This window comes from Lepeophtheirus salmonis, chromosome 6 (assembly GCF_016086655.4).
Source record: "Lepeophtheirus salmonis chromosome 6, UVic_Lsal_1.4, whole genome shotgun sequence".
Classification (NCBI taxonomy): domain Eukaryota; kingdom Metazoa; phylum Arthropoda; class Copepoda; order Siphonostomatoida; family Caligidae; genus Lepeophtheirus; species Lepeophtheirus salmonis.
In genome coordinates this window covers 34,901,275-34,973,363 of record NC_052136.2, presented here as the reverse complement: position 1 = coordinate 34,973,363, position 72,089 = coordinate 34,901,275, and the positions used below count along the sequence as shown (strand labels likewise).

Sequence of the window (72,089 nt, the reverse complement as noted above, 5' to 3'; positions counted from 1 at the left end):
TTTCCATAGACAGTAATTTTAAACTGTCATGTTAATGTTATTCTGGATATTCTCTATTTATTGGGTCCAGTCCTGTCTTAGGACCTGTTTTTCGGACTGTAATAACGTCATCAATTACTGAAGATTATAAGTTTTATGACTAATATGTAGAACTGAACTGGATAAGACTGTAGTCTTCATTCCTAAATAAAGATCAACACAACATTAATATTTAGATCAACAAACTTTTTAGATTAATAAAGGAATCATAAAAATATTCATCACATATGCACAACTCTGCTAATATAACTTTTCCAACGTATGCATGTAAGTTTGATAAACGCACTGTTTTGTATTCTAATCTAAAAATGAAAGAAGTTCACGCATAAATAACTTTATGTACATGTCATACATATTATTTGAAAGTGCACGCTGCATTATAAGTGACGAAGGGTACAATGATGTTTTACGAATCAAACGTACAGATTATATATATGCATATTAGTGTTGGGTCTCAGTCCGACAACGAAATTTATATAGTAGACCAAAATCAAAATTTAATTTTCTAAAAAAAAATCCCTCATAAGGTTTTTTGTTTTTTTTTCTAAAAAGACGGTAATATTTTTTCCGGTTCGGTTGTAATTGATTTTTTTAGACGGATTTGTACCAATGTATTGGCCCAGATCCAAATTCAAACCATTGATTAAAACTTATATCGTAGATTGAAGTTAAAACCGTGGGCAGGATTTTATAGAGTTCACAAATATTCAAGCTGTAGACCAAAATTCAAGCTGGAGACCGAAATTAAAATGGTACAGTAAAATTTTTTTATCAAAAAAAAAGATCGAAATTAAATTATTTTTTTCTCTTTTATTAAAAAAAAGCCGATTATTTTAGGTGTTTTTTTAGACGGATTTTTAAACGATAGATATCGTTCTAGCTATAACTTCAAACCGTGACTAAAATTTATTTTATAGACAGAAGTTCACACAATTTACCGTAATTTAAAATCTTTCAGCGAAATTGTTATTTGCAAAAAAAAAAAATGGTAGTTATCATAATTTAAAGTTATAAAAATAATCTTTAAAATAAATAAAAAAATCATCCAATATACAAGTATATTACTGACAGACGTTAACTTTACTGACTTTTTATGTATGCACGATGGACAGTTGTACATGGACAGCATTTTTTATAGACAGAAATTTACTTTATTCTATACATAATTAGTTAAGATTATAACGATTTCAAACCAGTCTAGGAATTAGAGACTGAAGCCCAACACTAATATAAACGTCCCTGAAAACTTTCCAACTCGCAAAATGAAGCAAAAATAAGAGACTAAATAGTAAAAGAAGAGAAAAAAAACAATATTCAAAAATGAGTTATATCAATGACATAACAATTTCCCTGACTGAAGAAACAAAATGCAGTTTTTATTATTGCCATTTATTATATTTGCAAATATATATATATATTTACATAGTGCTGCAAATAAAACTTTTTAACAAATGACTTTTTTAGGTGCAAGTAAATGCTACAAAATTGTTACAATATGTATGTATTGTTCAAGAAGGAGAGAATGAATATTTATGAATTATATTTTTAGAAAATGGTGATTTGGATTTTGTAAAGAAATGTAAACTGATTAATAAAACAAAACGTGTATGAAGCTACACAGTTCACACCCTATAAATGTCGGCACTAGGGTTCTGGCAGTGATGATACCCCTTACGTCTGAGCAAAGAACACTTTGCTCGCAGTATATGTACACAAATTGGCGGGTTTTAGGTTTGTTAAATTTATCTGTAAATAAACTATGAGATAAAAACAAAAATGGCTCGGACTTTGAATAGGTCTCTCCACAGTTGGTTTATTGAAAACATCCTGGTTTATGAGTCAGAAAAAAACAACCCACTGGATTTCACACTATGAAATTTTAATATGTAGATATATCGTATATATAATTGGCATCAACATAAAAACAATCCTGAACAAAAATCAATAAAGCGAGAAAAGGCCAATATTTCATAGACATAAGTGAGTCAATTATGGACTGTGTATGTATTCTAATTTTCATGAATGATGAAGTAACTCTTGCTTATACCCTTACTAGTTACGGAGTGTTACTTCCCACGACGTACAGGGGTGTGTGTGTGCTATATATAGTGTTGTAAATCCTAAGGATTTTATAGTGTGTGCAAGTTTTCTTGTTGTTGGTAAGCTGAGCAGGTTTTTTTCAATCTTTTAAAGCTGCTATGATTTTATTTCATTCTTGAGGAGAGAACATCTAAGTACAAATCAATCACAAGTGCTTGTGCTCATAATTGAAGGTGAGTAATTAGACAAGGAGCATAATTGAGGATCGACTTCGGAGTAATTCATGCCTAGTGCCCATATCCTTACTACATAGGGAGTGGGATTTGTAATTATTTTCTTCCTCTCATAGTTGTTTGCAGCTGATCTAATGAAACAACAGCTAAGCTGCTCTCCTCTCAAACATTCTTCAAATCGTCTGTGTTACCAAGACATTTTTAAATTTTTTTATACATACCAAAAGAGCTTAAGATTTAAAGCTCTAGAATCATATCCTCCAGCAAAAATTCTAGGGGAGGGGCACCCCCCTCCCATAATCAATACCTGATGTTGATGATAATATAGGGATAGGTACCATTATGATAAATATAAATACAAGATAGTTCGTCCACAAAGACAAAATAGATAGGGATATATTCACATCCACATTTCTTAATAAATATGAGTAGCTTTGAAATGCATAAATGAATGATTCATAAATATGTAAATCATGTTTCCATATTTTATCTTTTTATAATACATACATATATTAAAGCCCTCATAAATTGAGAATCCTGCAATCATAAAAAAATAAAATTAAACGATGTTTTTTAAATTTGATATATAGAGTCCCACCTGGTTTAACATCCGCCTGTTTTAAGCTTGTCACCTCACTAAGCGGCCACATCCAATTTTTAAATATAAAATGGAGACAAAATAGGAATTAAGACTTACGAGGTCACCAGTACTGTTGTGTCGGTCCTTATTTAAGGCCGTGGTGCATTCCAGTCCCATTTGGCGGTCCTTAAAGAAGTTCAAATCGATCCATCGTGATTTCATTTAGTGTGTTTTTTTATTTACTCCGTTATTTAATTGAATACATTATGCAAATAAGTATAATTATAACATGTGTATATTATTTTGTATTAAAGTGAGTCTTTTTTTTGAGATATATTACGTTGCTCGGTCAAGGAGGGAGTGGGACATCACATTGGCAATGCTCAAAATAATTGAAAAAATATTCAGAAAATAACTCTATATACATAATGATTCTATTATACTAATCAATATAATGTGAATGTTTGTTGTTGTTGATAAAGATCCTGATAATTCTGGTCATAGTTCTAATGCTTTGATAATAACAATGGAGCTGGAAATTAAATATATTTATTACAACATTTACTAATCACACTATATCGGGTTGGTTAAGTTAGGGAATCCACAAAGTATCATCATAGCACATATTGACTTTTTTGATTTATAACTATTTGTCTTACTCTGTTTTTGTATGAAATAACAATGCAGACTCTTATGAGGAGGAGAACCTACTGCATTTGAAACAGCATTAACACAGGGAAAATATTATAATTATATTTAAATTTATACATATTTATTTTATTACGCATTTTTAAAACAATTTAGAACAAAGATATGGGAGTTCAAGCTTTTTCATAGCTTTATGTTATTATTGGTCAACTAATAAAGAAAGCACGAATACATCTTGATTTTTCACCTAATAACCCATTTAATAACGTAAGGCCTGAATTTTATGGGCATTTTTTTATTTATAATTGTTCGTTTTATTCAATTTTATGACAAAAAAAAGATTATATCATTCGAGTTCAAGCTTTAATTTGACATAACATTTTAATAATCAGTCAACAAGTAAAAAAAAAATGAATGTTCTAAAAACGCTGCATTGTCGTCTTCATATTATCTTAATACCCCAAATTCTTTAACTCAAATGAATCTCAGTCAATATCAAGATCTCAGAAATATATTATTTCTCACTATTACCTGAAATTGAGGCAAAACATGAGAAAATGCAGTTCTCCACTTAAAATCTCAGCCTGATTGCAATTATGAAACTGTGTAATTATATATACCGGTTAGAGATTTTAATCTGGAACAAGTTTAGGACCCAATATCTTGGCAACTCTGAGATATATGTTTTTAAAAGTGTGCTCATCCGATTTAGCTGACAAAACTGTTTTAAGGAAAAATAAAAATTATGTGAGATGTCCTTGTAATTCGAACGCCATGCTACCAATATTGTGTGCCTCCGTTCTGGATCCACACACTTAACTCGATAGATAATGATGCTAGAGAGGTTTAATTGATGTTAAGAGATCCAGTGTCATGCTTTAATTTTAAATTGGTGTAACTTGTACAAATCGGGTAATTGGAAGCGACAAAACTAACATTTTTAAGAATTTTATGTTTTGGTCACCGGAAATGTTACATCCTAGCTCGAAGGATCTGGACCTCTTGGACTACTATGTGTGTGACGTCATGGAGAGAGAGCCCACGGCCAGGTTGGAGGCTTTGAATGTATCTGAAGGCGGGTGGTTTGAGTGATTGCTTTCACTATGGATCCTCTACATGTAAGAGATTTATGAATTCCTGAATTAATTTAGGGAAATACAAGAGACTCGTTTTACATCAAAAATTAAACTAAGTTCCTCAAATTTTCCTAATTTAATATCCCGACCCTCTATATTGTGTACAAGTTTTGACGTCTGTACAAGTTACAATTTGTATAATAAAGTTCCAATTGCTTTGTCTTACAGTGAATGACTTAATTAAAACATAATTTGTAAGTAAAAACAATTAATTGATGTTACACTTCATTTTAGTTTATTAAAATATCCTACTTGATTATTTTTTTATTTATGAGTAATGTAACTTTGGGTATAAGAACTTTATATTGTGCCATAGACTACTTATATTTGAGTAATTTGTATTAACATACTAAAAAATGAGACCATTTATTTATCAATCATTCAAGGACTATTCAATTAATACATTATCATCATCCCAACTACAATAAATCGTTCATTTAAAATCCTTCATCTCTTTTTTGGGTTACAATATGTCCAAAATTTCAAAGTGTATATAACTCTTCTTCGTATAAAAAATGGTGGGTTAGCACATATATACACAAAATTTATTTCTAAGAACTTTGCACATTATAATCTTCAAACTCTTCCGTCAAAATAATGAGGTTCAGTGATTTAAAATCTTACTTATTTTTAGAGAGAGAGAGAAAATGCTACAGAAGTAATTTTCGTGCTTCTAAAATTCAATTTATGATGGCATTGTCACTCATACAAACAACATAAATTAAAAATCATAAAGCTTCTTCTTGTTTTGCAAAGTTTTTAGAAATAAATTGTACATACACGTATACCGCAGAGTAGATGCGGTAACCCACCTTAATACTTCTAATGAACTCTACCTGAAATATTTGCGTCTTCTTATAGTAGTTCAATATCCATATTAATAAACAAACAAAAATAGAAGATAAATAGAATTAAAAAAAAATATATATAAATTCTTGAGCAAAATAAAATAATCAAAATGGACCACCACTGAGGAAAAATTAAATGTGTTGTGCTGTAAACACAATTAATATATCTATAAAAAAATTATACGTATGGAAATATATTGCCTCCTCAAAGAAGTTAGATATTTTTGATTAGGGATTCCTTTATTGTTTGTTATTTGATTTTCTCTACATACATTTTACAACTTAAATAGTAAGAAATTTTGCCTCATCTCTAGATATGATTTTAAAGGGGCTATATCGGTGTGAATATAAATCTCTTAAATCAAATAAACGATACAAACTATCGCTAAAATTATTGGATATCTTAACTCATTCCACAAATTAGAAGTTTAAGATTATAATTGACTCAAATGTGTCTACGAATGATTTGGCTTGATTTGGACTTAATGAAAATAATCAAGGACTTGGAATTGACTTGTGAACAAAAACTTGGGATTTAAGATGGGTTTGTAGTTTATGGACTTTTTTCAACCACTACTGATATGTACTCTCTATCAACAATAAAAACAAATAAAGTTTTTTTTTTCTAAATTCTGTGAAGATTATATTTGTATTCTTTGACGAATTATCCCTCATTTGTATCAATAAATTATTATTATTTACCTTTTGAAGGCCTCGTAGCTAAAATGTATTCTCGCTACAAAATAATGAGAAATTGATTTGTTATATTATTTGACAAGGGCTATATTAGGACCAATATAAGTCTTTTAAATCAAACGAGGGTTATAAACTATAGGAATTTTTATTAGATATCCTAACTCCTCCCAGAAGTTTTAATAATATTCCTATTATTCACTACATATACATATATGAAGTAAAAAAATAAATTGTTTTGATGTTGACGTACTACATTTCTTAAATAACCGTTTTTAATAAAATACTTCTGTATTTCTTTTTCCTTTTTTTATAGAAAAATACTTATTTGAAAAGATAAACAGAGATTTTTTTATATAAAAAAATTAATTGCCGAATTGGGTGATGGGCTCCTCCTCCTGCCTCCTAATCTCATACGCCTATCCTGAAATCTCAAAATTCTAACGAGGAAGACAGTCAAAAATATAGTATTCATTTATAAATTTCTATTTCCTATGCCTATATACAAAATTTTTGGGATCTTTTCCCATATTTTTTGGTCCAAAGGATTTTTGGTGCGTATTGACGAAAAAAAAAGAATGTTTGATTAGCTTCAGTCTTCATAGGTAAATTTTTGAGTTTTTTTTTTTTTGGAAGTGTGTAATATCATAGATGCTTGTAGGATATCTAACAAAACGTTATGAGGTCTATGCTACTTTCTTTCCAAGCATCCTTCTTTAAATTGTCAGAGTCACCAGCTTAATTTTTCAATTTCTGTTTCTTATATTCCGAAAATTCTTAGAATTTACAATTATATGGATGGTACGATTTTCTCAGTACTCAATTGTTAAGAGATTTGACTCTAACCCTTGTGTTTTAATTATAGCATGTCTACGACAAACCGTATCAGATTTCGGCCTTTATATAAAATGTACATGATACGTCATTTCCTTTGTCCTCTTTGTTCCATGACTATTATGCATTAGATTTTAACTCATTTTAAGCACATCTTTGTGACACTCACGAAGACACTTAATCAGTAATCCACTCTAATTGATTTACACACGTAGAAATAAAATTATATTTCGATCTTCATATATATTAAAAAAAGCTTTTCAGATGCTAAATACTAATATGTACATTCTACACACTTGTGCAAATAAGAAAGAGTTCAGAAGTCATCGACTTTTTCATGAACAAGTCTAGTATGTAAATAAGTTCACACATTTTAAGTACTTTTTTTTCTAAATACATATTAAAAATGAAGGAAGTTTTGCGGTTGGAATTTATGTATGTCTTTTTGTAAGCTCGATATGTCGAACTAAATAGGTTCCATTTCTCACTTCAACTTCAGAATTACTCTACCATTCTGACCCCCATAAATAAATAAACAAATATACTAAGCGATTGAAATTCAACCCACAAAAGGGGTATGCTCAAGAGATGATACTCAAAGGACTGACTAAGTAACATTTGCTTTTAAACAGTAGGCATTATTTGTGAACGCAAAGTTATTGATCATTAATTATTATTATTGTTTCTGTAGAAGTGATTCTTCTTGAGATAAATATTACCTCCACCTGTGCAACCACATTTGAGGATTTGTGCTCCAAACTCAGGAAGTTTCACCTACTTGATGGGAGCAACCTCTCCTGCTTAATTTTACCTCGAGGGTTATCCGTGGGAGCTATAACTATCTTGTCCATCAAGACAACAATGAAAGAATATCACTGGAGAGGATATTTTTATATTCTTCATTGCTGAGAATATCTAGCAATAAATGTGGCACATCGGGTATACAGTGTGGCTGATAAGTATAGAAAAGGAAAACTTCCACCTTCTATACTACGTCACTTAACAATAACAAACAAACAATCATAATAATCGGTGATCAATAACTTTGCCTTCATTTAGTTTTTTAATTATAATAAAACCTTTGAAACTCTATTTAGTACAGATCTTTATTCGAATCCACCTTCTCCGAGTTCATATGTCAAAGCTGTGATACTTAATTTCAGAGGCTTGTCTCAATTTACTTTTTGTGAGCTGGGACTCATCTTGGAATCATATGGACTAGTATTCGACTCGTAATCGAAAACAAATGCACTCGAAATCGTTAAATATTGAGTTTAATACAGATCTGTCATAGGGGTATGAGTCCCAGTTAAAACTAAGCCCTTCAAAAAATTATTTGGGGGTATTTTTACACTATACTTCTCATTAGAAATTTAATTGTTTCAAAAATGTTGACTTCCACTCTAATTTTTAAAAATCTACAAAGTATATTTTATGTGACTAATACAATTTAGATTCTATTTTAAATAATATTATCATTCAAAGGGTTGTATTAGTTACCGTAAGGTGGCGCCACACGCTGTCCCTTTGTTTACAAATTAATATATGCAAACAACACTCATGGTACATTGGAAAAAATGGATTACATTTTTATAAAAATATTATAAGTATATCATATTTATAATTAAAAAAAAAAAAAAAATCAAAAGGTGCCACATTGAAAAATTTAAGGGTATAAAGGCTTAGTAAACGTCAACTTTTTTCTTCATGACAAAAATTTAAAAAAAATACATATTATATTAGTTTTGTGTAGCTATTTAATAGCTTCTCAATTATGTCTTATACATGTAGATCATTGCTTTTGTTTACAATCAATCACTAATCAAAAATTCATGAAAATGCTAATTTCTTCATCTTTAAGACACCATCATTCAGAGTTGGATTAAGACTACTATCAATATCAATGATACCTCATTCCAAATTTGAGCCAAAACTGTTGTTTTGTAATACTTTCTCGTAGAATAACCCATAATGTATACCCCTCTGATCCAAAATAACTTGTTATTTTCTTTTTTCGAATTAAATTCTAATTCAATTTCGAAATTAGTTTTTTGTGATGTTGGTACACATGTCCACAACGTACGAGTATGTTGACAGTATCTATAATTTTGCTTTGTTAGTTTGTTTTCATAAATAAAAAGGTTAGATAACTTTTCGAGTACTTAACAATTTTCCACTATTTTGAAAAAATAGAAAGACAAATAAATAAATGGGTTAACTTTGTAAACACTTTTGCCGTATTGTTTATTTTTAAATTAATTGTTTTTTACAGAATGCGAAATTTTAAAGAATATAATATGATTTATATTTTTCAAAGTTTTTGAAGAATTTTTATTTAAACTGATTGTTTCTTTCTACTTTTTTTTAAAAAATAGAGAGACGCAAAGCACAACAGAAGACATTTAACGTTTGTATCAATCACAAACAAACTATTAATACAAACATTGTGTGATAATTGTACCAAAATTATAGAAAAAAACAATTTGAGAATCGAATGAAAATTGAATTCGAAATGAGAAAATAGCGTTTCCTTTTTATCTTACAAATGTAGTATTGGTATTTTTCCATGTCCAACCGGACAGGGCATTTCATGAATATATAAAAGTCCGCATATACAACCAACAAAGAGGACATGTTCGGTCCCAAGCGGGAATTTGGTCACTCTAATTTACATTGGAGGGTAACGTTAAAAGTTCTCGCCCTGACAATAAAAGATTGGGACTTTTAGGTAAAAAATAATTATAATTGTGTATATAATCTCCCTTGACTTCCACACACTTGATCTAGAGCCTCTCCGATTTCATGCTTCCTTTCCAGAAGTGAGCGTATGGAAGGATGTGAAACTGTTTATCTACGTCCCTCTTAACTTCCCCGAAAAAAAAAATGATTTAAGTTTATGAAGGGATCGAAGTTTATGGGTACCAAATCTGGAGAATAGTTGGAATGACCCAGCAAATCATACAGCAAAACTCACAGTTTTTCCATTGTCAATGCACTCTTGTAGTGCTAGCTAATTGCCTCAATGAAATATTAATTTTTTCTTCTATATGTCATGCCTTTTTTTGCGAAATTTGGGCATCGAATGGCCGGAAAGGTTGGGGTAATATTTGGATATAATTGCTGCTTTTTTTCGACGAGGATGCAGTTTTAGGACTTACTTCACATAATCTTCGAGGGATGTGCTAACAGGTTTAAGTTCAGCTGGCCACTTTTCAACAATTTATATGGAAGGATCAGAGTCCCCCTAAATTTTTATCAACTTCATATGAATTTTTTTAGGGGTTAATCCATCCAAAATGAAGAATTTTATAATTGCAAAATATTCAATTTTATATTTTTTAACAAAAAATATGAAAGATATAAGCAGTTCATTTAAAAAAAACTAGAGCAAACCAGTTGAAACTAGTCGTAATAAGGTTTGACCGAGAACTTTTCATCCTACACTAGTATATTTAAAATTATCTATAGTCTGGCCACTTACTTTCCCCCGTCCTCTTAAAATAAGTCAATAAATTTAACCGAATCAATGTTAACAGCATAAGATTACAACTGTGACAAGTCCTTTTATTCAATCATCATCAAGGATTCATCCACACCATTGCCATATGAAATTCAATTCCTTAGGAAAGAATATAAATAAACATACATTTCTTTTTATGAATGAAGGATACAGCTGGTCATAGTTCACCCCCCTCTTCTCTCCATTTCTTTCTAAATATGACCAGGTGCAAATAATTTCGAAATTTTCCGTCTTTTACATTCGGTATACGTATGTAGTATAATAATGTATTTGTTGAGAGTTCATATAAACAAATAGATATTATGTAAGTGTTTCAATAAACCTTCACAAGGGTTTTTTGTCAGCAAACAGTTTTATTAATGTTAAAACTATTTTTCGATATACTTAGGTAGAACAACATACATCAACATAAAAACAGTCTTGAACAAAAATTGATAAAAAAAAGAGAAGAAAATCCCAATTTACTTTTTCACTTCATATACAGGGTGTATACACTAGACCAGGGGCCGGCAACCTATGGCACTCGTGCCACTGCTGGTACGCAGAGGGATATTCACTGGCATGCGCAAATTAGAATATATTCCTGTAGTTTGTGTATATATTTTACCCTTGTTGGTGATAGTGGGACACTCATTGATTAGAAATGTTGAAGTTGGTATTTCATGTCTCAAAGGTTGCCTACCCCTGCACTAGACTAACCAAACTGCGCTTCCGTACTACTTCTATTTAACAACCAACTCGATTTAAAAAAAAATGGATTTTCTCCTTGACTAATAATCCGAATAAAAATACATTTATTGTTATTCAATATAATCGCTTTGGCGTCAATAAAGAGCTCGACTCTATTTTGGAAACGGGAGCAGATTTTGAATTCCTCCCGGACCCTAAACATCTGCTCAGATTTTGTATTGCAGGAGGATCTGTTGGCCTGTCGCTTAACTGCGCCCCACGCGAATAGGTCCATGTGGTTGAGGCCCGGTGAGCGTAGAGGCCAAACACTGGGTCCAACAAAGTCAAAAAACAAAAACAAAAAAATGACAATTAGGTCAACTTTTTTTTTTGTAGTTTGGCACGGAGCAGATTTACAATCAATTCCTTCCTGAACCTCCAAATAGAGAACCTGTCCAAGTTTAAAAGTTTGCAATCTCAAATTTGTTTTTTTCCGAGGTTAATAGAAATACAAAGTTATACCTAACCTCGTGTACAACTGATGTTTGACTTCCGCCACGCTTTTAATATTGACGTCATGATAGATGAGTGGTTGGATGTACTGTCAAAATCTATTTTCCCTGCCAAGCAGTGGGTACAATACATTAAATTGAAAATTCTAGCAGTAATGACGTCATAGACTATGAGTGTTTGCGTGTTTTGTCAAAATCTGCCTATCTTGCCCAGCAGTCGGTACAACACATCAGTTTGAAAATTCTAGTAACCCGGAATACATGATGGATTAACCTTCTGTTTCTATTAACCTTGGTTTTTCAACGATTGTGGAATAAATACTTTGTTGATCTATTCTATTTTTTTAAAACTGAAGCCCAACACTTCTGGCTAGCCACTATAATAACAAATGACCTCCTACCTACGCATGATCTCAAAGTTTGTTGCTGAATAACGGCTGCATGCTGTATACATCCGACATAATATTTTATAGACATACTTGTGTTAAAAAGTTAAATTTTTTTTTACTTCATATATACATAAAACTCAATATTTCAATAACATAAATATTAAACTCAAATTTGTTGGCTAATTTCATTTACCAAATAGTATAAACTATAGTTTAAGACTATTATTTAATTTAAAATACTTATATTGATTTGGGGTTTCAAATAAAATCTGTCAATTTGTTGATCTTTTATTGTCAATTTTAGCTCCTTTAAGTGGAATTTGTGGACCCTCCAAATAGTGGGTAAGAAGAATTGTCTGATATAAGTTGAGGATAGTTTATAGAGACTACAAATGTAATCCACAATCAATTTTGAGAAAAATCCTTCCATCTTGCTTTTGTGTTGACGAGGAGTTGTAAAAAAGTTTCTTATACTGCATGTCCAAGTGGATGGAGTCTTTGCTCACTAGTCAGAGTCGTTGAATTTTTCATCGAGTCCAGACTAAATCATCCGAAAATAGAGTCAGTCACCTTTTTAAGCTTTCGATTCCAAGTCTCCACCTCTGCATTTAGGTAAAGAAATATGCAGACACTATATTTTCATTTATATTATTGATAGGTATCACTGACATGCATGTTGGGTCAATTATAGGCATTGATTTCAAGCTTTTGAAATAAAAGAATGTTAACTATTGTTTATAGCCTTCATTTGATTTATGAGGAGGTAATTTATCTCAAATATGGTCCCTCTCAAATATAGTTTAAAAGTTTTAAATTATTTCCTTGTGAGTTTTTGCTACTTTAACTGCGATGTGCGGCACCTTCAAAGGATTAATTATAATGATTTGTTCATGGAAATAATTGACTATAATTATGCACGAAGAATACAAATGATATACAAAATGCATTTTGTGGAAGAAATATTCTAGCTTGCTTTTATCTTGACAAGCCACATAAATGTATCTAGAGCAGAGAACAGTTCTGTATTATTTAAACTACTTTCTCCTTACAGCTCCAAAAACTATTAAATAAATTATTTATGTGGTGCATCAACTTAAATATAATTTTGAGGATACAAAATGCCTAATTATTTGCATGCCCCATAAAACTTCGTATTTCATAGACATATTTCGGTCAATTATATTGCATTTATATTCGTATTTAGGGATAGGTTGAGATACCAATTCATGTTAACTATTTTTGAAGCCTTCATTTCATTTTAGAAGAAGTTTAAGTGAGGGCGTCCTCAGGATTATATTTGCGGAGAGGGTAGGGCTTGGTTTTTGGATTATGGAATTTTTTTTCAAAAATTAAATATTTATAAAAAAAAAATTGAAACTCAACATTTGTTCACAAAAAAGTTAAATTATTTGGAAAAAACTTTAAAAAAATTAATTCCAAATATTAAATTTTTTGTAGAACAATTTCAAAAATCCTTAGTTATTCACAGCAAATTATTATTTTAGAAAAAAAGTTTCAAAAGATATTTTTCAAATAGTACATTTTTTGGAATTTTTTTTCGAAAATCGAAAGAATTATTTTAGCTTTCTTTTGTATTTATGGACTACATTTATAAGTGTTTAAATAATACTTTTTTGTCGGCATTTTCTATTTTTAATATTATTTACTTACACAAACTGTTTTGTTTTCCTTTTTAACAAGTTATAAAAAAATATAATTTCATTATAAAAGTATGAAATTAAAATGTGTTTAAAACAATATATAATCACAAATGCATCTTTGTTGGTAGTAGTAGTGGATTTCTGGTATTTCCTTCTCGTACCTTGAAGACATAAATATTTACTAGGGTAGTTGAACATCGGTGAGCAATTTGTAAAGGGGGGTTACCACGTCTATCAACCATGTAAAAATATACGTGTATAAGCTTCAAACGGACCAATAGGCAATTTATCTCTGAGAACTTTGCATATTATAATCTTCAAATCTAATACAATTCTTCATATAAAAATCAAAAGGTTCTGTGATCATCTCAAACGATTGGAGGTTTTCTCTCCTCAATTTTGTTCTATATAAAAAAAATCTAAGGATTTTTTCGAAGTTTTCATGAAATATGATGACGTCAAGCTAAAATTAACTATTTAGTTTGCTCAGTCATTACGTCTAAGTTGTCCATAAATAGTAACACAAAATATATAATATATAACCAAATAGACATTCATACTGTTGAAAATCAAGTGTACTTCTCCTCCTTCGTCAAAGCTGATTGTAGCTGATCTAATGAAACGTCATGACTGCTAAGTAACTCCCATATCAAAACATTCTTCAAATTGTCAGGGTTACCATATTGATTTCCAATTTCTTTTATTTTAACACGCTCAAAATGTACACCATTTTCAGGACTAGGCATAGGCTTAAAATACAGAAGCGCATTGTGAGTCAGGATACCCATTTTTAATAATAAAGTTATGCATAGGAGTTTAAAAATACGAGTAATACCCGAACCCAGGCCTACTAAGTAGATAGGTTTATAAAAGACTAATCTATGTTGTTTGTACCTCTTGATTGGTAAAGTGAAAATGAAGGTGATGTGTTTTAACGACCTTCCACTTCACACACACATCCACAAAATGTAGAACTGACATGAAGAGATGAGATAGGAAAACCTTGTAGTTATTATACGAATTATAATTAGAAATTCAATCCACTCAAGATCTTTTTTTTTTCTTCTCTGTCTTTCTTTTGTTCTCTACGAGACACAAAAATAACAAAAAATCCTTCATTTTCTATATGTCTGTTGTTGTATTCATGATGACGTCTGTAAGGATCCATCATAATCATATTGATATTAAAACTCTCCCTCCATTTCTACTTTGTCTCATAAAAATATCCTTTATAATTATGATGACTAAATGTTCAGGCAATGTTCAAAATCTCTGGAGGTTTTTATTTAGTTATACTTATCCTTAAATAAGGGATATCGACTATATTATTGTAGAACATTTATGAGTTTTGTTGTTTTTTTAGTTCTTATGTGTTGTATGGACCAAAGTTAGAGGGGTCTTTATTGTTAAAATAAGTTTGGGGCGAGATTTTGAATCTCACTACCTGATATCATCATTATTGTGAGCCCATAAAACTGGGACAGAGTGCCCACCCAAAAGTATTTTACGATTGATCCCCATTATTTTTATTTACAATGTTTGATTTCACAATCTAACGACAGTAGAAACAAAAATATACAAGTTTGATTTTTTTCTCATGACTCTAACCACAAAATGTCGGAGCAATAAAAAAAAAGGCAAAGAGTGTGCAATTTCCTCCACGTCAGTGTCAGTAAGGAGATTGCTTCAGGGGCTGCATCTCCACTCAGACTGCCTACAAAATCAAAAAGTCCATTAAGGATGGTAATGATGCTGAAAGGTCCAATACAGCCAAGAAGAATCAAAACTTCTGCAACAATAATATGGCTGACTTTTGGCCTGCCGTCATGTGGCTCTCTTCCAGCCCTGACATATTGGACTTATCTTGGAGCGTATTGGAGAAGAATGTTTGCCACACTTCTCATCCAAAGTTGGATTCGCTCTGTTTTTTCGTTATTTACTCTATATATATGTACAAATAAAAAAAAATATTTATTTAAACGGTACAAATACGTGAGTAATAGAGTGTGACATTGAGTGGCAATGCGTGATTCTCACGCCAATTGCTTGAGACTTGAGAGTCCTGAAGCTGAAACAACAGCCATGTATATGTTCATTACGTACAAGCTTTAGTAGTTAGAGGATAACTTTTTATCCACTAGAGGTGCCGAGGATGTCATTAATTATTCAGTATCTAACTTTGAAATACCCATGAATTCACCTTATTAATTGAATTAGCAAAGTAAATTCTAGGAAATGAAGAAAACATTCATTATTTCGTAGTCGTTTTGCCTTTGGGCTTTATAGTTTTGATATAAACCATCTATAACCTTATTGAAACTTTCTTTTTTTTATCACTAAAATTTTATCTATTATCGATAGCTAAATTTCCATTTATATACATATTTGTTAGGTAAAAGTCAGAGACAAGGATTCGAGTGTATATTTTGAAGACTTGCAACTCGAAGTGATTAGACAATCAAAGATTCCAAAATTATTTGGTATCGAAAACAAAGACTTGCGTCTTGAACTCAAAAGTCATTTCATTTTTTTTCCGGTACATATACAATTCTCTTTTAGCTATCTTTTATTTTCTGAGGATTGGAACTGGATTTAATAAAAATAGGCAAGGATTTTGACTAATGAGCAAAAATATAAGACTCACCTTGGACTTTTATTATTACAATGACTTTTTTCTTAACTCTGGTAGAGGTTTTGTTGTTGAAAAAAAGGAATTAAATTCATCATTTTTTTTATTCTATCAAATATACCTCTATTATTAGATAGTGGACCAACAGAACGTAAAAAAATATTCGACATAAAAAAAAACAATACAAAAAACAGTTTATTTAAATAAGATTTGACAATTAATTTGACTTTTTTTGTATTCTATCGAAATATAACTATATACGACATCAGAGCATCAACATAGTTGTAATAGAAATCAAATACAGAAAAGAACAGGCATCATATTAGCTAAAGTATCATTTTTAAACTTGTAGGTACAGTTTAACTAATTGTATAACTCTGGTTAAGTCGCAGTCCTTTGCTGATCACTTTGAATATAAAATATATTGAGTCTTGGTTTTTTCACTTTTCTAGAATAAATGCCAAAAAATGACTTTTCTCCATTTAATATTCTAATAAAATTCATCCAAACACCAACTACTAGTTGACAATGATTAAAGATAAATTGTGAATATATGAAGATGAACATAAAACAATGAAAAAAAAAGAAAAGACATTTAAAAAATGGGATTTCTATGGAATCAAGAAAGGACCATTCAAAAGTAACTTTTGATATGATATAGTATTAGAATTACTTATATTTTATCTTCAATATGTCCTCATTCACAAGCAATAACAGCCTCGACACGCCGCCGAACAGATTGCAACTATTGACGATGAAGATTGTGTCCAAAGGCGTACCACATTGTCAAGATGGTTGCTTGGAGCAAATCCAAATTTGGATGAGAGGTTGTGGGAGAGAATCTTCTTCAAGACAGCTTCAACTATAAAGTACAAGGGGTTGAAGTATATGCCACATGAAGGCAGGCCAGAAGTCAGGCATATTGTTGCTATAAATGTTTTGGTTTTTCTAGGCTATATGAATCTGTGATGCACTTCTTGATGTTGTATGTAAGCCGGATGGAGAGACCAATGGTCACTGCAGCCTTCTCGGCACTGAGACCGATGTAGAGTAGGGTGGCACTCGCGTTGTCTTTTTTGATGAGGCTCTGACATTTTACACTTAAAGACATGGAAGAAAACTTGTCTATTTTGTTTCAGCTGTTGTTTGAATGCGTAATGAATCATTACAATTTAAAATAACGGGAAAAAATTGTAATTAAGTGCTACTAGAATTTTTGGATCCCAGTTCTGTATATTATACCCATATCGTTCTAGCTTTCAATCTAGGCACCTATTTAAATATAAGAAACGAGTTGTATAAGTCAAGTCTCTTTTGTTTTTCTCAAACCTATAAGCCTAGTGGCGAAATGAAGACCCTCTGCCCAATATAGGTTCAAATATGTTAGTGGCTACTTTTTACGAGTATACTTAAATTAGTGCATAACCAACTATGTCAGTTTATTTTATAACTTTTGTACCCCGCCCCCTCCTACATAATATATCCTTATAAGTACGTAGATTCTCAAACATTCCAAATACCAACGGCCGTTACAAAGTTGATTTATTAACTCTTTCGTCAAAAAGATTTGTGAACTTCAGATACTGATTTTGATCAACATACCTATTATTTATAAAAAATAATTAGGCAAAGAGCCGCTTGCAGATGTCTTAGAATCATTTGTAAATATTTTGCAATTATTAAAATATATAAAATTCCTCATGAATATTTGGAATTCTTTTACCGGATATTATGCGGTGGAAGGTGTATATTAACATATTGGATATGTGCTATGAAAAACAAAAGCAAGTTAGAATTAATTATGTTTCGCAAAATTGAGTCCAGATTACATTTGTATTAATGTAAGAATAGTTATCGTCAATTTCTATCAAGTAGGATTATTCGAATTAATCAATTAAATTAATTGTCTTAATAATATAAATATAAATGGATTGAGTTAATTTAAAAAGTCACATCCAGACTAAATTAAGTTTCAATTATCAAAGTAATGTATTAAACTATTTGTCTATGATATGATATAACGAAATACATTGGGCAAACATTCATCGTCACATGAAAATAATTATAAATTGATAAGAATTTATTTGAAAAGACATATCGGGGGCAAATTAAAATTTATATATCAAACTATGGTTTTATGCTATAGTTAACAGTTTGGGGTAACTTAATTAAGCCCAAATATTAAAATACAATGTCTATAGTTCACCCACATATGTCTCTGAAATATTAAGCTGTATATATGAAATGTGTACTTAATACGATGTAAATAAATTAATTGGACATTTTCCCTTACCTTGATTATTGTTGAGATTGTTTTTGTGTTAACTCACCAAAAATATTACCTATACACATACTATATTTAAACCCGCTGATGTCAAGTTGAGAAGATGATTAAGAAGTTCATAGTCATGTAAACACATTATATGTGCGTATAATTAATGTTGGACTCGAGTTAAAAATTATGAGTTCTGCTCCGTGTCGACATGTTTGTGTTAGGACAAATTAAGTACTATTTCTGTTGAGTTAATTTTATAAAAAGAATACCCACATTATAGATTCTGTAGTGATTTTTTTTTCTTTTTAATACACCATCTCTCTATCGTTTCTATATCATTTAGACTCTGTTGTCGACCCTCTAGTTTACTTTGAGTCCAACGATGACTTACAATTATAATTCTGCAACAAATTTTCAAGGTTACTCTCCATTTTTTATGAGTATACACGAATGTTCAATGCTGTTTCGTATGTTGTAGAAAAGGAAACTCACTCCTCAAGAATGAAAAAATTATGATGATAACATCTTAGGAAAAGAAAGTTCACCCTTTAGTTTGACAACTAAAAAAAAGCACTTTATTTCATAATACTTATTGTTGACAATAATATGATCTACCAGTAAATAAAGAAATGAAAATTAACGGTCTCATGCTGACAATTTGATGAATGTTTGGGAGAAGACCAGCTTAGCTGTCATGAAGTATCATTAAATTATCTGCTAGCAGCTCAAAGATGAAGGAAATACAAACATGTTCCACTCCGTATCAGACAATAATTACTCCACCGTCGATCCTCAATTATACTTTGTGTTCAACAAGGACTTACATTTATAACTTTATAAAAATTCTTTAGTGTTCCTTTTTGTCTGTCACACACTCGTGATTACTTTTTACTTATATTATATTTCCTCTCTTCAAGAATAAAGAGTAATGATAACAGCTTTGGAAAAAAAGAATAACATTTAATCAGCTAGTCACTACAAAAAGTAACTACCTCTTCCATTATCATATTATATTCATATACTCTAAATTTCATTTGGAATACAAAATTCTTTTTGAAATTTCTAAGCTAATATTTAAAAAAAAGGATATATAAAGGGATGTATTGAGACTGGGATATGCTACCTAAGCAGTGTTGCTGTGGAGTGCGTCTAATTTTAAGCATTTTTGGAGTCAAATTGCAACCTCTATAAGGTATGACCCATTAGATGAATACAAAAATATACTTTTTTTGAATTTTCATATACTTCTGCATTTACTCCCGAATTTTTAAGATATAAGAAGTTCGAAAATATATTTTTAAGAATCAAAATATTTCCTATACCCTGCCTCATTGACCTTTAAGTTTTTCTAAAAAGCCATTTTTGATGATTTTGGTTAGTTTTTGTACAAAAAGTAGCAAACAAATTGATGTCAATAAAGACATTAAACTAAAATATTATGATTTTTGAGCAGTACTGTTTATATATTTTCTTATCTTTGTGTCAAAATAAGTCAATAACACTACAGAAGACAAGCGCGATACAGGGACGACTGTTTTAAAAATTTTCATTTCTATCTATCATTCTTATTTTCTTTTATGTATATCTCTCATTTTTTTTTCTAAAAAAGTATTAATATATCCGGGTTTTTTTGACGTACGGCAACTGTTATCGTTTACTGTATAACGATTACAGCGTTTGGACATAAAAAAATCTGTTCAGCCTGGTAATAAAAAAAGTCTTACGCATGTATCACGTCATGTATTTTAATACTCTTGTCATAGCATACACAATTAATACTGAATGGGACAGTAAGTTTAAAATAACGGCGTAACTATTAACCATACACGAGTTGGTGTCAAGTTGAGAAACTAATATAGTAATCTAAGTAATCAAATTGAATCATTTTTCAATTAGGCGGCTCGCCATCTTATTAATAATAAATAATCACCCAGGGTCATTGAACTGATTTAATAGTTAGTATTATTGCAAATTATGGTTGTATTGAAGAATATCATAAATACATGATTCTAACCAAGCTTGCTTTGTTATTATTATTCCTTTTGTTGTTTTTGCTCACCTGAGCAAGTCACCAACAGGCTGATCATACCAAATTCCAGAGCAACTGTTTATTCGCATAAATATATGTACATATACACATATGAAGTAAACAAGTAACTCATATATTATTTAGGGGAGACGGGGCTACCTTTTTCGTAGTAATATGAAGGGGAAAAGTGTCCCAAAATGAGACCAACAAATTAAAGGAGTTAAACCCTTACCCTTTAACACAAAAATATGTCACTCTCTTACCTAGTTTTATTACGTATATCAAGACCTAAAATCTATTAGAAATATGTAATTATAGTGTTATACAATCTTTTATCCATATTGTGAATAAAAATTAACTGTTTTATTTGGAAGGATCTGATATTTTCTCTAATTATCCTATATTTGTCGTCCCGTGTTGATGAAAAATCATATACAACAACAAATTTTGACTTTTCATAAGGATTTTCAATATATTTTATTTTGATTTAATTCAAATGTCAATGCTTATTATTGACAGGCAGTAGTATTCAATGCATGGGTTAAGTTTTTCTTTTTTATTCATGAAGTTTCATAATGATTTATTAAAAATTTGTCTATTTTATGTTGTAAGAGTGATTAAATTGTAACAATGATTACTGTTAGAGAAAACACTTTAAAACGTAAATCATTGTTGCAAAAAAACCAATAGTTTATCTCAATTTTGAAGGTCAAGAGTAATCTTTTTGGATGAGCACTATTTTTTGTAATAATTCAAAGAATTTTTAATTGTTTTTCCCATAATTCATATCATTTAAAATATGGACTAATATTTCGTTCTTTAATTTGAGTACCTTTACTATTCTATGAAATCCAGAGATATTTATATTCAAATCCACCTTCAATACCTGTACTGGAGTCTAGACTTGAACTCATTTTGGAGCCAATGACTCGAAACAAATGAAAACAAAATTGACTCTTAATTGACTTGACCTTGATTTGAGGTCAGAAAATATGGATTTGTGCAATATACGTTATTTAAGCAGATAAAGTCATAAATTCTTTTTACTAATACGGATAATATAATTAACCCATTGAAATATATTCCTGATGCATCAACATAAAAACACTCTTGAAAAAAAAAGTAAAAAAAAAGAAGATTTGTACACATGCTACAAACTTATCATTATTCCATAGACATTTTTGAGTCCAATATAGGCTTTATATTCAAATTTGTGGGATTAGTTACGATAACTAAGAATGTTAACTATAGGTTAGAACCTTTAATTGATTTAAAAGACTTATATTGGCTATGATATGATCCCTTTAAACATCAAAATATCAAAAATCAACTTCTCAATATATTATTGTGACGATTAATTTTGAATACTTTAAGTGCAATTTTCAGTGAATAAGAATAATTTGTGAATATATACGGGCCATGACTATACAAAAGATGTATGTAAGAGAAATTTGAATGGCCTCAAAAGGGTGCATAAGAATATATATATATATTTTTTTTGATAGTTCGTCGAAAAATATAAATCTGTCTTGCTTTTATGTTGAGGGGCCACATTTATCAAATTTATAACCCATATAAATGCTCATACTTTGGTTTGGTCTTGAGTTTATATTTTAGGTAGTTGGAACTGTACTATGTCTACCCTATTACATTTGTACAGTGATAGATATAACATAGTTGGGTAGGTAGATAGGAGAGTCCACAGGCAACAACAAACATCCTTTACCTGGAGAAGGTTCTTCTTCTTTGTATATTATTGTATGTACATCATTTATGTATTTGTAGTTTATATTTTTAGAATATTGCAAACTAATACTTTGCAAAATAATAGCAATAATAAAAATAAAATAATAATAAAGAATACAAGAACCACAGCTAGCCCCTTCAGTTCCCTCTTTGTTATTCATGAATTCATTGTACACACAATTGAATCAACACTTGTAAGTCTCGGATCGCCTCTAAATAATAGCAATAATAATATTTGGACCCTTATTGAATTAAAAACAGATGTTCCATTTGTGATTTGTGAATTAAAGGCATTCTACACATCCTATGCAAGCTAAAGGATTTGGCAAACGTTGATTCGCTGTGGCAAACAATGAGGAGCTTCAAATGATTTTTAAATTGAGTTTAATACAATATTCAATAAAATTTAAATTAATAAAGCAAAGTCTCGCTCTCTGTATGAATATCTAAATGTCTGTATATAGGAAAACAGTAACTGGGTGCTTTGTATATATGTAGTGCTTCATGATGTATATCAGAAACATATTTTGATTCAAGAAATTATAATTTTGTCGGGTTAATGACATACTACATGCTTGTGCATGTATGACAAGATCACTATGTTTTTGTGCTTGGTTGCATTTGTATGTAATAATTCATATGTATTTTTAGTATAGGTATGTAAAGATTTGAATTAAATATAAGTTCGCTGGTTTGTTAAAATAAATTTTGTTTGTTTTTATGAGTAAAAGCTCGAAATACTAAAGAACTCATCAGTCATCCAAGCATGTATTTTTTTTTTTTTCTTCTTCTCAAACTCTTGATGACAGAACACTCATGTATTGAAAAACGGAAAGTAACACTGATGATCTTATGGGGTATCATTTTCTAAATTATTAAAGCAAAATTTGTCCTTGAGTCCATAAAATTAGTGTTGAGTCAGTACTTATTTATTCGGTACAGTCTAGTTTTAGGACCTGTCCTTCGGACACTAAGTACTAGAACTGATAAAAAAGAGGACAAATAATGTGATGAAGGTATTTCTCATCAATTATAAGAAACCATAATGAACCGAAAGTACATTGTTTTGCCCGCCATTTACTCACAATATGAGAAAATCTAATGTTTGACAAAAAATAATAACTATCAGATACATTGCTTTGTCAGATAATCATTAAAAAGAGGAGAGCAAAAAGGTTTTATGATAAAACAATAACCCAACAATGAGGGGCTACTTGAAAATACAAGTTAGTCCATTGGATGGAGCACACAATTCTAGTCTGGAAACCATACTTTTATAATCCCTTATGCTGATTGAATATGGGTGGCAAACTTCAAAAACGTTCCTTGGCTTTCCTCTAAAATTTGATTAGAGTAAAAAAACATTATTTTAACAGACAAGAGCAGTATATTAGGGTAGTTACTCAATTAGAGTTTTACTATTAGATTACTGTCAATGCTTCTAGAATGTTCCTATATTCAGTCATTCAGGACTTCAGATTGTTATAATAAAAATCCCGGATTGTTGTCATGGTCTCGAGTGTATCTCCCTTTCATATACATAAGTTTCATTTATCCATGCATAATTTCTAAATAACTTGATTAATTTATAAGAAGATTTACATACATAATAAATGTTCACTAGGAAACAGGTTTGACCAAAATTTTGTTTGTAGTATTATTGACAATAGATAAGCTCAGAAATAACTTTTTGTATACATGACTCCATTTAATGTTGAGGTCTGAGGCCTTAAAGATGAATAAAATAGCATTTTGATGAATATTTAATTAGTATTAAAAAGTTAGCCTAACAAAACTTATGGCATATTTTAGTTGGTTTCTCTTATGAATAAAAAAAAAATTGTAAGCCGTTACCTTAGTTTTTGATCTCAATTTTTTAAGGTTTACTTTCTTTGATTTTTTTAATATTTTAACAATATGAATAATTTTAGAGACTGCATAATTAAAAATCAACAACTGTATTTTATAATTACTATGGAATTGTGAGTTATTGATTGATGAAAATTGTAACTTCATTTATATAGGTAAAAAAATAGTTTCTTTGAACATAATAAGAAAATAAATTTGATGTAGCAAAATACAAAAAATAAATTATGTTATTTTTTTTTAATAAATCATACTCTTTTCTCCTGAAAATTTATGATGGAATTATCCATATGCAATTGAAATAAATTCTCTAATCTAAAGTCAAATATCTATAAATAACGTATAAATATATTACATTATTTATCTATTCATTCATTCAATAGACCAAAAATTAATAAATGAAAGAGAGTATCAATTTCATAACATTAAAGTTTAAAGGATAATTAAACGATAATAATTATTCTGTAGATATTGAATAGATTTTAAAATTCTTATAATTGTGTATTCATCGGCGTAAGAATTTTAAGTTCTTATCTGAAAATGGTGGGTAGCAGTGTATGATGTCCCCAGCATAGTTCCACTTTGACTGATTCATTTCCTCCAAATCGTCAATGCTGTCCTTCCTTGTTACCCTTGGGTTGATGGTGACCTGACTACAAATGTTTCTCTCCGACTTGGCTAAAATTTTTTGATTTCCTCTTGGCATTGAAAAGTTTTCCACTAATTCAAAATTTGTTGTATTTGGAATGTACAAGCTGTACGGTGGCTTTGGACAGCAAATTTACTTGGTCATTTTTCACAATGACTGCCTATCTATATAAATTTTCAAAACTTTCTCCCAAACTTCAAAAGAGTGATATGCAATGGTAAAATTATGTTAGAATACTGAACATAATTGTTGAAAATTAGGAATATTGTGTATTAAAGTCAAACAACCAGAGCATTCTAAAATATGGCATTTAGAAGGGGTTCTAGAACCGTCCAATAGTTATTAAAAGCTTCTAGTAATCCTCACAAAACCTTAATTACTCTTATACAACATAAATAAAGATGTCGTATACTTTACTTCAGACCCACATTTTGATAAAAAAATCAAGGAAAGTTCCACATACATCATTTTTACTTCATTTATACAAACATCCCCAAAAATTTCATTGACGTATTTCTGTAAATTATATGCTTATTACATAGCTACTGTTTATAACCTTTATTTGATTTAATAATATTTTATTGGTTCTGACATGACTAATTCATTTACAATATATCCCTTTTTAATTATTTATTGTGATGATTAATTGTGGAACCCCCGAAAGGTTAATAAGGATAATTTGTTAATAGAAATGGACAAATACTGTTGAATAATTTGATATATGAAAGCTAAGCTCAATTGATTATTAAATGGACCTCCTCCAGGGTCACAGAAGAAAAATATTTATCAAAGGTTGCATACTTAAAAAAATTAAATATTAGTCAATGTTGAGCGATTTAAAAAAAAAAATAATAATGGAACATTACATAATACTATGAAGAGAGTAAAAAAATATGCTCAAAGGTTATAATGACCTCTACGTATGTTAGTTAATTTAATTACTGGTTTTTTCAACAAGTATATTTATACATTAGGGTGCAAATCCATTATGAAGTCAACATTAAATTTTAAATTTTTCATTCGTAAAAAATGTTTTTTTTCCTTGTGTAAATCAATATTTATAAAAAACATAATATTTAAAGATCTTTTGAAGTTGTTTTCCTTTCATTATCATTCAAGTAAATTGAGTTATGTTTTTAAAACTTCTTTACTGAAAGTTAATAAAGTTGAAAAACGTATTTATAAAAGTTTCCTTTAAAATGTAATTATGTCGTTAAATTAAACAAATGATAATTTATATAAATGTACTATTCAACGTATATCACGGTGTTACCTATCTATTATAAAAATGTACACTGTTGTTAGCTGTCGATTTTTAGTTTTTTCCCCCTGTTGTATTCTTAACGTTGATTGGTGGAATTTTAATTTGCTCATGTTGTGCAATTGTGAACAATTATCCTCAATTATTGAATAATAATTCAATATTTGCGACAAATTGACTATCTATTACTGATTGATTTTTGCCCTTTTGCCTCTGTTTTTTTTTAGATAAAAGGTTCTGAGATACAATATAGATAAGGCCGTGATATACTGTATGTAACCTGCCCTATTTTTTCCTTCTGTATTTCATTTAACAACATTATTTCAGCATGAATTCAAGAATACATTATGGAATATCATAATTCATTTTTTAATATTGAAGCAAAATTGAAATTTTTGGAGGCTAAGACCGACATAAAGTTTGACATGAAACGTTCACTACATATGAACTGACACCCTAATATACATATACACACAATTATACCTTGGATTAAGAAGCAACATCAAATTTGCAAATATACATATGTATAACCTTCACACCTAACGGGAAATATAAAAAACATAATATTTAAAGAGTCAAGTATTTACAAAATGGAGTTATAATGAGCTAGTTTTGTGGGTGTATTATATAGAAGCCCATTCTTTCATTGAATGAATGAATAAGGCAAATAAGTATTCAATTTGCATATTATACAATATAGCCCCGGAACTCGACTCTAATTCGTTCGAAAAGAGCGTTGAGAAGCGATGCAATACTCAGTTCCAAATCATTTTTTACCTGAACGTTACCTTTTTTAAAATAAAACTGTAATAATTTTTTAAACAATTACAACGCCAACTAGTGGCATGCTGCCGAAGCACAAACTGTATTTTTTAATTATAAATAAATGAGTGGGCTCGGATTACGAAGCCAATTTTTCTACCAATTAGTGAACGACGTAGCTCAATGGAAGGCGCACTCTTGAGAAATAATTCTCTAAAACTCAATGTGCCTAAGTTTGCGTCTATGTCGTTCCTAGAGAAGGAAATATACTAATGTACATGCACTTCAAAGGTAATTATTAGGTCATTAGGAGTAGTTGTAATGCTATAATATTTACTTATACTTAATCTGTACAACTCCATCTGACTAATTAAAGAAACATTTAAATAAACATCTACCTTGTCTGATAATACTAATTCAGGTAAAGAATGAAACACCTGGAAAAAATTTATGGTGGCTTGATGCTTAAAAGCAAGAAAGAGGCTTTTAGAAAACTATTCTACCAAGATTTTTCTTTTCAGATATGTCATATGAATCGACTTATGATTTGTAAGCAATCACTCAAAAAATAATTACTTTGATCTTTTTGGGAAAAACTGCTCACCCTTTTTAACTGAAAGTTTAAAAAAAAAATTTCTAAACTGGTATTAAATAAATATGGAAAATTTGGATTCCAGTTAGATTGCACAACAGCTTTTGATGATTCTTTGATTATATTTTTGGAGGGCAAATCCACCTCCAAACACATTCCTTCATAAGGCTCTCTTTTTGGAGGTAAAATTATGTAAACGGTGGGATATGTGAAGGAGCCAGATTTTGCAAACAGCCTCTGAGAGGAAGGGCAAATTTGGACAAAAATTAACTGTTGAACAATCCTCCAGTTACGTCCAATATTTACTCTTGATTACTTTGATTCTGTTATATCCTCCTTTGTTGATGTTTTGACGCCCTTCAAATGACCTAATCGGAATTTAGAGAATTAATCAGCCATTTTATAAATTAGTGAGGTTGATCAACGAACGTCCATGTCAATATCAGCGGTGATGTATCTCCTCTCGAAAAATTAAAGTGCCCTTCGATGGGCAGTTTCCAACCGAGAGTCAATTCAAATTTCTTTGAAATATCCATACACCCTTTACATAGATACTACATTCGCTTGTAGTAAAATACCAGATTCTCCATAACATTTAAAAAATTAGTAAAGGGGGCTGTGTTTCATTTTCAATTAAAAACAAAGATATAATTAAATAATTTTAATTATGGTGGGAAAAGATCAATAATGTTTGTAATTTTTTTCTTTGTGATAGTAGATGAATAATGACATAATGGAATAAAAGTATTTTTTTTAGTCATTGACTCGCTTTGCTCAAATGTTTCAAGGTCGTTGATCTTTGACATTGCCAAGAAGGCCTAAAAATGTTTTTTTTTTGTTGCTGTCATCATATTGTACATTTAAAACAGGTAGTAGTATTTCTCAATATTTTAAAGTATTAATAAAATTATTTAAGTAGTAATTTTTTTTGTATTAAAGGATATACAAATGTTGAAGACATATGAGGCTAACAAAAAAAACAAAAACGTGTTCACTTTTGCAGATTATGTATCTAAGCAGAGTCAGATATAGGTTATGTACCTGGTAGTCGTTGCTATAATCCGCCTCAAGCACTTTAGTGTGTATTTTATTATTTTCGTAATGTTATATACTCTGCGTTTCTGTTAAAAGAATTATTTTATGCAAATAAATATAAAAAGGTGTTAACATCAACTTTATACCAGAAACATGAACGCTCCTTTATTTTAAATTACACATTTTTGCATCATAAAAAAATTATATAATTATTAGTAAATATCATAATTAGTGTAGTTTGGTCTAGCAGTAATATAGTAGTAGCAACACGCATTATGATGGTAGGGAGTGTTTTTATAAAACATCAACATCGGGGATATCGGCCATTTTGAGACCCTAAACAACCAAGTTTTCTAACAATTAAAAACTTTTTTTTATTAATATTAAGAAAAATATTTAACTATTGGGTGTGTAAAATGGGACCAATACTTGACAGACCAAAAGACGTTAGTGTCTATCAAAAATCTGCCTGTCTTATGCTTAATTACATTATATATCAGTACCATTAATGTGTTAAAAATATAATATCAAATTGCTATACAATCTTCTTTTCATAATGTTGACTAAAATTAACTATTGCAATGGAAATAATAAGCTTTTTTTTCTTTAATTTTCTTTGCTTGTCTTTAATCGAACGAAAAATTATATTGTGGGGATCTGTAGAACATATGATTGTTTATACTATTTGATTACATTGGTCCTTAATTTTACAAATTACATAATCTCTTATAAATTATACTTTATACATAAATATATCAGATCTTGTTATTCCTAGAAGAAGGACCATTTTTGGGGTCATTTTAATAAATTTGTCCATATAGATCTGTACGGGTCAATGTTATTTTTTATTTGTTTGGATGTAACATATAAAAAGTAATATTTCATAATTAAACAAATCAACAGCAATAAATAAAAACATGTAGCCACGTATTATTTAATTGAATCTATATGACCTATTACTTTAATTTAATTCATATATCACTGTTTATCATTGAAATAAAGTAGTACTCAATGCAATTATACAGTATTTTTTTTTATTCCTTACATATTTTATGGAGTTTTATGAAGATTTATTGAAAATATGTTTACATTATATAGTAAAAATATCAACTCTAAGCCCTCAAAATCTCGTCTTCTTCAATTCTGATGCTATTTATGACGTCAATGAAAATGCTCAATATAAAACTGGTATGGAAATCAGTACTTGGAGTGGCGTTACGACATGAAAAATATACCCTTGATACCACTGATGACGTAATCCACAAATTTATAACCCCCTCTCCAAGTAGGTATTTTATACCTTACTAAAAAATTATCAAATTTATCATCTAGCCTCTACCCCAAGTAAAATCCTTCGAACATCCCTGTGAGCGCATGTTAATGACTCTTAATGACATATTCGTTTATAAATTGAGTCGAAAAAGTATCGAAAATAATAGTATCGTGGTAAAACTACTCTTAACTCTTACTTACTTCTTTTTAAATCCTAATTAGATTTACTTTTCTTTAGCAATATAAAACTATATTTGTCTTTAGTAGTACTTGCAAATAATTAGTGATGCATAAGACATCTCCTGTCATTATGTAAGAATAAAAGAATCTCAAAATGAATGTCGCTAACCTTAACAGTTTGAAGAATGTTTTTAGAAGTCATTTTGTTTTATTTGGTCAGCTGCAAGCTGCCTCGAGGGGAAACAAACTAACAAAAATCCCACAAGCACATACCGGGCCAACCTTTATTATTTACTAATTTCCATTATGTGAATCTTGAGAGGTTAAGAGTAATTTATTTACAATTTACCTATGAACAATGTTGTAGAGTGTAATTCATTAGCTGTCGACTGCTAAGAGAAACATTATCTGTGTTGCCACAATGAGCACGCAGTACCAAAAGAGAATTGAGATAGAAGCGCTGTTCCGCCCGGGATTGTCCCAAAAGGCTGTCAGAGAGCAGACTGGGGTCTCAAGAAAGATGATTTATAATGTCCCTACTTCTCTAGGGTGTTTCGCTATCTCAATATTGAAATGGATATCTTAGTAGTATAAAACTCAAATAAACAAGAAGAAAATAAAATTCATGACAATGTTATTTGAACTTATTATCTTTTAATGACACATTCAGATAAACAACTAAGTAGTGATATGTAAAAAGAGATTCTTTGCTCAAATAATGGGGGAAAATGACAGAAAAAAATGAAGAAGACAATTTATGTACCACGTATTCAGTTTTATATTATATATTACATTGAATAAATAAAACTAAATTAGTTCAAGTTTTAATTTTAGCTTAATAATGTAGCATAATCATGTCTGTTAACAATTTTTTTACTCAAAACTATGAAACAACTTCAGAAATTAGGACATATCTTTAAGGCCCATCACTCATGAGGTATCGTTTCTGAAAACTCTAAAAAACAACAATATTTATAATTTTTGACACCCAAAAATATGGGAGAACGTACGGAAACTTAACAGTATCACAAAAAATGTTATTGTTAACATATATAGTATGAAAATATACCCCGGGAAAGTAACGGAGAGTTACTAATTAATTTATTTTTTCGTTAAAAAAAAAAATCAAACTAATTTAGGACAAAATGAGTAAGGTACAAAGGGAAATTAGATGAGTGCCAAAGAGATAATTTGTCTCAATTTGTATTCTGTGTGTAAAATGCACCTGGAACGGAAGTTGTTCCGTAAAAAAGGTAAAATAAATGCGCTAGCTTGTACTTTAAATAAAATTAATAGACTTGACGTGATGAATTGTGTTTTTAATTAGCAAAATAATAATAAAAATACGATAAGGGTCTACGCGTTGTGCATATAAATTATGTTATTGTGGCTCACACCAATCTACGGATTTTGTTTCCGGTTACAAGATTTGCCCCATTTTTTATGTTTCCTACAACTTTTCAATTAGAAAATCTTTTGATTGAATAATAGCATTGTACCACAAGGGTCGTAAACGTCCTAAAATGTCAATAAAATTGACCACATCTAATCTCAAAATTAGCAATTCATTTGTGTCCAATCAGTACAAATGTAAGATAGAATTATTTTCTCAAAATTGAGTCTAGAGACCTTTTATATTCTTCAACTAATAATTTTTAATTTATACCCAAAAAATATCTTGATTGTTTTTTAGATTCGCTGAAAATTGTACTTGTCTTCATAATCAAAAAATTATAAAAATGATTAAAATATATTTGAAATACCATATTGGTGTCATATTAAGTCTCATGAATCAAATAAAGGTCTCAATCCATAGTTGGCATTCTTAAATAAGCAAACATTTGAATAAAAATCCATAATTGATTGAAATAAGTCCATGAGTCAATTCATAATTATGAATTAAAAAAAATACGTTTGACATTATTCATTTTTTTTTGTTTAATATTCTATATTATGTTGATGTAACACATTATCGTATGAAAATTATAAGAGTTTGAGATCATTTGACTAATTTTATTTATAGGTATTGGCATTAGAAATTAGCAGAACTATATATAATAGAGGTAATAAGCATTTGATTCCTTACTGATTTTGTTAGTTTACCCACAGAAAAGAACGGTATATATATTTAAGAGTAGGTGGATTTTAAAAATGAGATACTTTATATAAGAAGAAAAAAAGAAAAGAAAAAGTGAAGTAATCCTTTCCCCCTTAGGAGATACAAAACCCCCAAAACATAATTTATCCAACCCCGGCTTGACGGTGGCGATGTTGTTCTTGAGGTTTTTTCAAAAATTTTCTTCCTCCAAATTCGGAGAATTAGTTGAGGTCTAAGAAGCCTGTTTTGGTCTCATCTGACTACGTTATTCTTTCCCAAGTCTCCTTTGAATAAATCAAGTGTTCATTGACAAACTCCAACGGAACTGTAGGTATATATAACTTTTGCATGATGTGATTTTTCTGGAATATTGATATATTCTGTTTTTTACTATTAAAAGAAACCTACCATTAAAATTACAGACTTTTCTTTTCTTTATCGGTGGCCAAACTTACAAAACGAACAAGGGATACAACGCTTATTTACTTTAGGTAATATAAGTATCCTAATTATCTATTGTTTTCACAGAATAAATATAATACTTGTGTCCTGTCAACATAAACGCATGTTAAAAATTTAGTCTGGATTATATTTGTTTACTTCTACTAGTTAAGGTTTATTTCTACAGAAAAAAACTGATTAATCATTTGGAGATGCAAATCGTACTTAAAGTAGCAGAAAATAATTGTAAGAATGAAATAATATAGATAGCGGGGTATGGCGTCAAAATAGTAGATAGAAAGGATATTTGAAAATAAGCCTAAAAACTTTAACTACAAACATTTTCTGAGGTATTTATTAAATTATAATTGGCTGAAATCGACTTTTTTTGGGACTGATACCGATTCAATATTTAAGGGTTAAAAAAAACAATAATCGATGAATAACAATTTTTAAACATAGTGCTATGATATTATGTTGCGGGTGTAATATCCATAAGTTTTGTATAAATGATTAACTATCCGTGCAAATTTTCGAGATATTCCTTTACTTGTCTTAAGTAAAAATAAATTAAGAAATATGATGACTATGTGCAAGCTTACATCAAGGAGGCTGTATGAATACCGAGTCCTTGAACCTTGATCCTAGCTTACTCGAAGCGACGAAGGACAAGATACATTGAAACTTCTAAAATAAGGTTTCCAACATACTCATGATATTGATTGTATAGGTCAGTCCTTTTATTGACGAGTTTATTGAAGAATGTTAGGACTAAGGGTCTGCTATCAGTAAATTATTTATATGGACTATACAGCTCCTATTGAAATTTTGCTTATTAGTTGTTAACTATAAAAACAATAAGGTAGGATCATACATTTATGATTTGATTTGGGAATTGAGGATGTTGAGGAGTCATTGCAACTTTAAAGCCAGCACTCCTCAATGGTGTAGAGATGAAGCCGTGTGTTACAACTTTATATCTGGTGTAATCTCAAGAGCAATTCGTGAGAGATTATTTGAAAAAAAAAAAAAATTGAGAGTTTTTTTTTCTCAAATGACATTTTTTTAATAAAAAAAATATATATATTAATAAGTTCAAGGTCTAAAGCCCTCCATTGATAAAACTATTTGAATATTGTGTAGCTTTTCACCAAGAATGTGGGCATTTGTGGTCGTATGTAGTTACATAGGTCCCGAGATCCAGGAATCCCGTTTCCTGGGATTTATTGGGGGTTTATACTTGCAAGAAATTCTGCAATTAATTATTTAAAGAAAGAAACCAATAAGTAATAAATAATATTTCCTTGGATCCCGTAGTTGAAAACTATATTTCTTGGAATTTCTGCAAGAAAATTTCTCGGAAAATAGCAACCCCTAATAGGTACCCATCTCCATAAAGTTTTGATACAATGAAGGTGAATAGATGAAAAAACCAAAATTAGGAAGAATAACTCTTTAAAATATCTACTTTGGCACAGCTGTGACTAACACAAACATTATTTTAACTACATCCTTGAATAATGGATAATTGCGTAAATATGGCTCTTTCATATTTATCAATTCAGATACAATAATTAGAACGCGCTTATATTCCTCATGGATACATCATCTTAAATATTTAAGTGCGTACAAGAGCTTCTGGGCCGGGATTTCTTAGGGCTTTACATCAATGAGAAATTCCAAGGACATTTTTTTACCCAGATATCCTGCATTTTATTATTTCATTATATAGACTTCATTTAATAATATGGTTGTAAATCTTTAAATTAAACTTTGAATAAGTTTTTACAATTTATGTGTTGCAAAACATGCCAATATGCATGTAGTTTTCTGTTTCAGAGGAGTTATTGCATTGCATTTGATGCCATAGAAGTTCCTCTCAATGATACCTATTACGTTCATCCATTAATTATACTATATAAACTATTTTCGCTCATCGTAGATACAACGAAAAGTCATAGTGCTTTAAGGATTGATATGTGATCTGCCTTTTCCCTCAGTCCACGGATCGACACCAGGAGACAACCTCACAGCTTTCTCCAACATAATGATACCCTCCATTTGCTTTCATGATGCTCCAAAATGCTAATTGTCTGAATATCTCTCCTAAAAGTTGAGATCCCTTTTCTCCTAATCCAATAATATATTCTTTACTTTGGGAAGTTATTTTCTTATTGTTAAAAGATTACAATAATTTCCACCCGGGAATCCGCCAAACTTCAATTTTTGGGGAAAATAATTGTGTATTTTGGTGTAACTTCATTCATAAAATATATTATTGATCCTATAGTATTTATATGTGCTCATTAATGCATTGTGCCTACATATTTATGCATACAAAATTGTTTTTTGTTATTGTTACTATGCATTTGTTATCTCTATGAGGCCCATGGTATATATTCCTACTTCGATATGTTTCTCTATTATATAACCCTATACAGTATAATAAATTACACTTTGGCAAAAACATTTTGAAATTATATATATATGCATAGTTTACAAAACAAGATAAAGAAGTGGGGACGTGGACCAAGGGCTTGAATTCATACATTGAAAACTTGTTACTCAAATTGATCAACTTGATATGTTGTAAAAAATTTTGACGACAGAATGTTGTTTTTATTGACGTTTTAGAATTAGAAAGTACAAATTAAACAAATAACTTTTATTTACTAAATGTTAATATTTTTTATTCTTTAATTGGTCAGAGTTGGTTCCACCAATTAAGTATAATTAATCATTATAGTATGAAATTTAGTCCATCTGACACAGGACGTTAATTTCAAATTGTGATAAAAAAAAATACCACAGAATTTTGACTACATAAATTCAGTTTTTCCCCAAAAAATGTTATCTTTAGGACAGATTTTATAACAAAATATTAGTCAAGGGGTTGTAGCAAATTTAGGTTTCGACCAGTCACTCAATAAAAAGTGCTCTACACAAAAAATCAATCCCTCAAAAGCTGATTTTTTTTTCTTTTCATTTTTTTTTTGTAATTTATTTTATTTTTTAGAAAAGAAAATCTTAGCGTAAGATTTGATGAATCTGGGCATGGTTTAATATAACTGTGGGTCTTTAAACTTTATATTTTATACTTATTATTTGATATTTTTTGTTAAATAAGACAGTAATTATATCATTAATATATCGATCATCCAAAGTATATTTAATGTTTGCATTATCTTCATCTCATTTTTGAATTAGAATTTATTCAAATTATATTTTCTTAATTAATTACAAAATCAGTCATTATAGTAACCAACTAATTATTGATGCTATTATTTCATTTTGATCTATTAAAATTACATTATATGTATATTAACAAGTAATATAACTGTGAGCGTTTTAACATTATAATGCGAAACAGAGTACGTATCCAAAAAAAAAGGCAAAATAACACTGTAAATAATATCAACCATCCAGATTTGAACTTGTTGACCCTTTTTCCGTTCAAGGGCTTATTCGCAAATTTATTTATGCACATTCGTAAAAAAAAAATAATCATTGTAAATGTGTTACGAGAACAATTATTAAGTAGTGAATAAATAATCATCCAAAATACTACCATTAAAATATTTTTAGCTAAACTATTCCTTTTTTTTTCAGGGACTCCAAAATGAACGTAAAGTATGCGCGTTGCTAATTTTCTACTCAGTCTCCGACCCTCCAACCATGCATGTAATGTTCAATTTTTGAATTAACATTATCACCAGTACACTGTTAATTATTTATTTAATTTTTAGTTACAATTTGTACAAAATTGCAGCTTGTATATCAATTATAAATGTGGGACCTCCAAATAAAAACGCTGTTGAACAAAAAAAAAAGGACAAATCCCAGTACAAGTACCAGTATTTGATATATGCAATATACGTGTGTGCGCGTCTAAAACTGAACACTCTGAAATTTAAAAAAATAGTTAAATAATTCTGTTATTTTTAAAGTGGTCGACGAATTAATTTATTTAACATTAAAGATGAGAGTCTTAGAAGATACATGTCTATTAAATATGGCCACCCATGTTCTCCACTACCAACTCCAGCCTGGACCGGAACTTGCTGCATGACTTGGTGATGAAGCTCTTGATAAGGTTGGCTTAGGCATTCTTGAGGGCAGACTTCAGCTGGCCCTTGGACTTGTATTGGAATCCCGACCGCATCCCCTTTAAACCCCAAATACTGCGAATACAAGCAGCGATCAATCAGGCTTGCAAGGCGTTTCCCCTTGTGTATAGGCTTGAGGGCTTGACGAAGGGTTCCCTTGTAGACCTTAAGGCCAAGATCTTTCTTAACTAACCGGTACATGGTTCTTTTGCTGACGTTGAACTCTCTGGAGAGGCCACTGACGTTGACCTTGACAGATTTTTTCACGGCATCAACCATTTTGCCCGACCTTCGAGGTCTTGACTTAGATTTGATGGTTACCTCAGGAGTCCCTTTGGCTACCACGCTGTAAACGGTGGTGCAGCTGCAGTTCAGAGCCTTGGCAATTTCAGTGAGAGTTTTTCCCGCGCGGAAAGTTCCAAAATTGCGACTCAACGTCTTTCCATATTATCGGCTGTTGTTTCACTGTTACTATTTAGATTTTGCTGGAGTTTTGTTTATAACTAGTCAATACCCTTACCTCAAAGTATAAACTGGTTTCAACTCAATAAAGTCAAGAATATGTGCATGGCATAAAATTTAAAGGAGTGCTCAATTTTAGACGCGCACACCTGTACAAGCCAATATTTCATAAACATGTTTGAGCAAAATATAGCCTTTGTGTTCATATTATGGGAAAGATTAAGATATTTCAAGATCTTTAATAATGGTATAGAACCTTTTTTTTATTTAAGTAACTTAAATTGGGCCATATATGGCCCTATTTAAATACACAAAATCTGTCAGTTTCTATTTATTTTATTGTAATGATCAATTTTGGTAATTTGTGAAAACAAACCAAAGGTTAATAAAAATAATTTATTAATAGAAGTTTATGATAATTTGTCGAAGAATAAAAATGTAATTAAGACTCTATTTTGAAATTATTCTCAAATTTGCTTTTGTGTTGACGGGACGCACATTTACAAAAGATTTATGTATGTACAGGAGAATTATCGTGATCATAAATCCTTGTTTACAAATCTTATTTTTCAAATTTACTAACACTTTGGCTTTGGGATTTTGACAAAGAAAATCCTCAGGTATGGAGATTTATGTTTTTGATTTAACTTGCTTGTACATAATATAAGCAAAGGCACATCAAAAATAAATAGACGTATTGTACAGAATGAAAAATGAGGTTTTTTGTAAAAATAAATTATGGAAAAAATATATGCAAATAATTTGATTAATTGTGGCCTTTGCTTCTGGCACTTGGATATTTGGAATTACCAACACAATAAATTGAAAGAAAAAATAAATATATATATATATTTATATTAGTTATTTATAGAATTGAAATTTGAGGCAATGTACTTACACAATTTATTTTCTCTTGCCTCAATTTGTTTCAGTTTCAATTTTAAGTCATATATTGGTATAAATAGATACATTGAAATTAGTTATGGAATTATGCATAGAAAAAAAGTGATCTTTAAAACAAAACAAAGTTTGTAATGTAGTGATCCATCCCAAGAATGGAGATAAAAATTATAAACAGTTTTAAAAAAGAAAAAAATAATGTTAATAAAAAAAACATAGTATTAAATTATTTTACATTAGAACAATACCTCTTTTTTTAATTTGTAATATAGATCGATTTGCGTCATACACGGTACACTGGGAGCGACGCCAGGGTAATTATCGTAAGAACCTTGATGTTTATACACAAATTAGTTGATATTACAATGTTTTTTTTTGACTTTTTTTTCTTAATTCGTAATATAGATCAATTATGCCATATGCAGTACACGTACACCGTTGACATTGTAATTATGATCGAAAAAGATAATATTATTATCTGGCGTCATTTAAAAAAAAGAAACCGAAAGTAAATGTAGTCAATCTGATAATTTGAATGATGCTGTAGAAAAGCAGAATAGCTGTCATGAGATTTCATTAAAATAGCTGCAAGCAGCTAAATGATGAAAGAAATAAATACAAACTCCAAACATTCCATATATAGCAATGATATATCGGGATGTCTGTATGGTGTATGCTGGATGGGCTGGACCCCCTTCAAATAATATAGTTTAGCGTCAAAACCGTATTTTGTATATAAAGTGTAAAAAGTCTCTGAATTTATATTATCTTTTTTTAATAAGGTAATTTTGTCAAATTCTACCTTTCCAAGTTTTACATTAAACAGTTTTTGTCTCTTCTTAAAAAAAGGCCACCCAAAAATAAAGGCCTCAGACACCCCTGATATAGGGCGGATCTACTTGAAGGATTTATAGACGAATTATAAGTATAATTCCTTGTTGGGCTCGTAGTAAAATTGATGATAAAATCAATTATACTTTTTTTTCACTCACAAGTGATTACTTTATATTTATAAGTTATTTGTTCTCCTTCAAAAATATAAGAAAAATGACAGCTGCTTCGGAATAAAAAAAAAATTATTTAGGTAGTAACTATTATAAGCTGTTCTATTTCCCCATTATTTTCATCTATGGTTGTCATCCTTTTTTTTCAAAAAGAAGCATCACCTTTTGATATATAACATTTACAGGATCTGCAGAAAGTTCTATTAAATGTTGATTAAAGCACTAATGACATAACTAATTACATATTTTGCAATTAATTATAGATATAGGTAGACACAAGTTTCAAAAACATGTGACCTAAGTTTCATTCGAAATGGTCACCCTTAGCCTTGACTACAGTCCGAAGTCCCTCGGAAAATGACTTTCATACTGGAAACACTATGTCTACAGGAATGGAGTCCCAGGCAGCCACCAGTTTGGCCTTCAAGTTATCCCAATTCTTGTTGGGTGGGTCACACAGGCTCTCCTCTCAAGAATGGACCACATGGAGTAATCCAAGACACTCAAATTGCCCTCAGACCCCTTCTGCAGCTCTCTGGATGTGTAGGATGGGGCACCATCCTGTTGGAAGGTCTATGGCTGATTCTGGAAGTGCTGTTGGACACAGCGAATAAGACCTTGCTCCAGAATGGTGCTGATGTTGGTGTTGATCTGTAGCCTGGCCTGGAAAAACCCCAAGAGGGGCTTCCATGTCTCAGTCACGGCTGCCAAGACCATCACAGACTGTGGCTTCTCCACTCTGTTGACTCCGTGGTAACCCGGATCACCTTTTTCGCCAGAATCCAATTATTTTGGGGTTAAAAGCCTATTCCACATTGAAAATTCTCTCCTCACTGAATACAATGCAGCCGTGCCAATCCTTTGCTTCTGAAGAATGGCATTGGTTCTCTCAAGTCTTTTAGCCTTGACCTTGCTTGACAGGTGCTGTTGCCTTTCAATTTGTAGGGGTACATTCCTAAGTAATCTCAGATAAGGTCTCTCATTGTTGTTGCACCCATGTTAAAATCCTTGGCCATATTGGTGAGGTTCCTCCTGGAATTTGCTGCAGTTCTTGCCTTGACTACTATAAAAGTTTTTTTTTTCACCTTGGTCTGCCTGATCTGGTTCTGTCCTTTATAGATTGAGTCTCCTCCATGGTTCTCTTGATGAGCATTGCATTTACTATGTTGTTTATAATTACCTATCAGTAAAAGATATCCAGGTCTTGTCGCTATTTTCTATCTACTAATTACACTTCTAGTAAGAAAAAAGGCTCATATTCTACTAAAAAACACAGTTTTTTTTTAGGGATAAAAATACTGTGATAGATAATACTGTTAAAGTAAGCCTTCTTAATAGTATAAATAAAACAAATAACATCACCCCTCAAGCACCAAACCCCAGCAGGTGCTTTACCAAGTTCCGCTTCATAAATAGAAGCCTGTTGATCCGCTCTATCCATAAACAGGTTCAGAAAAACCATATAAAATGATTGATGTACAGGCACCATAAAACCATATACACTTACACACAGGCAATGCAATTTCGTTGAAAGCACGTCCCCGAGTGATACTTTCGACTATCTACATTATCCCAGAGAGAAACAACTACCTCACTCGGTGTACCCTCATTCAATCATGATGAACCATATATTTATTTAGCATCATTCCATAACGACCCGTTAAATATGCATAAAGGAGGTCATTTAAATTATCAAGTAATTTGATTTTGAAGGAAAGACAAAATGAATAAGTTTTATTCATGAGGCAAAAGTTATCCATTCTCTCTAGATATGTGTAGCTCAAGGATGAAAATGAGTCATTGGTTTATATCAGGACAAACCAAAAAAAAAAAAAAAAAAGAAGCTTTTAAATTCCATTAACATTCAGAAAAAAAAAGCTTTTAAACTCTATTAACATTCAGAAAAATAAAAAATATTAAAATTCTGGCGGTGTATGAAGTCAAAAGGGCCAGTGCTCCAGAACCAACTCAAAAATAGAGCCAATGTCATCAATATGCCATCATACATAGATGAAAAGATTTCATCGTTGTTGTACTTAAGAAATAAGAGTTGACAATACCCCCTGTTACGGTGTTTTTGGGGAAAGCACACAGTTTAATATAAACAAAGTGGGGATCCAACGTGATTTTTATCAACTTAAGAAAAAACAATTTAAAACCAATTTGTGATATGTCCTCTTTCACAAACAATAACAGCGTCAAGAAGCCGCCAAACAGATTTATAGCTCTTGACAATGAAGTTTATGTGCATGGCGTACAACGCTGTCATCATGACATCATGGAACGAATTCAGATTAGAAGTGTGCCATACATTCTTCTCCAAGACGACCCAAACTACAAAGTCTAAAGTGTTGAGGTCAGGGGTGCAGAAGGGCCACATGGAGGCAGGCTAGAAGTCAACCATATTGTTGATCCAATATTATTGATTTTTCTTTGTTATAACTTATTGATATTTTAGGGAGTCAGAATGGAGATGCCGAAGGTTTCTGTAGTATTTTTAGCACTAACAGCGATGCAGAGAAGATCGCAAACACATTGCTCTGACATTATTACACTTAAACAAAAAAAAAAAAAAAAAAAAAAAAAAAAAAAAAAACTTTTTTGTTTTGTTTTAGCTGTCGTTTAGTAAAACCCCATAATTAATAATAACAGGTATAAAATCGTAATTGAAATGATACTACAAGTTTGGGATCCTCACTTTGTATTATTAGAATTGTTGGGGGAGGGGGGCTTACTCTCTTAATGGAATTAAAACAATGCTGTAATGAATGTCATATGGAAATAAACTATTTATCTTTCTGTTAATTATTACTATGATTTTATACAATCAATAGGTCGATCCCAAAAAATATTTTCATTCTCTAAGACATTCATACACAATTTTTTAAATTCATTGCCCTCTTTTATTTTAGAACTATTCTCGAAATAGAAAAATAGCCTTAAGTTTCTCACTAATGGCAATGGTAAAAAGAGTGCGCGTAAATATATAGAGTAGTATTCTTTGAATTAGTCATTCAAGTGTAAATAAACTGTTTCTCTCTTGATATACATAAAACAAAGTTTCAAAATGCACCTGTTAGCTTAACTAGATTCCTTGTCATATTTGTATTTTTTTTCCCCGACCAAGGTATGACTTTTTTATGATACTACATATGACGTTTCTTAATCATTTTCCCTCATGATGTATGTCACTTTTTCTTCCGTTCGTAGTATTCAATTTGTTCATTCAGTTAAAAGGATGAACTCTTGGAAACTGTAGAGTTACTGGCATTACCTGGCTTTCACACAAACACTTTAGCTTGTTAGTTGTCAATTATTTCGTTCAACAGGATTACGTAATGGCTATTACATGATTTAATCTTTTTGCTAAATAAACAGAGTAAAAAGTTTTACTCTACTTATGCTGTGTTTCAAAAAAGACAGGAATTTTGCAGACACCTCGATCTGATCTGAATTTCTGTAAAATGATCTTTTCATTGGTCAGATGAAGTTACACTTATAAAGTATATAGAAACATTATAGTATTACAACTACTTCATCGGACCCAGAAATTGTATTTAAAAACCATACACAGAAGAATATTTCCTTCTCTGAGAACGACTGAGATGCAAACCTACGTACATAGAGGTCAAAATAATTATTGTTTACCGAGTGGGGTGTCCATCGAGCTACGTCGTTCCCTTTGAAATCTATTTTGACCTGTATATCCGTTATATATTATATTATTTAAGGGTATTTATTGCTTAACATCCTCAACTTTTTTAATGAATTGATTCATAAATACCCACAGAATATTTCATTGGAAATATTAAAAAAATAAATGAAAAGGTGCTCGAATAAAGTATTTGAATTTTATTCTTCCAAATTGTGATATTTTTTACTAAATAAGAGTGTTGCGTTTCGGTTTGAAAATCCTAGACCGGTCTAAGACTGGTATACTTTTTAGTAGATGGAACAAATTGGTTCCTTCAAAAAGTCTCTTATGAACTGATATTAAAGAAAAAATCTGTTTGGATCGGCAATGACCAATTTGGTCTGCATCGGTCTCATTTAAAATTCGGTCTAGACCGATTCTATAGATGAATTTTTGATGGTGTCTTATGTGTTGAAAAAATAATATCTGTGTAATTCTTAAATCAGGATAAGTGGAGAAAATCGGTTTTAAAATTGAGATCTGTCTAATTTAAAAACAATTTAATAGTAGTCTACGTTTCGAGATCGTAGTTTGGACTAAAATATCCCTCCATATCGCTCAAGAAAAATTCCCAAAAGACCGAATCGAAAATAAATTTCGTCTTTCACTGAGTCTCAACACTAATATGTAGCTTCATGAAGAAAATAGTAATTGAAATATACAAATTTGCAAAGAAAAACATATTATTCATATATACACTTGTTTTCAGAGATTCATTCCCCTATTTTATAACGTTTAAATATAAATATAATTTGTCATATGTTAGTATATAGATTATACATATGTACTTAAAGATGGGATTGGTTTTTAATTCAAAACTCTAAGTAAAAGAAAAACAGTTGATGTGTGTGCTTATTCTTTTTTTTCTTTACTATTTTTGTCGTGTTGTGTTAACATCTCAACCTAAAGGAGAATTTCCCACTATTTTTTTTGCAAATTGATTTAAAAATGCATAACAAAAGAAATAATTATGAATTTAAATTTAATTATAATATTTTCTCTTATCTAATACCATTTTCAATGAATAAAGGGTACCCCTTTATTCATTTTCTCCCTAGAAAATCATAAAACATACAGCTGATAATTACAAGGGCATTAATTCAGGTGTACCATATGTCTCGCTCATGCCTTCTCCGCGCACTCTTCCAATAAAAACCGACGTTCTTTATTAATCTGGAATGCCCTCTTAGAATAAGAAATGCACGCCGTTATCAGAAGGTGCCCTAGATATTTAGTTCGTTTCCTTTAGTATTGATAAAAAGTACTAACAACAATGCTTAGTTATCTTGATGTGGTGATCGAATCATCATAGTGGGAAATGTGTTCCCTGGATACCGGCACTCCCAGGAACCCTGGCATCAGTTTTCACAGATTTCCAGGCTTCAATGTGCCCCCTAATCAAGAGCTCAAATCAAAGTGGGAAAGAACCATTCTAAGATCAAAAGTTGACAAAAAAAACAAGCCAAGAGACAATTTAGACAATAACTTAGAATTCAAGAATCTGCAGCCTCCATTTTACAGATGATGACTTCATCACCATGGGCAGGTCGACAAGCAACATGGCCATGGGTGCCAAATAAACATAGATCTAAAACAAAGGTAAGACTGAAATGACTTGTATTGTAATATTAGCTAATTGAAACTTAATGATTAATTTGTAGGGGTTGAAAGATGATACTGTTTCCGTCACAGCCAGCACCCCTAGACCTAAAAAAGCAGTATCAAGCAGCCAAAGGCTCCAACTCGACTATGAATGTCAAAAGGCCATTGGGGTTGAGATGTTTGTGAAAGAAGAGGTTGAAACAGCTCAAGAGCTATATAAGAAGTTATCTCAAGAGACACTCTCCTCAGAATTTACTCTTCTGAAATCGCCAAAAATATCCCTAGTCAAGCTTGAAGCTATGAGGGTAAAGGGCCTTGAAATCAAAGCCAGCCTTGAAATAAAAGATGACCTCTCCTTAAAAGTTTTTAAAGACCATCTCTGGATTAACACCTGTGCAATTTCCCACTGTCTAATCACAAAATCACTGGGGAAGATTATATCTATTACGGAGTTAATCCAAATAACTGCATATATTGGATCAAGGAGGAATTGAATGAAAATGAGGCGTATGAAATCATCATGCCCCTCTTGCGTAGACTATTAGAATCTTCAGACTTGGAGCCAACTCAATTATCAAAGCTCTCTTTCATTACGTAGCAGATGTGACGCTACTATTCAAGAGCCCCAAAGCTAGGAGATACTTACCCTGTCTTCTCTCTGTTCGTCTCCTATGGCAAAACGTAAGCACAGTCCTCCATAACAAATCTATATGTCAAATTCTCTTACAATTCCTAGTCCCAAATATCTCAGTGCTCTGTCAAGTTTAGTGACATAGAAACTGGATTTCCTGTTTCAACTGTTAAATATCTCGGAGCAAGGATAAAAGACCTGAATAACAGAATACTCAATGTTACTCTCATGATTGATGTGGTGTACTCAGCACAAAGACTTGAGTTTGTGAGAGGTAAGTTCCTTGGTTGTTAGGACAATCAGACGACCAAAACAGTTCTCCCATTCATGATTAAGTCTGCTGGAGGAAAGTATATGGATGTAGTTGGACTCGTCCCAGTAGCAAAATAAAGGTAGAATTTATATTTAATCAATACACTCCCATCATGAAGACTCTTTATCAAATCAGGTTCATGAATGTTGCCGGATCAGTTGACATCCACCCAGCTAACACGAATTTCCCCACTAGGCTCCTTTGTTGTGGTGAACTCAGACCTCAATACCTAACCCACACAACCCGCACTAGGAAGGGTTTTCTCGTCTTGAATAATTTTTTTCAGTAAAAGATCAGAAAAAGGTGAAATTTATTCTAACATCTTTATTTTATTTCGAGTAATAATTTTAAATTGCTAATAATTTGGGACACATAAATTGTAAATATGGATATCATGTCTTTTACAAAAGCAGAGATTGCCATATTGTAAAAATTGCAAGTTATAATAATCTTTGCTCTAATTGACCAATTATAATTGGAGGAATTTGAATTTGTCTAATTGTTTTTTTTTTGGTCATAGTATACTAATAGGATTCAATAATTTTAACCGAGTGATCATTTTATGAAAAGATAGGTCTCTTGTTTTGTCAAATTTTGGCTTAAGAAACTTTTTTAATATCCTTTTCATCCATTCTAGAGATTGTAGGTATTATAAACACTGCTCATGGCGTAACCAGACAAGTTCTTGATTGTACAAAGATATAGTCTGTGTGAGTTAATTCAACTATTGTATATGCATATATAATTTTTTTTTCAACTTTACACTAATTGTTTGATTGCTTTGATAATATAAATATACTTTCAAGCACCTATTCTGAGGCTTCCCAAATATTAAATTTTTGTTACTGCCCTAAATAAGTTTTTGATTAAGTTTAAAATTGTCTTGATTTACCTAATTGACCCAATCGATAGTCTTTGAAAAATGTACCTTGTATCAAAGGTGCTACTTGTGAATCATCTTGGTATTAATTATATGTGACATGACTACTCAAAAGATAAAATAGAGGTGAAGACGTATGTTATTCATATAGGAAAAAGTTTTATGTAGTCCTAAGCTTAGTCTCATAATATGAGCTACACTATTTTACAGTGCTGTCTTTCTGCAATAAACTGAAATTAAAATGTACGTTTGACATTAGTTTCCTATTGTATACAAACTATGTTCTATCACTTTAAAAAAAGAGTTATTGTCAACATTGTTTGTCATTTCAATGAAGAAGTATCTCTTGTTAATATAATCGAAAATAAACTTTTACATCGTAAATTCATTGTAAGATCTATTGAGAGTTCGTTCAAGAAGTTTGGTACTACAAAATACTATTACATTTGATTGAATCAAGAAAAATGTTACTCAAGTCATTTGTTCTTAATCTGTGATATGTGTACATCGAAAAAGTATTGATTTTATATAATAAAAAAAACAAAGATAATAAATATGTTCTCTATAAAAAGAGTCCACATCATGAATAACGTTTTTTCAAAAATTGTGTATCATTTTGAAATTTTCAGATAATGAGGTTACTTGAAAATCCTTATCTTAAAGAAGTGTGCAACGCCATAAATATGGATGGCAATAAGACAGCTATTAACAATTAGGAGTAGGACTGTGTCAAAGTTTATGTTGAAAAATAATGTATAATAAGGTTTTTCGAAACCTTTTAATTTGGCTTCCATACGTTCATTTGTGTTGGTTGTTACCTCGTATTAAACACAGATTGACAGGAAAGAATATTATCCATAATTTGAATACGGTTGGAGTTCAAGTCTTATTATATTTTAATATTTGGATACTACAATTTTATCTATTGTCAATTATAAGGACTCGAGACTTTCAACTCGACCTGGATTTAAGTATAAATTTGAAGACTTGCAACTCGAACTGTACTCGATTTTGTCACTTAATATAATGTACTCCCTAAAATATATTCTATTTTATGAAGACTTGAACTACTTTCCATTGAAATGTCGAATGATTCAACACGGAATTGCAGTATAAGGACTTTTCCCACACCTCTGATAGTATCTGACATGAATAAAACTTAAAATATTATCCCCGTACTTAATATACAAATATAGATATAAATGTCTCATAATTAACACGCTGCCTACTAGACATTAAACTACGTTTAATGCTTTAATAAGCGAACAAGGTATGTATGTTCCCCGCTCCCTTACGGTTGAATTGTTGTTCCTTTAGTAAGAAAGTCTTCGGATTATTTGTTTTACAATAAGTAATATTGCCAATTTCAAGAAAAATAAAATTACTATTAATTCTGTGGATTTAGAATCCAAAAAGCTATATATAAGCAGTATAAAGTCATTTTTAACGATCATAATATTCTTTGGATGAAAAAAAAGAAGAAGTGTTTTAACATTATTAGAGCACAATTTTGCAAGGAATTAATATATACTGGGTGTGGTAATAAAATCCAGCGCTTCAGATTTTTGGATTTTCCCGGCATATATGTTTGACGAAATTACAGAATTACTTGTGAAAAATATATATACATTTAAATGTTTCACTTAGTAGCCAAGACATTGCCATGGTTTCAACAACAGAAGATTTGAAGCCTAAATATAGATTAAGAGGTAGAACCCATGTGCACTACTGTGATGATTTTGATGGAAAAAGATATGGATATTATAAATTCTAACATAGATCATTTATATCTTTTTTTTATAGACAGATATAAAGCCTCGGATTTCGTCGGTATACTCTGTACATTAATTGGTTACTAGAAAACTTTTTTTTCTCACTTAGGGCACTCAGAGCATCAGACTATAAATAACCAAACAACTTCTATAAGTTCACTATTTTAGTTGAATTCAAAGATGGGAAGAAAAAAATTGCATACACCACAAAGATAAATGATTATACTCTGTGGTGACTCATTAAAGATATATCGAGATAAAATTTTTTTGTCATACAAACTTATTTAGGACAAAAATTAATCACATGGTTTTCGTTTTTTTGTAAAACGAAAATTAAATAACGAAAACATGAATTTTTCATTAAAAAAAAAGAAGTATGAACAGAAAAAACGTGGTTGGGTCCGCCCCTGTATACAAATGATATAAATATTCTGCAGAATGAACTTTAAGCGTCTTGTTTACTAATTACTATTAGCAGAAGTAGGATAAAGTACTTTTACTACAAGTAAAATTTGAGTTTCAAGCATTTCCTCACATATCCAAATAATTTAAAAAAAAATACTCTTATAGATTCTAGTTCAAGTCCACAGAATATAAAATATATTTTTTGTCTAATGTGATTATAGAAATTACTGTTGAGTCTAATTCAAGTCTTGAGTCTTTGGTTGTGAGATTGAATCAAGTTGCTAGTCTCGTGTCCAAGACATCATATCTGACTTTTACCAAGTCTCAAAGCTGACATCATAATTGAATCATAGTTTAAGGAGATGCCATCTTAGGAGATTATAGTTGATATTTTTATTACACAAATTGGACTAATATCCAATTAATCTTGATTAAATTCCATCTAATAGCTTTAAAAATAAAACTATTCACCTGCATAGCATACGAATTGATGTCTATGATAAACAGTGATGTTTGAAAGAAATTAAACTATTAAATTATGAAAATTTTTATAGTATGTCTAAAATTGTGCAATTTTTTTCTTCAAAATGAAAAATAAGAATTATATGTTCATGTATCAATTGAGTAATGGAACTTTATTGAAACTTGGGAAGTTAAATAACACAACTTTAAAAAACAAACTCTTGAAATTGAGCAACATAGTTTTAAAGTTGAAACTTCTGAATACCTTAACAAATAGAGAATATCGTGGGGAAAAAGTCATTTTACAATTACTATAGAGGTCAAAAAACGCTATTAACGCCGGGAAATTAAAAATTATTTTTAGTTGAGTTCTTAAAAGATGCTTTTGCATCTGAAAAGCTGGGCTAAAACTGAATTTGAGTTTAACACCTCCACTAGTTCAAGTCCTATATTTGATGGTCTCTTTTGACATCCAATAGTTAGTTCACTATTTTCCTTTTTATTAATATAAAAATTAATTTTTATGTTATATAACTTGGTTTTTTAGTCCACCTTAAATGACGGACATTCACAATCCTGATGACACATGAAAACTTTCTTTAGATATTGGTTATCTAAATATAATCTTGCTTAATGATAAATTCCTCCCTGTGTTTTGCTTTTCAAAGACAGAGCTTTTGGAAAATTCATTCCATCATTAGTATGAGTTAGCAAAAGAAGGAAAGGTGTGGCTGTAGTCCAAGCAAAGAAATTTTACGTCTATTTAAGTATGTTTCACGGCATTGAATGGCTGTCTTTCAAAAAATAGTTTATGTACAATAGGGAGTAAATTAGCCCTATAAAGTTATTTTATTTATATTTTCGTTATTTTTTAATTTGAAGAATTTTTAAAAGCATAAACAAAGTATAAATAACGTATAAATAAGAGTATTTTAATGACACGTAGTAATTAAATACCTTGAGCTCAATATTGATATCAGTTAACAGAACAAATACAATATACACACATATACATCGTACATAAGGTCAGTTTGTGTTTTAACTTTTTTCGAATTTTGATTATGGATAGTGCATAAAAAGTTATCTGATGGTATAAAAGTGACATATGCGAAATTACATTGTCCTTCAAGGTCATCATTAGTTCGCACATCTCAATCAAAAATAAAAAAATATCTTTACATAAAAAATATATTTTTATTTATTTTACATATAATATTTTTGATAGACATTTTTCTAACCTATAAATACTATTTAATAAGTATTTTTTTAAATGGTCCCAAGGAACGAAAAAAGTTGAAACATAAAGAAAATTTGAAAATTTGCGTAAGGGGATCATCATTTTTATACATTTTTTAGAAAATAAAGATAAAAAAATTCATATTTTATTCTCTCTTTTTTCTCCCTAGGGTAGCGTTAGAAAAATAGTTACAAAGACGTTTTATTGATTAGAGTAATGTCTGCCATAATTAATTCATGCAAAATAATGATTAATGCTGCATTTTAATCTTTATTGATTAAATAAAGAAATTTTGTCTTTTTCAAACTTCGATCAATTGTGCTACTTAAAGATGAAATTTTCCATAGGTTATTTCCTTAACATATAATAATTTTTTCAAACTACCGTAATCGAAATTCGAAAAAAGTAGAAAAACAAACCGGTATATTGTGCATACTTTTCACCAAGTGGATTATTTGATTATATCGTGAATTTCACGACAAAGTCTTCATTCTAGGATGTATTAATCCTAAAAACTGGTTCTTGAATTTGGTACTGTTCCTGTAATGGGCCCTAACTCTCTGTTATTTCACTTCAAATCCTAATCCAGAAAATAAACATTTCAGCTATATAAAAATATATTTGTTCATCGTAGGAGTTGTTACATTTGAATGATACCTTAAGCTTCAGTGAACAAATTGAATACTTTTTAACATTATATTTTCTGATTTCCAAAATAATTTAAAACAATATTAAATTTTATAGGCTGTAGGGTAACAAAGGGATAAAAAAGTATCATATTTTAACGTTCTACCTACATTTCATCATTATCAGAAATATTAAATTATAGTATCCTCGACAATTCGCCAATTAATTTCATTTAGTAAGGGTATAATTATACAGGGTGCGGCAAAATATCTTCCTTTTCCGAATTAGCAATAAAACAAGTTTGCAATTGCGTGCCTCAGCTAGAAGAAAAGAAAAGAGAGATAAGTAAATAGAGAGAAGAAAAAAAAATGAGGGGAAGTAATTCAAAAATGTGAATTACAATCCCTCCTGAGAGTAGAATCCCGAATTTGGGGTCAGTTTTCATCAATGGAGAAGAGTGTATGTAAGGGAAGGAATCAATGGCAACGAAATCCCTACTGAACTGCCTCATTGCCTGTAGGACTTGCTCTGAGGACTCCCTTGTATGTCCGCCTTTGGGAGTTCCTCACTCAGTATGGGTCTGCAACGAGTCATCTTGTGTAGCTGGGGCATGCAAATACGTGGACTATTCTTATGAGACCAATTCAAAAGTGAGTTTTGTCCTTGAAATTTTTCCCTGGCCTTATTACAAATTAACAACAATATAGAGGTTTTTTTCGGGAAGCTCTTCTTTTACAAATTATATTTTAGACTTTCAGGTATCAAATGAGATACTTACAAATTTTTTGAATATATTTGTCTTGAAGCTATGAACCACTGAATAAAAAGAACATATTTTCCACTTAAACAAAGATAAATCGAGTTATAAGCATGATACAGACAATTAAAAAAATGGTTTTAGAATTTTATAACATTCGGCTTTAAAATAAGTTGGGATAATTTATCCTATCTTCAACACTTAGGGCTTAAAACGGCTTTGTAGCTTAAAAATAGACAAAAATAACATAAAATATATGGCTTGTGTCTGAAGGCCACAAGATTAAGAGAGAAAAATGAAGACCATATGTGGAATCAGGAGCATATATGCACTAGTCCATGAAAAAGTGGGATTTCGTTGGATAGAGTTACTTTTTGTTTCTCAATAGTAGGTAGTACACATTCAAAGTTTTGTTTTATAGATTTTTGAATATCATATCAGTGAGGGGACGTTCCTTATTGTCACTGAGCTGAATAAACCAAACTTTGGTATTTCAATACCTGATGATTTTCCGGGTTTAAAAAAAAGTATTTATTTTAGTGAAGAGGTTTTAGAGGAATAGTATCACTATACAAGAAGATTCAAAACGTATAAAACAGCATAAACAACCTATTATTTTTTAATGTTGGATGATTAAATAATAAATTATTGGCGACTTTGCAAAGATCTTTTGAATGTAGGACTTTCAAGAAAAATGCAATTTCCAATACACGACTTAAGCAAACTTCATGATTTTCGAATTTTTGCATGGTGCAATATCTAATCAAATCAATTTAAGCTCTCTAACTTTCTTATACTGTGGGTTATTTGGCTTTGAAGAATTTAGCAAATTTCAAATTATGCAAATGATTTTAAAAAAAGAAATCGTTTTTTATGTGTACACTCACAAGTAACAACTCAATACTTAAATCATATGTATTCTTGCCTTAAGAATGAAATATAGTAATAAGAAAAATAATGTCGAGATGGCAGATGAGTACTTTAATCTGTAGAGCGCTCACTAATAAGAACAAACAAAATTATTTTTAAATACCAGCGATTATGTTTTATTCTAATCTCAACTTATACTTAATAGGCACATGAATTATGATATACGGTATTAGGTCAAAACGTCGATTAAAAAAACGTCTACCCACAGAACGTCGACCGAAAAAATGTCAAATGGACAAAACATCGAATAGACAATATATCGAACGTAGAAAGGCCAACCAACAGATCGTCGACATTTCAAAATATAAAAAACTGTTTCTACGACATTTCACTAGAGACATTTCCAGCCCGAGATATTTAATCCACCACCCCTACATAAACTAACAGTAAGGTACCCTCTCAAACCCCCATTTATATCTCGATATTTGGGGGTTATTTAGAGTACAGCCAAATAAATACGTGGACTATTCTTATGAGATGAAACCCGAAACATTATCAAATTTCGGGACCCTTTTGGGGTGTAAATTTAAATAGTGGGGTCATCCTATTTTGGGACCAGGTCACACAGGAAAACAGCTCAAACATTTGGGGGGGGGGTACATATGGGTTGTGAGGGGCTCTTAGTGGTTGCTTAAATAGTGGCGGTGGGTTTTATCCTATTTTGGTACACGGCAGTGACTGAAAACATTCCCAAATAAGGGGGATTTGGAGGGCTCCTTAGTGATAGTTATATAGAAATGGGTTATGTTTCAGGCGGGAAATGTCTGAGTGGGATATATCGCAACACCATTTGCAGTAGCTCTTCTTTTTATATTCTACGTTCGACCTTCTGTCAGCCGACATTTTGTTTGCTCGGCGTTTTGTCTATTCGATGTTTTCTCCATTCGACGTTTAGTCTATTTGACGTTTAGTCTATTCGACGTCTAGTCTATTCGACGTTTTGTCCATTTGCCGTTAAGTCGGTTGACATCTTGACGGTGACGTTTTGTCCACGTACCTTGATATACATACATAAGAGACCAATAACAAAAAAAAACAGAAACACTGTTTTTTGTGTGCATGCACTCGCCTCCAATACTATTGCATTATTTTTTCTCAAATCAAAAATATTTATACTATTAACATCAGGGAGAACTATATACAGCGCACCCTATATAATTAGAATATCAAAATTTGTTTATTATATACTTCTTGGAACGCTATATACAGCGCACCTTGTGACTCGTTTTCATATATCCATACTTTCAGACAGACGGAAAGACAAGCTTTGCTTAGTTAATATAACTTAAAAGAAAAAAGATCCTGCATTTTATTTTATAAAGAACAAGAATTTGGAATTTATTTTCGATAAAGAAAAAAAATCGAAATTTAATTTCAAAAAATCATATAAATGGATCAGCACATTCATCTTTGCCCCAGGCCTCAGACACGATTAACCCTATTCTGTCTCCTCCTGATATAATCAAATGTGAATCTTACCACAAAGTTTCCCTACAGAATATAAAACCTGGTTAGAGCCTACAACGATTATATCGACAAGGTTATTTCATAAATATTTTACTAATTAGGTATTGAAATAATTTTATATGTGTAATTAGAGGGAGCAAATGATTTTTAAATGCATTTGACATTGAAAAGGTCTAGGAACAGAAATATATTTTCTAATGTGTCAGTTTTTTATTAGTTTTTATGTATTTATTTATACGGAGTGGATGAGTGGTTCTCAAACTGTAGTACGCAAAGGCTTGAGTGGAGAAGAAATACCATTCCCCTGACAAAATTTGTATATCATACAGAAGTAAAAAACAAAGCAAAACAGGAAATACCCTTTTATTATGTATTTTATAACAACTTCAAAAATTAAATACAGAGTATAGCTATATCTTCAAAAAGATAATTTTTTTGTAAAATACAGTTCATGTGTTTAGTTAATTATTGGAATAGCTTTTAAACTATATTTTGTTGTTAGTATCCAAGTTGGTAGGCAATTTCCGTCCAGAATCAGTAGCAAATTAAATCCTAAGTATAAATACAATAATAAGGCTATAATTAATTTTAAAGTATAAAAATATTTTTTATTATATAGAGAGTGCCACCCTTATTTAACAACCAATACGATTTTTATTTCAACGGATTTTCTTTTAAATTAATAGTTTTATTATAATAAAATCAAATGCTAAATGAAAGCTGAATAAAAAAATTAATTTTATTTGTTATAATCGTCTTTAGTGTCAATAATGGCCTTGACTCTACTTTGGAAAATGGAGAATTGAAGCAAGCCTAGATGACAATATCCTTTAGCAAAATCCGTAATTTCTCACGTACCCTGCACATCAGCTAATATTTTGTGTTTCAGGAGGAGTTATTGATGTGTTACTCAACTGTGCAGCTCACAAAGAAGTACATGGGGTTGAGGCTGGTGAGTTTGAAAGCCAGACAAGGGCCCAACACGGTCAAAATAAAATTCCAACAACCAAGTTAGCGTACTCTTTACTGTGGGGCCTGAATCAGAGCCATAATCTTCTCCAAAGTCATTCTTTCAAGAAAGGACTTGTGAAGGATTAAGAAGTTTAAAAATCTTAACTTTTCCCACAATTATAAGATAAATACTTCGTTGATTGATACCATTCTTTTAAGTGACACCAAACACTTATGCCTCGACCCCAAAATAACAAACAACCTCCTACCTTCATATTCGCAGCTGTTACAGTCACTCAAAGTATGTTGTTAAACAACAGCCGCACGCTGTATGTGGTGCGTCAATATAAAAAAATATCGAACAAAATCAAACAAAGGGTAAAATCACAATTAATTATTTTTACTTGATTCATGCATACAGTCCAATATTTCATTGACATAGTTGAGTCAATTAAACTCTTTGTATTCAAATTTGTGGGATAAGTTCAAATTCCCAATAATTTTATATATGGGTTAAAATCTTCATTTAATTTAAGAGAGATATACTGGGCGCGATAAGACCTTTTAACCATAAAATATAAAATTTCTCATTTTTTTTACTATGACGATCAAGGGGTAAAGATAATATTCGGTTTATAAAAATTGTAAAAAGTCGTCAAAGAATACAAATGTAATCCATACTTAATTTAAAAAAAGTTTTGTTACTCTGTTTTTGTGTTTTAGTATTGGTTTAGAACATTCATTTGATTCAGAAAACATATATTTTTCCCGATATCGCCCCTTATAAATAAAATATATCAGTTTCTCATTATTTTATTGAGAAGATCCATTTAGGCTAATTTAAGTGCAATTTTTGATCCGTCCAAAGAGATAACAAGTGTAATTTGGTGATAGAAGTTAAGGATAATTCGTTGATTTTTATAAAAATTTTATCAGCTTATTTTTGTTTGAAAATCACATATGTAATACAGACTCAATTTTGAGACAAATGATTATTTATCTAGTCTGCTTTGTGTCGACGGAGCACTTACTATCCTTCTATATAATAATGTATACTTCTTCTATGTCATTCGGTTTACTTCTTTTCAGGCGGTCACTAACGTATTTATCCCCCTATGCTTTTATTTTTTTCTTCTAAAGCCCATTTAAATCTTGAATGAAGCACACAAAACAATATATTATAACATATATATGTATATATAATTTTAATATAGTCGAAGAACAACGTTGTTGTTTTAGCCTTTTATATATATAATGAAACGATTAGTTCTTTAATGAGAATATAAAACAGGTTCTTTTACTCAAAAGTCATTATCCCAATAAGGAAGTCATGTTCACAGCCTAAGAAAACAAAACAAAAAAACAACCTCTAATCAAATCACTTTTTTCCTTCTGTAAAAAAACACATTTTTTAAAACAAATTATTGTTCGAATAGTTCTAAAAACATTCAGTGATTGTTTTTTATTCTTCTAATTGTAAGAAAATAAGCAAATTAGAGGTATTTATGTGGCTGAGTTTGTACAAGTATACCTAATGTAATTATTGATATATAATCTTTGGATACTAGTTCAATTTTTTTGCCCTTGAATTGAGATGACTGTTTTTACCTCGAGGAACAAGTAAATACTCTTTCTAAGTCCAAATTTATCTTATTAGACTATCAATAAGGCTTGATGGCTTTATAAATATACAAAAATAAATTCAAGCAGAAAATCTTAAAAAAACTTTAGGGTGATGTTTTTTTTTATTATGTACTGATTATAAATTGAGCTTTTTTACTAATCAAATTAACAGACTGACAGCTCTTGTAATGATGTGTATATAAAAAAATTATTTTCTTTATCTGATAACACTTCTAAACTTACTTTTTTAAATTTGAATTTTTTCTGTTTCATGATCCATTGATAATTATATATTTGCCATTACATCCATGAAGTTTTTGACTCGAGCAGGTGTCAAACTGCAGAAATAGTGGATTACAAAAATAAATATGATATGTATATGGTGTTATAGAGCCAATAATATACAATCTCAAATACGTTGTTAAGATGATTCTTCACACAAAATTTCCTGAGACAATATGTCAAAAGGAAATTATTATGGAATGAGCGTTCAATTCTTTTATTATTTCCTTTGTTAAAAAAAAAAAAATCAGATAATTTATACATTTTGTATATTTGTGTATTATATATGTATTTATATATGAGCACAACTCTGTGTGCAAAAATAAAATATTCACTCCACAAGCAAAATACTCTATAACTTTGAGATACTTTTTTTTTTTTATAAAGATGAATAACAACAAAAGGATAGATCATTTCTTAGCAACACATAATATTTACCTAGATGTAAGTTTTTTGTAGTGTTGTGAGTAGGGGTGTTGCAAACTTTCATCGTAAGAGGGAGGGGGGGGGGAAAAAAAATTATGAATAACATTATATAATTACTTATAGGTTAAAAAGATAGGTTTCTTTATTTATAATACTAGGTGAGAGAGCCCGCATTGGCAGGGCTGAATAGAAACAAAAAATGAAGGTAGAAGAAAAGAAACCAATAGAGGGGTGTAGAAAGAGGGAGAGTTAGAGGGAAGCAAATATATATAGAAAGATAAGAGGGAAATGATGTTTTATTTCGGTAAATAGCAGGCACTTAATAGCCCCAGAGGCCCAAAAAATATCATTGGAACATGCTTGGTTATTTTATACGCCTACTTGCTAAAATGGTCATTTCAGACTGAAATTTTTATAAACATAAATAAGCAAACAAACGTCATATTCATGTAACATAAAAATTGTATTTATGATGTCATTTCGCTTCCATTTCTTTTTTTGGTTTTACATACAGAAAGTGCAAACAGGGACTACTTTAAAGTGCTTCCTGCTTTGTTTATAAATATATTTGCGTTCTCTTATTGTTTATAAGTTGAGCAATAATATGATAGGAACAGCAAATATGAAAAAAACCCGATATAGAATGTACGTACATTGATTGAAGTAGAATAGTTTCTCCACTGAACTATTAGGTAAAACCGGACCGGGAAAAAATCGATCTCAACCAAGTCTCAACACTAATGCGTAGGTATGTAATGTATAGTATGCAATCATATGCATATTAATAGTGCAGAGTATCACATTGTTGGAAATGGACGAGTGCCAATCTCTTATAAACAGCATTCAAAAGAAATGTGAGCTCATTTGCTCGATTAGATCTTAATGTATCTACTACGTTGTAGACTGTCCCGTTTTTGTGTTAATACTTTTCTCTCATTTCATAAAAAATCTTTTCTGATAGGGGCAATCAAAAAGGGAATTTTGAAGAGATATCCTCAATGATTTGCGGCTTCGCCTTTTATCAACCACAACCCAGGATAATGTTCATCCTTTTTGTTCAACACAACGTTACCTCGATAACTCAAAAGTATCTAGTTTATTTAAATGTAGGCTATCGATTCGCTGGTCTTCCCTAATACGACATATCCATTTAATTATTTTTTTTTTTGATAAACAAACGAAGTTTATAATATACGACCCGTTTCCAAAAGGACAGGATTACAATGTCTTGTTGATCCCTTCTCGTATTTATTGGCTATTTTATTATTTCCATAATATTTGCATTTTGGACATGCTATAAAAAACTGAAAGTCAACATGGTAACCCTGACAATTTGAAAAAAAAATGTTTTGGAGGAGATGACGTTTGATTATATCAGCTTAAAGGGCAAGGGATAATAAAATAAAGAAGGATGAGGGAAAAATTATGATATCGACCATCAATTCTACTCTTAGTACAAAGGGACTTGCAATTATAACTCCTCTAAAAATCCTCAAGAAACTCTCAGTGGTTACTGAGAACACACCAATGTTCAATCAAGTCTTGTATATAATTGAATGTAGTAAGAAGGGAAGTTTACTACACAGGAGTTAAATAACAATGACAACAGTTCAAGAAGGGACAATTCATTCTTCAGAAGATCAATTCCTAATAAAACTGGCCACCTACAAAATACAGACGATTTACAACACTAGATATAAGTCTGTCTGCCGGACTCTTTACAACATTAATGAATCCATTTTATATTTATGCAAATAATGACATATATTCATATATATAAGAGAAGAATAGTCCAATCAGGATTGATCACTACTTCAAGGAAAGCCGTTAAAAAAATGGATAATACAAGATAAATCTGTTTTTTACATAACCTATAATCTTTTTTTTATAATATCAATTTCCTCCAAAATGCAATTTTATATGCAAAAAAATATATATAAATCCATGTATCTGTGATGTATGTTTATTAAAGTTGTATTGGTTTTTAATAAATGGGCTGATTTTGATAGAGTCCCTGTTATATTTCCTTGAAAAAGTTCCACATTTAAAAAAACTCTTTACACGACATCATTAATATTGACGCTATGTGCGTTAATTTAACTATAGGGCACGTGCAAACTAAAAACAATAAATTATCTGCAAGGTTTTGAGGCAGTCTATAGCTTGTTGTTTTAACTAGCTATTTAAAAAAATGGTGCAAGCTCAAAAGAATTTTCGAATCACTTGAAAATGTGAGTAATATTCACTTATATTTATATTAATTAATATTATCATTCAGGGAGTTGTATGATTTTGCCGCGAGATGACATCCCACAAAGTTCCTTTATTTAAAAACTAATATAAGTAAACAATTGTCATGTTCAATTTAATTTGTTCTATGCTGTCCCTATAATTGGTCCTTCAAAAAACTGCTCCATATTTTGAAAATCCCTTTACTGAGTTTGACCAGATTGTCTGATTTTCAGTTTAATTTTAAAAGGTATTACTAAAAATTTATCTTCTAGCTAATACGGCGAGAAATAAGCTGAATTATACTATTTTTTAATTGATTATTAGTAATTTATTTATTAAATGCGAATGTCTGGGTGGGTGTTTGTCCGGCAATCACGCCCAAATCAAGGAATGGATCAAGAGATGAAATTTTGTATCTATGTTTCTCAGACTCAAAATTGGTTTGATAACACTTTTTTTGGTCTTCAATTTCATGGCAGTCTTTATATAGCATTTTTACAAAAAAAAAAACACAACAATTTTTTGACTAAGAAACGAGTATTTCTTTCAAAACAAAAAAATATAGAGCGTAAAATTTTAAAAAGGAGTTTATAAGATTTAGAAAAGAAACAGGAGAAGAAAGAATAAGACAAAGGATTTTTGACAATAATCAAGGAAGACTAGCAAAGTCAAATCGTCAATATCATTGCAAAATTATTCAGAAAATACTTCGTTATTAATAATTAAAATATGAATGTTTTTTGATTTGTCGAGAAAGATCCAGAAAAATCTAATTCTAACTCTCTTTTACTCTGATAATAAGGATATAGCGAGAAATTGACTATACTATACTACATATATTAATAATGTTTAATGTTTAATAATGAATGTTTGGTGTTGTCGAGAAAGAACCTGATAATTCTAATTCTCTTGCTATGATAATAACGATGGAGCGAGAAATTGACTATACTATATGTATACTACATTTACTAATCCAAGGAATACTAGACTTACATGGGAGATAATCCTTTGTAGCAGGCCCGGATTTTTAAACGTCAATCAAGCTATGACCTATGATAAGTATTCCATTTATTACTAATATTCAATATTTATAAGTATTAGAAACTTATGTTTTTCCCATCTAATATAAAATATGCAAATAATAAATAGATATTTATTTTACAAACTTTAAAATTAAATAATTAATATTCTATAAAATTTTATAATGATTTTATTCTTGATACAAAAAAACAAACAAAAACCACTCCAAATCCCAATGAAAAATAGGAGACCGATTCATATAAATTTATAATCTATAAAGCAACAAGTCCCCACAGCTATATTCGTCATGAAGCAAGTCCAGGAATCGATGTTATAGAGCCCCCATCTTTGTATCCACATGGGATAGCTCTATTCAATCTAGCGGTTTACAATGAGGACTCTTACTTACTTAAGTATAATAAGTTGTAATTAAATATATATCAATAACTAATAATTAAAATCCCAACCTTCAATACTAAACAGTACAACACCATACAAAAGAAATAAAAAGAAAGGTGCCTTAATAACGTATTGGCAACACCTTCAATGCAACTCTATGCCTCTTTGACTAATCACCAATGATGATCAAAATGCTATCCACCGGTATTCTAAAAAAATATTAAATTATTAACATGGTAATTGGAAGATTATTTGGAGAAGAGGAGATCAACTGTCATGAAATTTTATTAGATTAGCTGCCAGCTGCTCTGAGAGGGTTGGAAAGGAAGCAAACACAAATCCTACTCCTTATATCGTTAACTTCTGTTCACTTCAGTATAGTTATATGTTTACATGGAAAAAAATAATCAAGTCCTACATCATTTGTGTCCTAAAATGAAATTGCTCTCAACAAAGGCATGGGAAGAGTTCAAATATGGATCTTTGATATTACAATATTAAATAGCCACGTCCTTTAAATATTATTATTGCTAAATTGTTATAGCCAAGCATTAAATAAAAAAAATATTTTCATATGTATAAAATATATTGCGTATATACATTTTTTTAAGTGTATTCAATTTAAAACTTATTGTACCTATAATTCCAATTTTGCTTACTTTTCTTATAAAGATTTCTAACATGTTTTAAACAAAATATTATGCATGTAATAACTAAACAAATAAATTTCAAAACAATATCTAATTTTTTGACACTAAATAACATTCAAATTATTATATATTTGTTAGTTTTTTGTTTTTTTGCCGGATATGAAGGAGAAAAAGTCCAGATTTATGGCAACACTTTCAGAATTTTGTCATGTGGTATTTGGGATTTTGGGAGTCAAGCTTTCAGCAAATTCGAATTTAAACAGCATAATAGAAGTAGTATCCACGAAATAATTGGGAGCTTTATTCAAAGAATACTATTGAAGCAAGACTTGATGCTTTTAATTTTATATTGGATACGAACAAGATGCAAGTCTTTTGCTATGCCCACTCCAAATTGAAATTCCTACAAATCTTCTAAAATTCATCAAACTTTAAACTGGTAAAACCATTGCTTATTGCTACCCCCATCACAGAGTCAATTAAGTCCTAAATTTAGTATTACTGTCAAAGATCCAGAAAGAACTTTTAGGAAATGATTATGTTCTTGTTTTAGACGAAGATCCGGTACTGCAGTGTTGATAGGGTACTCATGGTCTCAACAAAATAAAAATTCCCTGTTTTAATTACTTCGAAAACATCAATACTCATTGTAAATACAAAATATAATTAAGGAAAAGAATAAATTTACAATATACAGTTCAGTGTTCAGGTCATGTCTGAGTCATCATACTCCGGATCTTTCTGGTTTCCAGTACTCATACTCTGGGGTGTTCAGGTTCTGAGTACAAGTAGTCATGCTCCGAGTATTCTACATGTAGTCTGAGGCAAAATTTTCCACAAGTCATTCTTTAATCTTTGACAACGTTAATATACTTTTTGACTCCATAGACTTTATGATGGCGTAGTGAGGATAAAAATAAATAAAAGTAGTTTAATACCCTGAATCATGTAACAACTTCAAAATTTATAATTGCTTTTGAACAATGCTTAATCTCACTCTAGAAGATAACTAATTGGTCCTAGATTTTTTTCATCTTTTTACCAAATTTAATGTTAATATCAATTAAAAAAACAAAAGCATTTATATAACGTACAATTTTTTTTATTTCCATTTGACACTGTCCAGCTGCAAATGAAAATGTCCCTGACAATTTTTTTTTCCATTACAATTCTTATTTTTTCAAAACGTAACTTTCTAGATATTTACATAGATCTGTACACTTAATTTTTGTTGTTCATTGTGTGGTGTTTTGCAGAAGTATTTAAAATGAAAAAATAAACTGATTACAAAAATATATTTTTAAACTATATGACTTAACATTTTTTTTGTTAGTAACGGAGAAACAGTTAAGTAATCTGCCTAGCTTTGCATTTAAATTACGTAAATCTGCAAGATATATATATATATATATTCCAAATGACATAGGGATTATTTGATTAATCAATTTAATTAATTCATACATTTTGCTATATTTCCAAGCAAGACATTCCTTTACATCTAATTTGCATATTTGTGCAAATTATATACATACATATAAATGTATATTAATAAATCAATTAATATTCAATAAAAATAATAGATTTGTATTTGAGTTTCACTCAAACTTGAAAATAAATCAAGTTTACTAAAGTTGCAGTTTTCTGAAAATAACAGACTCGAAATTTCACGAAATATTATTTGAATAAATCAACTCAACTCGAAATATTTGAGGATAGATTAATCTAATCTCCAGTTGTTTTTATAACTACCTTGTATTTAACTATCACATGGCCCATTGAAATGCTGGAACAGTCACGGAAAAAGGGCCCTTCTAAACTTGTTTGAGCAAAGATATAACATGCACCCGTTTTCTACCCCGCCTAGGAAGAATTAATGTAAGGAAGATTCATTTAATTTATCTTCATGTCTGTGTTGAGTGTCTCATGGCTAAATTTGTAAATCCTAAGGATTTTTTTAGCATACAAGGTTTTGTTGTTGTCGACTGTTTTGCTAACTTTAGAAGAGATATAGTGTAACCCCAAGTGTGTGTCCTCAAAATGATTGAAAGTAACATAAAAGAATTATAAATGTGACTTCTTATTGGACTTTGAATTGAATTTAAAATCGGCGAGGGAGTAAATCTCTCGCCTGATTGAGACAAAGTGGGACTTGTGTAAGTGTCATTCCTCTCATAGAGGGTACAGGTGTGCGCGTCTAAAACTAAACACTCCTTTAAATTTTACGCCATGAACATATTCGTGATTTTATTGATTTGAAGCCGGTTTATAGTTCGAGGCAAGGGTCTGGACTAGTTATAAACAAAACTCCAGCAAAATCTAAATAGTAACAGTGAGACAACACCCGATAATATGGAGAGACATCGAGTTGCAATTTTGGAACTTTCCGCGCGGGGAAAAACTCCCACTGAAATTGGCAAATGTTCTGAACTACAGCCGCACCACTGTCTACGGCGTGGTAGCCAAAGGGACTCCTGAGGCGACCACAATATCTAAGTCAATGCCTCGAAGGTCGGAAGAAATGGTTGCTTCCGTTAAAAAGTATGTCGAGGACAAGAGAGCCAAGATCACCGTCAGTGGCCTCTCCAAAGAGTTCAACACAGCAGACGGACCATGGACCAGCTAGATCTTGGCCTTAAGGTCTACAAGAGAACCCCTCGTCAAGCCCTCAAGCCTATAGACAAGGAAAAACGCATTGCAAGCCTGATTGATCGCTGCTTGTCTTCGCAGTATGTGGGTGTTTAAAGGGGATGCTGTCCGGAGTCCAATACAAGTCCAAGGGCCAGCTGAAGTCTGCCCTCAAGAATGCCTAAGCCAACCTTAACCAGAGCTTCATCGCCAAGTCATGCAATAAGTTCCGTTCCAGGGTGGAGTTGGTAGTGGAGAACCTGGGCGGCCATATTGAATAGACATGTGTCTAAGACTCTCATCTTTCATGTTAAATAAATTAATTCGTCGACCACTTTCAAAATTACAGAATGATTTAACTATTTTTAAAATTTCAGAGTGTTCAGTTTTAGACGCGCACACATGTAACAACTAATCTAATGAAACGTCAGCTGCTCTCCTCTCAATCCTTTTTTCAAATTGATAGGGGTATCAGGTCAATTTTTGTTGTGTTTTTTTCATACCGAAAGCTTTTATGATTTATAACCCTACTTATGACGTAGATTTATACTTAATACGTCACACAATAGGGGGTGCTTTTTTTTTTTTTTTTTTTTTGTAAGAAAATCGTATTTCTTTTATTCCTTGTCAATACATATATCTTGGTTTGAAGAAGCTATCAAATACTTATCTATTCCATCAAAGTTGTTACCGAACTTTTTCCACTGCTGAAGAAATGATATTGACGTGCACATGTAGAATTGGGAGTGTTCATGCTACCCGCATGAAAACTAGTTACAAATCGATTTTGATCTAATTTGGTTCTATAGTCACAGTAAGATGTTATTAAATTTTGAATGTCCATGTAGTACACAACGTTAAAAATACACAATCAACCATGATGTAGTCAAATTGGCTTAATTGCTGAACAACTTAGATTCTATCAATTCAATGAAAAAATATTATTATTAGCCTAAGGTCTTCAATCAAACTCGACTCGACTTAAAATTCAGTTATTCTAATTTGACCAAACTTGATGGTTATAACTCGAACCCAACAGTCTATACTACTCATATCCCCACACAGAAAAATATTGTTAAATCACTTAATATTCCATCAAAATGATAATAGTTATTCAACTCACGTTTGTGTATTATATTACATATTAAAAAAAAAAATCCTTGCACAAAGTATTTCTTAATGACTTATTTGCACAAAATACCTCTTTTTTCTGTTTTTAATCCCTATTTTAAATTTAAAAAATTTTTCCAACAACAAATATAATTATTATAACACAGTTAACTATTGTTTAATTAAATATATTTGTTTTCTAAAGAAAGAGAGATGAATCATTTATAACCTGTACACATAATGGTATTTATTCTTCGTAAGGTTTCTCTTCCGGGATTTCTCTGGCTCTAATTCTACAAAAAATTCCAATAAATAAAATAATTACCAGGATTTCTTGCATTTAATTTACTTTTTGTACTTCATTCAATGAAAAGTGGAATACGTATCAACGATTCACTTTCAATATACAAGTTTTGTCAATGCTATAGTGAATATATATCATTTGTGTTATAAATTCCAATCATTTAATCTGATAACTTTCTTTTAGTTGGTAATCTCATCAGTGTTTTTTATTTTCCCAAGCTGTTACCATTATTCATTGAATATGAAATAGAATATTTAAGTCAATGAACTAGTTTGTTACGACATTATGATCATATGATCAGCGACACCGAAGCGTATTTGTAAGTAGGGGCCAATTTATGTAATGGTGATGTCATAGTTACGTAACCTTAAGATTTTATTATAGAAATTTTACATTTGCTCTAAAAAAACGACAGAGAGTAACAATAAGCATTTCGTAGGGAGTATTAGTCCAAGTTCTTGTTGGACTCGGAGTAAAATTGAGGATTGATATCGGGGTAATTCCTGCCTTGAGGTTCTAGTATATAAGGAGTGGTATTTTTGTTAATCTCTATCCTCTTATATCTGCTTGTAGCTAACCGAATGAGAAGTCATGAAACCCAGAGGCTATCCTCCTAAATACTCTTCATATTGTCAGGGTTACCATGTCAATTTATTTCACATACTGAAAGTACAAAGAATAAAAAATTATAATTATTTTTTCAACTTCTAACCTATGAAAAGATATATTAATATTGTATCTTTCCCAATTAATTTAAAATGTGTTTTATCCCAATATTTTTTTATTTACTATTACTAATATCCCAGGATACCAAAATGAAAAAAAAAAAACCAAACCAATAGCTGTTTCCTAAGATATCGCTAAAGGAAAATTTCACGAAAAATTAGTAGGCTAAATATTTGAATTCCTTATACATAATTTTGAATACTACACCTCAAAATCGATCGAGTAATTATATATACTCTAGCAATATAGTTATTACGCCCAGTTAGATTCCACTCAAAATTATAACTGGGGACATACTTTCTTATTTATCAATTAAAAGTTTTTTGTATAATTTATCTGAAATGCAATTTATTTTCTTTATTAGGGTGGTTTTGAATTTTATTGACTTCTTGCATCTATTTATGTTGGAAAAGTAATAATGTCTTTAATTCTATAATTTTACATACACATATTTGTACCAATATTTGATACATCGCTCAAAAGGAGGGTAATATTAAAAAAAAAAAAAATAACACATAATCTTTTCTTTATAAAAAAATATAAAAATGTACAAATAAAAATTAAGAAAGTTTCCTTTATAACTCGACTAAGGATAACATTATCAAATTCTATTATTAATTTTAATAGCTTATAAAGAACTGTCTGGAGGTATGAATGTTTTCATCGAGGGAGACCAATTTATTGATTAGTATGTTTTGAAATATTTACTATTTGATTTTTTGTTATAATTTCGTGCTCGTCTTATTGAATTTTTTGATTGTGTTTAAGCTAAAGGGGTTCTTAATGTTAGTGTAACGCAAAAAATAAATATGAAAAGAACTTTGTAGGATGGATACTTATTATTCCAAGAAATCTACAAATAACCTTGTTATTAAAAATTTAAGAAGTTCAAGATAGGTAGGACGCAAACAGTTTCCCCTTTTGATTGAATCAAGTTAAAAAACCCACAAATTTGATGAAAATACTACTATGAAAGGGCATTGAAAATATCATATTTGACGTCATTTGAAGTAATAACATATTATTAATAGATAGTTCAGATACAATAGGTTACTATTGAAGTCAAAATGCACTTTAGTTTTTTAAGGCTATACATACTGCCTCACTCCGAGACATAAAATTACAATATACCCATACCATTAAAACTGTAATGTTGATGGACGTCTGAAAATGGTCAACTTGAATCTAAATATATCTTCTTCTCTTTTTGATTTTTAAAGTAGCCGTATCAGACTAAAAATGAAATGAGGGACTTGAAATTTTTCAGACAGTATTTTTTAAATACTCCAGTAGAAGTGGTGAAAAGTCAAGTCCTTGAATAGTTTTATTGAGTTCAATTCGAGTCCTCATAGAATAAAATGTACTCTAAAGGGTACTTATATAAATATATACATATATAATGGTTTCGTTCTAGACTGGCAACGTCCAGTCTATTTACAAATTAATCAAAACACACCTCAAAGAACAGAATGGATCATAGTCGCAAATCGAAGCGTCTTAGCCACTTCAAAGTAGAACATATTTTAACTAAAGTTATATGCACAATATACTCTGCAAGACCCAGGGGTCACTCTCTACCAGCTACACTTGTAAACTAGATGGGGGTGGAATATCGATCTTCTCCTGTTGGTAAAATTACCTCAAAATGATTAAACAAAAAAATAATATATATATAATTTGGATATTATTTGTAAGTGAGTTTGTAGGAAACCCGGTTTGAATAATCTCTTTTCCTTTCTAATGAGCTTCCCTTCTTTAGTTAATTATTTAGGTTATCTTGTCCAAGTTCTGTTTTTTATTGCTAAACAATGATTTATATTGATAAAATATGTTTAATGGGTATTTATGTTTTTTAAAATGTAAAATAAGAACATTGGTAATTTTGAAATAAATTTTGAGTCCAAGTTAAGTCACAAGTCTCTTTCGAATCCAGTATTGAGTCTTTTATTTTGTGGATCTACTCAAGTCTTCAAAATATACACTCCCACCTCTGCTCTTCACTAAAAAAAGGACATATTGCAGTCAAAATAATTTCTATTCCAAATCAAAACCGAAATAACTTCATAATATGACATTTTTTCATTTTTTTTTAATCAGTTTGATCGTGTAAACAAACCTTTTCAAAAATTCATATAAATATAAAATATTATTAAACCAAAAACTATAATATTAAATAAATATATTTCATACTTTTAAGAGATAATGAGTATTACTTGTACCTTCACAATTATTAGTACATTGTGAAGGATTTTAACTAATCTACAATAGTAAAAAAAAATACATTTTCATTATAGGTTTAAATTTCTTTCAGGCCTTTTTAATAATATATCTATACTCAAGAAGAATACTGCCTATTAGTGTTGTAAAAAATATAACTTGTCAGTATGTATAAAAATCCAAAAATTAACTTAGTAAACCTGACAATTTGAAAAAATTATGAAATATTATCGATAATTTTCATTACTTTTCTTGTTTCATAATAAAAAGCAGTAATGAGCCAATGGCGTACCTAGGATCTTAGCTTTGGGTTGAGGGGAAGGGGATTGAAAGTTTAGAAATGGCAGATATATTCTTAAGTATGGTGTATATATCAAAAAATTTGAGGGAGATGTCATGGCGGTTCAACACTGTTATCACATAATGAAATTACATGTAACAGTTCAACTATCAACTTTTAAATCGTTAACGACTTTCTCGAACGATATCCAACACTAATATCTACGGGGACTACGACTAAATCCGAACAAAACAAACTTTTACTCAAATGGGTCAACTATATATATATATTTAATAATCTGTGGATTGCGGGCTGCATTGCGGCCAAACTAATGTATAGGTGTGGCTCACTTACCATTCTCACTTCAAATAGTATTTTATGCAAAATAGTCGCAATATCATCAAAACGCGTAGAACGCTCATAATACGTAGAAGTATTGAAAAATATTTGATGTTATCTCGTATTTTCTGAGACACTAACAGAGTTGCAAGATTAATATTAAGTAGGATCCACAATTCCAATGTAAATTTTTATTAGATCTTTACTTGTTGCTGTAGTCATCCTGATATGATCAAATTTTATCACGTCCATTCAAATTTCTCACCTTTTTGGCTTACATTTTAGTATTAAAAAGACATAAGCACTTCAGTTGACGGTCATAAACTGCCACCAAAGCTACATATACTTTTACACGGCCCACTCAGTATAATACCAAAAAAATTCAATCCCTTGAGTTATGTGAATAACGAAGATTCTTGATGCTCTATGAAACAGTGGTGGTGGCCAATGGGATTATACTATAATGAAAGGGGTCATTGATGCTCGGGAAGCAGTGACGATGGGTAATGATCCTCTTCTTGAAACTCTGGTTCTTTTGCATACAAGTAGGTAGGGTGTATGATATAATTTCGAAAGAGCTCCTTGATGCTCAGGGAAGCGGTGGCGATGGGCAATAATCCACTTTTTGGACCAGTGGTTCTCTTACACAGCCCGTGGGCTGTTGTGTGTCGTACTGTATTGGAAGGGGTCCTTGATAATCATGATAGTAGTGGGGGTAGGCTTTGTTCCTTTTAGGGACCAGCTGTCTACCTCCACAACCTGTTGGCCGAGGTATATTTTGCAAAATATATTTGAGTTTCATGTGAAAATTTCTTATTAAACACTTCTTTGTTGAATGATTACAATATAAATTTCAATGAAAATAAACTACAGTATCTTTTTGCTTGTGATGAAATTGTATCATAATCAAATCCTTAACGATCAAATGACTTAGCAATAAACTGTTTAATAATCAAATTACCCAGAATCATTTAACCTGACTATGTGAATGAAGGTCAAATTCACTACTCTATTGGAAATTTTATAGTTTGCCCAGACATTTTGCACATTGCACGCGCATTTAAATAATACGCAATGATGAAAATCCAGTATAATATGGGCATGTAAAAAAAAGAAACCCAAAATAAACATGGTAACCCTGACAATTTGAAATATGTTTTGGAAGAGAGAAATAACAATGTTCATGACGTTTTATTAGAATAGTTACAATCAGCTGTGACAAGGGAGGAAGGAAAAACGATTATAAACAAGGAAATTTGCTGGAATTTCTCCTATGTTGATCGCCAATTCTACTCTGAGTCCAACAAGGACTTACAATTACAACTCTGCAACAAATCCTCAGGGTTACGCTCCGCCTTTTGTGTGTACATACGAATGCTCAAGCAGATTTTGAATATAATTGAATCTATTTAGGAAATGACGTGCACTGCTTAGGAATTAAATGATAATGACAAATGCTAAGGAAAAGAAAATTGATTCTTCAGATTACCAATTCCAAAAAAACAGAGACTAGCTAAAAAAATACACCTGATTCTGTCACTGTATATGATCATAAATACATTTATACGTACAAAGGTGTGGTAATCTGTCTTAATAGATGGAAATTTTTTTTTATGATTTTCAAGCTGATAAAATAGAAAAAAAAAAAGATTTCACTTATCGTATACAAAAAACGAATATATTACGGTTTAATTTAACTAACAATTGCTCCAAACCATGAGCACATTGTTGCTTTTCATTGATTGTAAGCTTGCACGGCACCCTCTTTATACATAGCTTTTGCATGTCCAAATATTCATGCACAATATGTCTAACAAACTCCTTTGATATCTGTAGATTCTCAGCTATGTCAATCCACTTCCCTTTACGATTTTTCAAATTTATTTAGTTGATTTTTTTATGTTTTCTTTGGTAAATGACTCTTTCGGACATTCACTATATGTATCGTCTTTGAAGCTCAATTTCCTGGTTTAAATCTAATAAAACATTTGTCAACGTTTGGTTTCACTGCTGCAGAGTCGAAATAATGCGTATCAAATCAAGAATTAGCTTTTCAGTTTTTTTCAACTAAATTAATTCTTTTTTTTTGCCATTTTTTTAACAATAGGAAAAGTTGCTTCACTTACAATGCCATATATCACGAACCAATTTCCAGAAAGCTGACACGGTTTGAAGGTTAATTATATCTAAAAATCATATGATTTAATTCTGATGCCACCATCTATTTTTCAACTTACGAACTTTTAATACCGCCCTAATATTTTACACATATATCTGCAAATATTAATGTATTTCTTAATACTTTCATGTACGCTATAAATTAATTATTAACTCATTGGATGACTCATAGTTTCATTTTTTTACGTAATATAGGTATTAACTTATGTTTACAAGCCATATTTTATATCTTTAATCCATTTTTCTTGTAAAATATAATGTCTCTTAAAAAATTGATAAGTACGATCTGATTATGAAAAAAAAAACCTTCAATAATGTCCTTTTTGTAATTACAGGTTTTAATTGATTGAAGTTATATTAGTACCGACACACCCAAATATATATTATTATTTGTTTAAAAGGATATAAAAAGATAATACATATTATTTGATCACGTAATAAGCCCGGGGAGTTGACCCTCGGCTAGCTCAGAATATAATTTCAACGCAACATATAGCTAAGTTAACAATTTGAGGGGTGATACAGCCCGCCACCCCCCTTTCCCACAAACACCGTGGATAGTCGTCACTAACGTCACAGATTACGCCATGATGGGAGTCTAGTTTTGATATATTTATTAAACTTACGTTATTGAAGTGGGATATTATACACTCCAAGATGTATTAGATAAATAATATAAATGTATTTATGTTTCTTTTTCCAATAATTTTTAGTATGCTCCTAAAAGAGCCAATCTGAGTATATGGAATTCATCATTGATCTTGAAAGTGACTTGTGAAGGGTCTATTCGTATTTTTTAATTAAGAGAAATATTGTTACTATGTTTTCCTTTTGATTTCTT

At 30.5% G+C, this 72,089-nt stretch overlaps 1 long non-coding RNA gene across 3 annotated transcripts; it reads left to right on the top strand.

The window, feature by feature from the left end:
* The first annotated feature begins 29,749 nt into the window (after positions 1-29,749).
* LOC121120651 (uncharacterized) lies at positions 29,750-61,557 on the top strand. 3 transcript variants are annotated; one of them, XR_011780656.1, is made up of 9 exons: positions 29,750-29,931; positions 36,247-36,318; positions 43,834-44,402; positions 44,465-45,086; positions 45,142-45,428; positions 45,485-45,652; positions 54,649-54,728; positions 54,776-55,215; positions 56,775-56,835. It is a non-coding gene; the product is annotated as an uncharacterized lncRNA (long non-coding RNA). The 3 variants fall into 3 exon arrangements; XR_011780655.1 differs by adding an exon at positions 60,904-61,557 and having other exon boundaries at positions 45,157-45,428; positions 54,649-60,833; XR_005865136.2 differs by having other exon boundaries at positions 54,649-55,215.
* The last annotated feature ends 10,532 nt before the right edge of the window (positions 61,558-72,089 follow it).